Source organism: Chanodichthys erythropterus, chromosome 18 (assembly GCF_024489055.1).
Source record: "Chanodichthys erythropterus isolate Z2021 chromosome 18, ASM2448905v1, whole genome shotgun sequence".
Lineage (NCBI taxonomy): Eukaryota > Metazoa > Chordata > Actinopteri > Cypriniformes > Xenocyprididae > Chanodichthys > Chanodichthys erythropterus.
Window position 1 is genome coordinate 1,062,263 of NC_090238.1, and position 60,238 is coordinate 1,122,500.

The window sequence follows — 60,238 nt, forward strand, 5'->3', positions numbered from 1 at the left end:
TGTAAGACTTAAATGTGCATGTATCTTTCTATTCATTGAGACTCACTCTGTTGTTGTGACGAGTGACCTCCCGGCCGTAAATAAAACTTCATTTCTGCAAAGAGCAACTTGGAAGTCGTGTCAGGTATATGCTGCGCAGCTGAGGAATAGAATTATTAAAGACTCTACGCTCAAAAGACCACAGCAGAGACAGTGATAGTGTTGGAAGACTACAGAGTCGCCCTCGGGGCGAGGCTGTAATACTCGAGTTAATATTAATGATCCTGTGTCGGACCAGCGTACACCTGAGAAGGACGGTGAGAGTGTATAGATGCTAAGGACCTGTGTGCTCATGTGTGATTGAGGTAGTGATAGTAGCTTCTTGACGGGACGCCGTCACCTTACTTCGGGAGGGAAATTACCTTGAAGTATTGGAAATGTATTAGTAGTATTCGGGATGGGAATTACCTCGAAGGTACTGTAGTACTGTATTGGTACTGTAGTATTATATATATTATTTAGACAACTGGAGGTTGTTTGAATTGTCAGTGGTGAAGTCGTATTAGTATTGGGAATATCCACGACAGCAACTTTACACATTTATTAATAAAAAAAAAATAATTAATACATTTAATATCATCATGTTTGCAGTGAACAATATATTTCAGACCTAGTGAAGTAATAGTAATAATAGTACATAAAGCTGTACATAAAATATCGCAATCCACACAGCATAATGGGAGTTCAAAAGAGGACATATTGTTGGTGCGCATCTCTCTGACTCATCTATGACCAGGATAGCAAGTGTTTGTGGTGTATCGAGAGCCACAATAAACAGAGTAATGTCGGCATACCTTCACGCAGGTCGAACCACATCCAACAGGAGTAACTGTCGATGTAAGAGGAAGCTGTCTGAAAGGGACCTCCAGGCACTAAAAAACAAAACCACAGCTGCTTAAGCCAAACATTTGGTCTCTCATGCCAATGCCAAATGTCAGTTTCAATGGTACCAACAAGTCCAAATCTTGGGCTTTGGTCAGTGTGAAACATTGTTCCCTGAGGAGTCCACCTTCAAGCCCTTCGTTTTTTTATGTGTACGCTGACACAGCCTTGTAAAGTATACTTCACTTGACTCGTAGGTGTACAAAGGCATTCAAGGCATGTGCAGTTTTGAGCAATCTTTTGCCACGAGTTACCACCCATGCAAACATCTTTGTATTATTTCATGCTAGAGTTGCTATTAAAAACAATTTGAACCAATGGGATAACTTGGGGTCCTAAAGAAGACCCGATTTCAGTGGGTACCCAATTTGTCACTACACCGGCAGTGCGCGTACTCTTCTGATGACAAAATTTGCTTCACGTGCACTGTACGCTGACCCTCTCATAGGCGTAAAAAGTGAAGTATACTTTGGGCTTTACGGTGTGGAGAAGCCCCAAAGAAGCTCAACACCCGACTGTTGCGGCCCAGAGTGAAGCATGGGGTGGATCAGAGATGATTTGGGCTGCAGTATCATGGCATTCCCTACTGTGCTTGGTGAAGCGTCACTGCCAAGGTCTCCTGAACCATTCTGGAGGACATTGTGCACCTAATGCTTCAAACAATGTACCCTGAAGGAGGTGCCGTGTATCAGCATCATAATGCACCAATACTCACAGAAAGACTGGTGACAGAATGGTTTGATGAACATGAAAGTGAAGTTGAACATCTCTCATGGCTTGCACAGTCACCAGATCGGCATATTATCGAGCTACTTTGGGGTATTTTGGGAGCGAGTCAGGAAGCATTTTCCTCCACCAGAATCACATGACTGGGCCACTGTTCTGGAAGAGGAATGACTCGATCCCTCTGTCCACTGTGAAGCACTGGACAGAGGGATCGAGAGGGACTGCTAATAAATTATTGTGATCTAAAACCAGGTGTTTCAGTTTCATTGTCCAACCCCTGTAATTGACCATATTCACGGTTACTTCTTGGTTTTCCTGGCATTTCTGGGGAACTGTTAGCTGTCATTCTGTCAGCTGTACATCGACACAAAGCCATCAATGGTTGACTTTTTAATGATGTATTTATATTTTAATGCAGTTATCACATTTACCTAATTTGCCAATGAACCATTTTTATTGATTGCAATAAAGACAAAGCTAACGAGAACGTTTGAATTAGAAACGCAGTGTAATTAGACACACACACGCAACATTTCTCCAACACTTCAAATGTTGTTTTTAATGTGATGACCAAAAACATTATTTGTTAATCCTTCTGAGATTGAACCCATTTTTAAAACCGATCGGTTCAAGATGTAGAGAATCCAACATTTGATAGAAAACAGAAAAAAAAAGACATTATTAGATGGTGGCAGAGGAGCATTTATTGGCTCATATTAGTCATTTCCTGTAATAGTTTTTCACTCAGTTTCCATTTTGAATAAATATTAAACATTATAAAATAACTAGGTTTAAAAATACATTTTGTCAATGTGAAGTATGAAATACTCAGAAAATCTCATGAAAAACAATAACTTTTCTTGTGAATGAATGACACAGAAAGCGAGCGCCGCTCTCACTTTATAATCACTGAAGCTGTCAGTCAGTGCAGCACAAGATCAAAGACACACTTGTGAAAACACACATTTTATTCATTGAAACTAACTAAAGTGCACAATAAATCTGTAATTTACAGTGTGTTGAAGCTATTTTCACACGGAAGTGTAAAAACTGATGGTCGAATTGAATTTAGCAGAGGAGGAACAATGAGGTATGTCTTTATTTATTTATTTATTTTTTATGTTGTCTTACGTTTGAATAACTAAATTAATGCTAGTCCTGACTATTTATTCTGATTATAAACTAAGTATTACACTACTGATGCTCAACACACCAGCAAATGACATCTCACTGGAAATTTATTGCGGAAGTTCGAAGGAACGCTCTGTGCATATAGTACATTCCTCTGTGAATAAACAGCCATGCATTTCAGGTTGTGTCTTACTGTGTGAGATGACACACAGGATTTACCAGCTCTGAGTAAATCACAGAGACACCAGACTTGGCTGGATGGTCCCAAACATGCACAGCTATACCAAAGACTATAGCTACTTAATTAAATGCTTATGTTTATTTAACATTTTCTATTGAAAAATTATTTGAAAAATTATTTGTCAAGTTGTCAAATATATTGCTGTCCATTTAAAACGAAGAGAGCATTTTAAAATACCTCTTTTAAGATAATATTATAAATATATAATAAATATTATATATTACGGCACACTTATTTAGTGTTGTGGTGGTATGAATAATAAAACAAACCCGTAGGCCTTATGTGTTAAACTGCAAGCATATCAGTAAATCATACAGACTCATAAAACCGACACCAGCCTGAAACTTAATCAGTTTGATTTTAATTCTTTAAGTAGCTCATTTTAATAGCCCTATAGCCTATTTCTGTAAAATGGTTTAAATACAATAAGCGCTTAAAAGAAGCTGAGAGCAGCTGGTCTCGTCTCTCTCTCCGCGCTCTATAGGGCTTTTATTTTGTAAGGAAACTCCGAAAGCGGAAGTTGTCATTAGCCGCGACTTTCAGACTTTCACATGTTAGCATACGGCTAAAGCTAGTAACGTATACATGACGTCTCTGTTATAAACAAAGTTTGCAGTGTTTATCAGCATTGATTAAGTTCACATTCCAGTATATATTGTGTATGTTATGTTGTCAGCAGTGAGTGCTGAAGAAGTGAAGGAGCTCCTCAGTCATATACAGTAAGACACATGATAATCTGATTCATTTGATCGATAAATCATCAGGGATCGATGATGCAGAAGGACTCGAGGCTGATCAAGACCTCTGCGCCCTCCGTGTCTCAGATCAACGCGGAGTATGTCACTCAGGTGAGCTATGATCACTTTATTATGAGAAACACATTATTCTGTTCATCTGCTCACACTGTGTGTGTTTATATTCTCTCTCAAGCTCTCGAACAAGTACTGGGCTCCTCATGTCAAGAACAAACTACCCTTCGACCCTCAGGTGAGATCAGACACTTTAATTAGCTTCAGTCTAAAGTGTTTTCAGAGAGAAACAGATCCTCCAAACACCTCTGAATGGATATAACAGCTTTATCTGCTCTGTGAATATCTAAAGTCTGGCTGATGAACATCTTCTGTTTTCAGGTCATTGAAGACATCTATCAGAATGAGATTATCAAATCAAAGTAAGAATATTCATGTACAGTTCTTGGAATGTATATTCATCAATGATATGATATTGTTATCACTATTGTTAGTCTATTAAAGTGATCTTAATGCGTGTGTTTTCATGGAAGCTTGTTTTATAAAGAATACAAAATAAAAAAGGTATTTTTTTACAATTCTGTTTTCTTTTCTCACAATTCTGAGACATATTGCGAGATATACACTCGAAATTCTGAGAAAAATATTGAGAATTGAGAGATAAAGTCACCATTTCTTTATCATTTTTTTGATTATGTATTGTTGTGGAAACGAGTTTCCATCATATTCAGTTATTCTGCTCTATATAAACATCAATACGAGCTTTTTTTGTATGTATATTGACTTTGGTCGTCTCTCTGCAGATTTGCCATCAGAAAGATCATGTTGTTGGAGTTCAGGTTGGTGTTTGTGTCAGTAGTCAGTTAGACGAGTGTTGTGTGTCAGTAGTCTGTCTGTGTGTAGTTCTCTGATGTGTTTGTGTCCTGCAGCCAGTACCTGGAGAACTTCCTGTGGGTGAACTACACTCCTGAATCCTCCACCAACAGCTTCCTGATGTCCATCTGCTGCATCGTCAACGAGAAGTTTCGTGAAAACGTTCCTGCCTGGGAGGTGTGTGTTCAAACGCTGATGAGTGACAGTAAAATAAAGACACTTCTGCAGAATAAGATACTTTGCTCACACTTCATACTTTAACTACTGTGTAAAATATTCAGCACAGTGTAGTTGTTGTGTTGGTGTTGAATGGCTCTTTTGAGGTTAGGACAGGTTTGGGTTAAGGTGTGAGGAACGGTGTAATTACAGAAATTAAAGTACACTACCAGTCAAAAGTTTGGAAACATCACTAGTTTAAATGTTTCTGAAAGAGTCTCTTATGCTCATTAAGGCTGCATTTATTTGATCAAAAATTCAGGAAAAAACAGTGATATTGTGAAATATTATTACAATTTAAAATAATGGTTTTCTATTTTAATATACTTTAAAATGTAATTTATTCTTGTGATCAAAGCTGAATTTTCAGCATCATTACTCCAGTCTTCAGTGTCACATGATCCTTCAGAAATCATTCTGATATGATGATTTATTACAAATGTTGTGCTGCTGAATAATTTATGACGTGATTCTTTTTTTCAGGATTCTTTGATGAATAAAAAGTAAAAAAAAAAAAGAGCAGCATTTATTTAAATTAAATCTTTTGTAAGAATATAAACTACCGTTCAGAAGTTTGGGGTCAGTCATTTTTTTCTTTCTTTTTTTGGGAAGAAATTAATATTTTTTTTAAGCACGGATGTGTGAAATTGATAAAAAAGTGATAGTAAAGATTTATATTGTTAGAAAAGATTTATTTTTGAATAAATGCTGTTCTTTTTAACCTTTTATTCATCAATGAATCCTGAAAAAAGCATCACAGTTTCCAAAAAATCTGAAGCAGCACAACTGTTTCCAGCATTGATAATAAATCATCATATTAGAATGATTTCTGAAGGATCATGTGACACTGAAGACTGGAGTAATGATGCTGAAAATTCAGCTTTGATCACTGGAATAAATTGTATTTTAAAGTATATTAAAATAGAAAACCATTATTTTAAATTGTAATAATATTTCACAATATTACTGTTTTTGTTCTGTATTTGATCAAATAAATGTATTTTAAAAGATGAATTAGAGTAGACGCATAATTATGTAATTATAAAGTTAGTTATTATAACTTTATTATTATAAAAATCTTCCTTGTGTGTAATTTGAGTGTTTCTATACAATTGAGTTAATATTAACCTTCAATATTTTACGAATATAGTACCAGCTGTTTAGTTTACAGCATTATTGAGATTTTTTCTCTTGAGATTATTTGCCATGTGCTGTACCTGATATACATCCAAAACAATCCATATTGAATTGAATTGATTGTGAATCTAATCTAACTCACAAGCTTGTGAATCAAAATGGAACTGTGAAATTTGTCAATACCCTAAACACTAGTAAAAATAATTTTAACGGTAGAAGACTGTAAACATGCCTCTGTAAATCCTGACAATTTGTCAACAGTAAGTTCATTATGGTGAAAAACTGCAATAGATCTAATGGACATTTCATGCTTTAAAACACTGTACAGTTTGTGTAAGTGAAAGAGAACAAAGGATCTTATTTACTGTGAAAAACTGTAAATTCTCACATTTTCACTGAAATAACTGTTGTTTCTTAGTGTTTTGTTGTTGTCAGTGTTATGTACATTAGGGTTTTGTTACGTCCTGTGTTAAGTGAATGTTTACTGCATCAAGTCTCACGTTTGTTACCATGATGGTGAACACCGTGTGTTGTGTCTCTCTCGTCAGGTCTTTAAGAAAGCGCCCGCACACTTCCCTCACTTCTTCAGGTGTGTGATGGAGTCGTGTCTGTCGGGCGAGCAGCTCGGCCTGTCTCTGAAGGAACAGACGGTGCTGCTGCTCTTCCTCGATCACTGCTTCAACAGTCTGGTTCGTTCACATGCATCTCACTTCCTGAACCATTATCAGTCATTGACTCAGAAGTGTGCCACATTACCTGTTGTGTTTCTCATCACTTGGTGGCACTGTTGCTTTGCCAAACAGACTATATATGGTTTTTAACTGCGCTCTAAACTCAAAATAACAGCCCAGGGGTTCATCTTCGGCTCACGGCTGTTTTCATCTATTTTTGGCTTGTGCTGATTTAAGGCGGGGTGTCTCCCGTCCCGTCAGGTGGCACATTTGCATTGTTGATGTGATTTCATTGTCTAGTGTTTGTGTGCTGATCATGTGTGCTGTGATGAAGACTATAGTTTGCTTTATCTCTAGTAAAACAGAACTGTTATTGACTGTTTATTTGTGGCGTGTTCTTCACTACAGGAAGTGGACTTGATCCGTGAGCAGGTGCAGAAGCTGGTGTCTCTGCCCATGTGGATGTGTCTGCTGCCGGTGAATATTACTGCATCACACACACTTCCTGTCCCTTATGATCTCTGCTAGGGATGTGCCCGAAGCCTAAATCCGAATTCAGAAAGGCACGGAAAATGAATAATTCATTCTACAGAGCCCCTAAAGGGACATGGTTAGGCTTGTCATGTTTTGCCAAAAAAACACAGTTGTAAAGTACACAATGATAGTCAAAGGTCTCCCTTCATACAACATAAAGGTTTGTGGGTTTAATCAAACTGCATTATATTATATTATATTTAGGGCTGTCAAAATTAGCACGTTAATGCATAATGTTTTCAGTTTAATATGCTAAAAAATATTTAACACAATTAACGCAGCATCTGTTTTTCTGTCATAATTTGGCTAGCGTTACATTATATGAGCATGCTCTTATTCATGCAAATGCTTTTAAACCATTCAAGCGGCACAAGAAAAATCAAGAACGCGCTGTCTGTGAATGTCGTGTCATGTGACTCAGTGTGCACAGAAAGATGCTCGCCAGTATCGAGTTCTCTTTCGCTCTTTAACAAACAATAACACACAGGATTATGACAAAATGCTTGTTTTGTCAAGTATCCTCATAAGAGCGGTCTTAAATGAGTTAAATAACATCTTAAATGAAGTTGTGAGAAAATGAGATGCGCGTCAGATCCGTGTCATGTTCGGCAGCGGCAGCTCTTAAAGTGACAGCAGCCTAATAAACAGTTGCTGTGATGATATAAGTCATTAATGTTCATCAAAGAACAAAGATAACAGAGAAAATTGAAGCTTTAAATAAGGATTAATCTGTTTTTATTTTATAAATCATGCAGTGAAGACTGTAAAGTGTTTAACTCTATTCAATTTCTGTTTATTTCCTACTTGTTAGGTAAATATGACATTTATTATTATGGGTTTATGTGAAGATTGTTTTAAGTTCACTTAAATTAAATGTTATTTTTTAAAGCCTAATAAATGTTGAAATTGATATCTTTCAGTTATACTGTAATGTTTAATGTCTATAAATAATGTTTAAATAGATTCAAAAGTAGCGGTTTTAGAATCAGTGAAAGATGACATTAAACAAAAATATGCCGTTTTTAAGTTGTTTCTACTTTAATTTGGAGAGTAACTCTGAAATTATTACAATATAAACATTAAAAACTCCACTGTTTTTAATTGCAATTAATTACAGAAAAAATGTGTGATTAATTAGATATTTGTTTTATTGATTGACAGCACTAATTATTATATTATATTATATTATATTAGGGTTAGTGCCTATTTTATTATAATTTGTTTTTTATATTATATACAATTCTAAGTAAAATAAACCAATGTATTAGGCTTACACTGTAAGTGACATGAACAAAATTCATAATTGATGAATTATTAAAAATGCTGCACAACAGAGTTTACAGTAGTAGTAACATTAATAGTTGCAGTAATAGTGAAATGTAAAAAAAAATCATCATCATCAGATATTTCAGATTCTGTTTCTAGGTCACATCAGTGTGAACTCATTAGCAGTCCCATACTTTTGGAAAATGTGGAAAAAGTAGGGAAAACGTTTTAATTTCCAATGAATAATAAATCTCCATGCCGCGTTTACTTTCATGCATTGACAAGACTCCGCTCTGTTTTGGGCACCATGTTTGCTAGATGTTGGAAACTGACTCCAGGCTTTGTAATCATTTAGACGAGACTGCAGCAGGAGCTGAAGAAGGTCCCCAAACTGCAGAAGTTCTGGAACCTCATTAAAAAGAACTATGAGAAGATGGACCCTCAGGAAATGGAGCAGTAAGACCCCGTCACACCCCATAACCCTGAAACACGTCAGAACAATGTCCTGTGTGTCTCACGAACTGTGTTTCCACAGAGCTAAGAAGGAGCGCACCTTCCTCGCCGCCCTCATCAAGAAGTTCCTGCTGGTTCTCATGTCCATCCCTGCGTCAGGTAAACCTTCTCATTCAGACCGCCGTTCTTCCTTTAGAGTCGAATACCTTGATACTGACACTAATGTTGGCTTTGGTTTGGGGTTGGTCAGATTTTTAAGTCTCTTCTGCTCACCAAGGCTGCACTTATTTGATAAAAAATAAATTGAAAACACTAATATTGTGAAATATTGTTGCAATAACTGCTTTAACACTGTAAGGCCTGACATATGAAGTAATAATCTAAAAAAAGCCCAGATTTATATTGACCTGCCCTGCTGTCTAGACAACAGCACTGACACCGAAAAACCCATTTCACAGTACATATATAGTGCTAGACATTAAGATGGTGCTGATTTCTGATACCCATACGGCCTCAGTGCTCCTGTCGCCCCTTCAGGCAGTGACTTTATTTCTGCTTTGAGTATCTCTCTGTGTTTTCACCATCCTGTGACGTGACCCAGCTTCAGAACAGCTGATGCTCGCCCTCGGGCGCCTCTCGCTGCGCTGCTATCACAGGCCGACGCGCCCTCCTCCCATCATCCACCTGTTCAGGCCGAAGAAGGGGGGGGTCACGCAAGAGGCCAGCAGCGCGTCCTGTTTATGAGACGATCATAACACTGTCACTCTATCCTCACTGCTTTCCCTCCGTACCCAGCATGCCCTGCCCGTCTGTGTGAAATGAGGCGTGTCATCAGTGGTTTAATGTGTGTTTTATGGTTCATGTTGCTCCAGGCTCCGTCTCCATGGAGAAGGTTCACTACTGCGAGAGATTCATTGAGTTCATGATTGACCTGGAGGTACGTTTTCATACCAGCATTCGTTCTGCTACTCTTTTTCATTCCTCTCCTTATCTTTTTTACTGATATTAAAGTCGGCATGAAATTAAAATTCACTATTCATCAGTTTTCTAAATGCATGTTATTTATTTGTGCACACATTTCATTTTTAAACATTTGTTGACCTTGTAAGATTTTTTTTTTTTTTTACAAGTTTTTTTAGTGAAAAGTGAAAGTCATGATATGGAAGAAAAGATCTGTCACTACTTCTGTTGCATTGCGACTAGGGATCTCGTGGTATGACGATAGCAAAATTGTCTCGATATTATCGTGGTCACATGACTGTATGAAACGATGCATCTTCCGGGCAAAAAGTAGTTTTTTCAGCCCGGTTCCAAAAACGGTTCTGGTATGATGGCTGGGTGAAGTTCGAGAAGCATATCTTTTAATATCCATATTCGATTAGTCTTTAAAAGGTTGTGTTCTCTATTTCATCACCCACATGATCTAATTCCTAGATGACAACGATTCACCCATGTATATTAAAACTTTGACAAAAAATAAAGATCTAGATGCGTGTTCTAGATCATGTTTAGATATGAACTGCTTCACAGTCTTTTTGAACACAGTGTCATTATGTCTGTTGCATATATTCAAATGATCACAGAAGTATACAAAAGTGTATTATTCAGATATAAACGCTGATGTTACCGATCAAAACAGAATAAATCACCCTTTGAAAGTAACTGGGTGCTTCAAATAACAACTGTGTCGATTGCATTATTACGCCACTAGGTGGCAACAAATTACTGTTAAAAATGTGTCTATCACTGAATCATTCTTTCAGAAACAAGTGAAGACTTTATGAATTCAAACTTGACTGTTTTTTACACTTTAAAATTAATACGTAATCTAAGAGGTAGGTAGATCGTTAGGGTTAGATGTTATAATAAATGTTGCCTTTTTTATATATATAAATATTGCAATAAATACTGTACCGTGGACTTTATACCGAGGTATATTGTTACATCCCTAATCTTGACTTTAATGCGACTTTAGATGTTTGGTGTTTTTGACCTTGCCCGTCTTTGCAGGCTCTCCTCCCGACCCGGCGCTGGTTCAACACAGTTCTGGACGACGCTCATCTGGTGGTCAACTGCCAGCTGTCTCACCTCACCGACAGGGAGAAAGAGGGTCACCTGTTCTGTCAGGTACAGCGCTGAACACACCGCAACCACACAATCCAAAATAATCCAGATTAAACCACAGTCCAGATATGGCCTAGTGCAATTATCAAATCACAAAGGCTGTGATTTAATTAAAGAAATGTTCATTTACACCTGATGAATCCTGATAAAGTCATAGTTGTCTGCTGATATCCATATGAAAGCCTCAGATATGACTGTTTCTGTTCTACGTTAATGATTTTTGAACACTCACAATATTTTATTGCACTTAACTAATATAATCGTTGTTGTGTGAAGCTGCTGGACGTGTTGAAGTTCTACGCTGGCTTTGAGATCAGTGACCAGACAGGAAACGCTCTCACACAGAAGGAGATGACCACACTGCACTACGACAGGATCACCTCTCTACAGGTAACCTTCACACCCCTCAGGGTTCACACGCTCATGGAGAGCTTGGCAATATGAGGGAGTTTTAATGTGGCCTGGAAAAGTCATGTGAATTTATACAATCTTGGAAAAATCCAAGGAAAAACAGGCAATTTTTTTAGGGCTGACCCCTTATAGTCAACTAAATGTTAAAGGGTTAGCTCACCCAAAAATGAAAATTCTGTCATTTATTACTCACCCTCATGCCGTTTCACACCCGTAAGACCTTTGTTCATCTTCAAAACACAAATTAAGATATTTTTGATGAAATCCGATGGCTCAGTGAGGCCTCCATAGCCAGCAATGACATTTCCTCTCTCAAGATCCATTAATGTACTAAAAACATATTTAAATCAGTTCATGTGAGTACAGTGGTTCAATATTAATATTATAAAGCCACGAGAATATTTTTGGTGCGCCAAAAAAAATGATTAAAAAAAAATCATAAATTAATCAGTGTGTCGAATCAGCGGTTCGGAGCGCCAAAGTCATGTGATTTCAGCAGTTTGGCAGTTTGACACGTGATCTGAATCATAATTCGACACAAAAGATTCGTAACGCTCCGAATCTTCCTGAAGCAGTGTTTTGAAATCGGCCATCACTAAATAAGTCGTTATTTTGTTTTTGTGGCTTTATAATATTAATATTGAACCACTGTACTCACATGACCTGATTTAAATATGTTTTTAGTACATTAATGGATCTTGAGAGAGGAAATGTCATTGCTCAGGCCTCACTGAGCCATCGGATTTCATCAAAAATATCTTAATTTGTGTTCTGAACATGAATGAAGGTCTTACGGGTGTGGAACGATATGAGGGTGAGTAATTAATGACATTATTTTTATTTTTGGGTGAACTAACCCTTTAAATGTTTTGTTTGTGGGTTTGGTGCCATTTTCATAATGAAACGTTAAATGCTAGGGCATGGAGAAGTCGTGGAAATTAAGTGTTTAAAAGAGTGGGACCCTGATTTATAACTATTATAACTGTGCACATTATGCCTATAATATCCTATAATAAACACGTAGTATGTGGTATGCTCCTCTCCATTGTTTTTAAATTAGATTTTTAAATGCATCACGACCTTGAACAGCTGATTGAAGTCCACCAGTCTGCTGTTACTGCAGTTATCAGCTTTGATGGTGTATCCGTCATCACCAGAGCTCTGTGATACTCATGTGGGTCGTGATGATTCATTGGTCGGTTCTGATGAAGTGTGAAAGGTCTGTGACGGATGTGTTTGTTTTTCAGAGAGCAGCGTTTGCTCATTTCCCTGAGCTCAATGATTTTGCCCTGTCTAATGTGGCGGCCGTGGACACGCGAGAGTCCCTCACCAAACATTTCGGCCATCTCAGGTAAGAGACAGAGGAGCCTGCAGTACATCGAGCTGTTAAATATGATGTTATCTTTATAGAGCGAGTGAGATACGGCCCATTACATTAATGGCTTGATGGTCAAGTCTCTTAACTGCAGACAGGGCTCCTGCCATCATGGAAAACATAGAAATATACCGGAATTTTAGAACTGTATTTGTCTATTATTCTTTTGATTAAATAAAAATGTATTCATTTTTAAAAGATAATAATTTATTTAAACTTTAATTAAAGAAATATAGAATACAGAATAAATTATATATTTAATCCATTATTTAAAAAAAAACAAAAAAAAAACATAACTACTGCCAATTGTTGTCCTTCAGACACTGTGCAATTTGAAGGCATTGAAAATAAATATCTATATTGAATGTGTCTGTGTAGGCTATGCTGTAGAGCTGCACAATTCATCTTTAAATTCGATTCAAACACACACGATCTTATTCATTCACAGCGATTCCTCTCTGTCTGTCAAAGCTTTCTCAAGTGCGATCACAGCCATCATTCAGATCTGCGTTCGGATCCAGAGAGAGCAGCTGTCATGTGTAGATATGAAACAGCTTCACAAACACACAGTCTCTTTATTTCTGTTTTACAATAATTCAAACGATCACAGAAGGACTGGGCTAAAAGTTTATACAGTCAAACCAAAATTTATTCAGACACCTTGAACATTTCATTCATTAATTCAGTTTATTCACTATAGTTTAAAAAATGGTAATAAAATATGACAAAATCTCAGAGTTAAACTGTGTCAGAACAAAATAATCTTAATTATGTCAGATAACACTTGGTCAGATCAATTTTTGGTTCCAAGTTTTACTGGTAGTCCGCTGTATGGAGAATTTTTGGGTATAGTATGTCAGTTTACTTTATTTTGCTATCCTCACTTACATAAATGAACTATAGTGTCCTGCACACACTAGAAAAATATATCAAAAATATCTGAATAATGTCTGGTTTGACTGCAGTTTGGATATAAACACTACAGCAGCAATCAAAATAGAGAATCACCTTTTGAAAGTAACTTGATGCTTCAAATAAAGAATGAATCATTCATTGAAACTGAGAATTCTGTTTTAAACATAAAAATTGTGGTTCTCAATTTCTCCAGAATCGTGCAGCTCCACTAGCCTGAAGTGCAGAAAAACATTGACATTACATTACATAAACATTACATTCACTAAATTAAAGCATAAATCAACGGATTGCTTACTGCAATTGCTTAAAGTCATTAAATTAAAAATGATAAACAAAAACAAAATGTACAGACTAAATGTGAACTGGTGCTTGAGATTATATGACATTATGCTCATTCAGTGAAGTTTAAAGGAGAGCCGTTTGCATCGAGGAAGAGCCGAATGGGAATAATCGTGCGACGTTAACATTTACAGATAAGGATGCAATCATAAAATGTAAGTTATGCGATGAGGAAAGCGTGTCCTGAATACATGAAAGCTTCATAAAAAAAGCAACATTTTGAACAAAAAGCTGAGAAAATTGCGTTTTTGATCAAAACACAGATGAAGATGCGTAACAGCGCCCCCTACCGCATAACAGTGAAAACATGGACGGGAAAGAGTTAATACTTCCTGAATGTTCTCAGATTACCCTATTTTCATGTTTGCGTCTGTCCAAATTAGTGTTAAACTCGACAAATTATTTTCGTCATAATTTTCATCAACAACATTTTTTCACGGACGAAAATGAGACGATGACTAACTAAAAATGTGTTTTGAATGACTAAAACTGTGACTAAAATCTACTCTAAAAACAAGTTATGCGGTTATGCGAACACATGAAAGCTTCATTTTAAAAAAAAAAGTAACATTTTGAACAAAAAGCTAAGAAATGATCGGAATGATCAAAACACAGATGAAGATGCGTAACAGCGCCCCCTGCCGCATAACAGTGAAAACATGGATTGCCTGAAAAACTCGTCAATGGTGGGGGAAGTTAATGCATCCTGTATGTTCTCAGAATACCCTCTTTTCATGTTTGCATCTGTCCAAATATTTCATAAATCAGGCTACTGAAAACATTATAATGACATTAGTGGCGGATGGATGATGTCATGATGTCTTATATAATCAGAAGTGCAAATGGAGTGTGACAATTTGCTCATTTTATAGATTTAAAAATCCTGCCGACTCAAATGCTTTTGTTTTGCAAATGACTTTTAAATTGTGAATTGCCGGTCGTTGATTTAAAAAGCTAAACTTTTGTTCAAGTAGTGTATAGTTTTTATAATGTACAAATGAATGCCTGTTTTCAAGGCTCGTTTCTGAATCTGTACTGTCCTCTTCTGTTCATAAGTGGCTCACTTTTCATCTCTCTGTAGTCCCAATACCCTCCACAGGGTGTCGGCATACCTGTGTCTCCTGCCTGAGCTTCCTGATGGAGAAGAGACGTCCTACGAGAAGGAGTTCCTTCTGGAGCTGCTGGTAGGCACATCTTAAAATGTGACACAATACTGTTTTTGCTCGTTAGGTTCGAGTGACCGTGCTGCCCGTGTCGGTTCAGCTCACTGTAGTGAGAACAGAGGCGTAGTGTCGGGGGACAAACGCGTTAAAAGGGTTTTGATTGCGATTTGCTACATTAATTTGTTGGTTCTATTAGAGTTTGGCTGCTTTGATTTTCACTCTTATAATGTACTTTATTAAAACTCTATTGGAAATGTTTAAGATGTTTCAGACCCATTGGTGGTCCTGCTCCGGCATGTTTTAATTACTCGCTCCAAATCTCATCAAGACTCCAGCGTTTCCTCTTTAATGCGTTGATGGAGCCAGTGTCAGGCCGGTCATTTGTGTGTTCAGCGTTTCCTTGAGCAGCTGAAATCTGGTTATGTGCATGTGCTGCGGCCAACAATAGAGTCAGAGCAGGCCACAAACCAGATAAAACACTTAATTAAGCTTGAACAGGATAAGCTGCCCCAACACTCCTGATTAATTCATTTGATTTTCTCAAAGCGGCGTCCCACGTGAGCCGCCCGACTCATTTTCTCATTGAAATTGTTTAATGTTTTCTCAGCAGAGTTGCCTCACAGCGTTTGCTCATTTGAATTTTGCACATAATGGAATGGATTTATAGTGTTTGGGAAGTTCAGGGAAAGTTAGACTTTTAAAAGTGTAGTGCGTGTAGCAATTTCCTTTAAGAAAGGCTTTGAGACTGTGGGATTTGCTCGGTTTATGATAAGTGACACAAACGCACAACATCATTTTGATTGCCATACAAAATCTGAGTGCTGGAAAACACGTCTACATTTGTACTTGTTTCAAAACACGCAAAAGCTAGTTGTGATGCTGTATGCCTCTTTAAAATGTTCATGGGATGCGATTGGCCCCTTGCGCTGTGAGATATGTAGCCTACATTTGGCCATCTGCTGCGTTTGAAGGGAAAACCATCATGGCACAGCGGGCAGATGATTTGGTGGTTCATGGAGGAGCTGGCCGACAGGAAACAAACCTCATGAAGCCTTTCTCACTTATGTTCAGGTATCCCACCACGAGAGACGAATCTCCCAGATAGAACAGCTCAACCAGATGCCTCTGTACCCCACCGAGAAGATCATCTGGGATGAGAACATCGTCCCCACAGAGTACTATTCAGGAGAAGGTGGGCGTCTTTGCAGTTCACTGTGCATCACTGTAATAATTATACCATATACGTTTGCATCAGTGGAATTAAAGGAAAAGTTCAACAAAAAATGATTTTACTAATTTACTCTTTCCTAACCTGTATCACTTTTTTCATTCTGTGTAACACAAAAAGAGACATTTTGGAGAATGATCAGCTCTTTTCCATACATCAGAAAGATGCCCATATGACTGTACAAATGATCTTTTTGTGTTTGGCAGTAACATGCACATGTCATGTTAAAGTCATTGTTCACTGATAATCTTCCTCTCCACCAAAGCTCTGAGAGCTCATTTGAATATGTGCCAAGTATGACATCATTAACACAAACTTCATTGGTGCAAATTATAAAAAGCTATGTGACGATTTTTTTTAAATTCCTCTTTTCTGTGTGATCGGGTTTGGATTAGGGCTGCACGATATATCGGTTTAGCATCGAAATCGCAATGTGCGCATCCGCGATAGTCACATCACAAGATGTGTGATGTCTAGACTCTAGTGTAGGGATCGTTAATCCAGACGGACCAGACACCACGCAGGTGATTCTCTGATTAGTTGCAAAGCTTATATTATAAACCATTATAAATTATAAACCATTGGCATAAAAGAGAACTCAATTCTGAATGTGCAGCTGTTCTATGTACACGCGCACACACACACAGAGCCACATTCACACTGAAAGCCGTTCTCTTATGCATCTATTTGTGCCTGAACAGACACATACATGCAAAAACAATTGTCAAAATGCATGCAAAAGATCGACTATCCTTGTAAACAATTGATTATGGCTTAGATGAACGAAACGGTTGATGAAAAAAAAATAAATAAATGAATGTGTAACAGTATTTTGGGTCCACACCGCGCTTTCTGTGTCATGAATGTTAATCAAGCAACAAAACACAAAGAGAGAAACTTTTGTAGTTTTAACGAAGATTATTTATATTTAATTTTTGGTTTGACTGAAATGATTGACTAACACTGTTTAAATGTTTATATTTTAGCAAAGAATCTGAGTAGAAACTATATAATTTAAAAGTTGAAATAAAAACTGCCTTGTGTGCAATTAAAATATTTATAGACAAATTATTTATATACATATAAGTTTTTGAGTATTGGTTTTTAAATTAATTTATATATGCATAATTTGTATTAGCATTTTTGGCTAAATGAAAACTTTAATTTTGGTTCATCACTATATTTCAAGCTTTAAGTGCAAAAAACCCCTAAATAATCAGTAAAATATCTAACGATGTTTGTTGTTGTGTGTGAATCTGAAGGTTGTTTAGCTCTACCGAAGCTGAACCTGCAGTTTCTGACGCTGCACGACTACCTGTTGAGGAACTTCAACCTCTTCCGACTGGAGTCCACCTATGAAATCCGGCAGGATATCGAGGACGTAGTACTACGAATGAAGCCATGGTTTGTTCTCAGAGTCAAACATTTTTAACAATCTTATGTCCTGAAGTGACAACATAAAGAAACAGTTCGAAAAACATACTGAAGTGTATATTTGTAATTTATTTAGGTGTGTGTAGCCGGCATTGTGCTCTTCTGGGTTCAGGAGGCTTTCCTCTGTAAAATGCTCCGTACACAAGCTAACGTTTGGGTTGTACTGATCGTGAAAAGCGTTAATTATAAATCTTAACCACTAAAGTGGAATTTATGCTAATATGCCACAATGTGACGTAGACATTCCCAGAAGTAATATCTGGACTTTGAATGATGTGTTTTTAGGCAGGTCTGGAGCTGTTAGGATAAATCTCTTTGTGGGACACTATTTTATTTTACTATTATAGCTATAGCTTTGCAGATCTTATACATGCACAAACAGATCAATTACACTCTGAAGGAAAACGAAAACATTATAAAGCATCATATGACTCCTTTAATGCTGTAGCTTGATTCATCACTTCATAGCTTAGCAGGGCTCTGAGACTAAGATGATAGCAAATACATAATCTAAAAAATGATATCATCCGTGTCAGTGTTATATCTGATTCGTGAACCAATGACTCTTTTGAACAGTAAATGAGTCACTCAAAAAGATTCAGCCTCAAATGAGCCATTTGAATCCAAGTGAATCATTCGGATCAGTTACTGACCAATATTTCGTTTTAAGAGCGAGTGTCTCCATCATTTAGAGTTCAGTCCACTGGCGAATCAATCTTGAAAGTCTTGTGAAAGTTATTCTCACCCAAAATCAAGTCTTTCACTCGCTTTCAAACCTGTGTGATCTTCTGTGAAATGTTGACATTCTGACCATCACTGTCAAACTCCAGAAATGATAAAAAGCACCATAAAAGAAGTCCATATGATTTGTGTGCCATTTCTGCTGCAAGTCACATGATAACTTTGACAAAAAGTTATTCAATGATACAAATTTTCATCGCTGCCAATCTTAAATCTCGTGTATTTATTCAAATGTGGTGAGATTTTCTCTGAATAACCTGCATTTTCTCACTTCAGAAGACTTGAGATGGTTGTTTTTAATGATTTTGGGAGCTTGACGACCACAGGTCGGTGTTGACTTCACTGTATGGGAAAGAACAGCGTGAACATCCTCATTCCTGATATTGTGTGCTAACGCTGAGGGTTGTGTCACACAGGCAGTCGGAGTATGGAGGAGTGGTGTTCGGAGGATGGGCTAGAATGGCACAGACCATAGTGTCTTTTTCTATCGTGGAGGTGGCCAAACCAAACATCGGAGAGAACTGGCCGGCCCGTGTCCGTGCCGACATCACCCTTAACCTCAACATCCGAGATCACATCAAAAACGAGTGGGAGGGTAAACGGCTCTTTCTCTGTCTCTGCACAACCACTCAGAACACCCCTGCATTAACTAAAACTAAAAATACATATAATGTATAAATATATGAAATGAAAACAGAAAATAAAATCTATTAATAAAACCACTTACACATCAGATCATTATGCTCACTTCATCCTTCAGTCTCTTCACATCATGGTTGGCTCTTGCAGGGCTGCGGAAACACGACGTTTGCTTTCTGATCACGGTGCGGCCCAACTTGCCGTACGGGACACGCTTTGACCGCCGGCAGCCGTTTGTGGATCAGGCCGGTCTGGTGTATGTGAGAGGCTGTGAGGTGCAGGGCATGCTGGATGATAAGGGCCGCGTCATAGAGGAAGGTAAGACTGTTCTCTGAGTTTAGTCAGATTGTCAGTGGCTCCTGAGCAAAAGTCATAACAGATTCGCAACGCATCACAGAATTTATTCGGTAAAAGTCTTTCCATCGTAGTTTATGCGCATGTTTTCGTATCGCATTAAAAAATGTATACGTTTACATGTGCATTTTTATAATTTGCACGCGTCTTTGCATTTGTATTTAGCGGTTTTTTATGCAGTATCCCAAAATGTGCATAAAAATAGTTGGATGGAAACAGAGATATTGAGCAATATGGATTCGTTAAGTAATGAAACACTGCTATGTGTTTCTCAGAGATGCTAAACACGTCTGCTGTGGCTTTGTTTGGAAATATTTTCTTCTGTGAAAAAGAGCAAAACGGGCAATATTGTTTCTGAATAGTGAGCCACTTAATTGTTTTTTTTAAACTGTTGCATAAAATCAGTATCGCATTTGCAATTGTGCAACTTGATTAAATAAAGGCTTTGTTTATAATGAGTAGGTGTTTTAAGCTCTGAAACTTGCAGGATGTTTTAAGGGTATGAAGATCAAAAGATCAATGCAAATTTGATTTCTCTCATCACGACCGTATTAATGTGTCCTTGCTAGATAAAAGAAACAAATCTGACCCCAAAATTTAAATGCTTCGATGTTTATAATTGTTTTTATTAGCTGTAATGTGTTAATATGTCTAGAGGAGGGGTGTGTGGATGATATTCTTTCAAGACATTGTCGGAGAGCGTTGGATCCCCACGGCCCATGAACACAGCTCTGACCTGATAAGACGAGTGATAAATCCATCATCTGGCCCGAATCTCTCTCACTTTGACCGCAGGCCGTCCTCATTGCTGGACCTTGGGAATGTGGTCTAGAATCGCGGGTCATTTCTGTTCCAGTGATTTCAGTTGACAAATGAAGCCCAATTTAGACGGATTAGTGCTTTGTCCTGAATATTTATTTCCTTCATTACAATTACATTTATTCATTTAGCAGAGGCTTTTATCCAAAGCAACATTCGATTACCCTGTGACTCTGATTTATGGTTTCATAGTCAGACAGATTACTGTATTCTTCCAAGATTGAATGTGCGGTTCACTTGCTTTCAGGACATCTGTTTTAAATACAAAGATGTGATGTACTGAAATTATTGTGTTCTGATGCTTGCACCAAGGTCCTGATCCGAAGCCCAAACTCAGAGGTGACACCAGGACGTTCCGGGTCTGGCTCGACCCAAACCAGTACCAGCAGGACATGACCAACAGCATCCAGAACGGAGCAGAAGACCCCTATGAGACCTTCAATATTATCATGAGACGCAAACCCAAAGAGAACAACTTCAAGGTCACAAAACCAGACTGCTGGCCTAAAACAAGAAATATGAAAAATAAAATAAATAAACATGAACTGAAATGAATTGTTTAATTTTGTATGTTATTTAATGTTTATTTATGTTATTTAAATTAACGAAAAAATTTTCTATATATATATATATATTACTAAATTTACTAAAACTGAAATAAATAAATATTTATAAGTGAGCACCACCTGCAGTCAGGCAGAAATGAGATATTGCTGATTGAGTAACATCTAAAATAGTGATTCAGTCATCCACAATTATCGAAAAATAATTCCTTATATCCTTTTTTTGCTTGCAGGCTGTGCTTGAGACCATTCGTAACCTCATGAACACGGAGTGTGTGGTTCCCGACTGGCTTCACGACATCATTCTGGGTTATGGAGACCCCGGAAGTGCCCATTACTCAAAGATGCCAAATCAGATTTCCTCCCTGGACTTCAACGACACCTTCCTGTCCATCGAGCACCTGAAGTCCTGTTTCCCCAATCACATGGTGAAGGTGACGGAGGAAGATCCTGCTCGACAGGTCCCGCCTTTCAGGTCAGAAATCTGCATTATTGGATAAACGCTGTGTGTGTTTTAGAGTTTGTTCTTTGCTTCTATTTGTATTTTTATTGTATGTATTTTTCATAGGCTACTTTTTAGAAGTAATTTTGATTACTTTTATTCAGCAAGGATACATCAAATGGATCAAAAAGTGACAGTAAAGACATTTATAATGTTTTAAAAGATTTCTATTTCATATAAATGGAACTTTCTATTCATGAAAGAATCCAGAAGAATATGTATCACAGTTTCCACAAAAACAATTACCCATTTTCAACATTGATGATAATCATAAACGTTTCTTGATCATCAAATCATCATATCAGAATGATTTCTGAAGGATCATGTGACATTGAAGACTGGAGTAATGATGCTGAAAATTTAGGAATAAATTACACTTTACTATATATATTTACATAGAAAACAGCTGATTTACATTGTAATAATATTTCACAATATTACTTTTGAATGGGAGTGTATGTGGACATGTTGTATAAGGTTTTGTCTCTTCTGTACCAGAATCCGATTCCCTGTGCAGAATGTGAAGGGTAAGAAGCGTAAAGCAAATGAGGAGGACACACAGGATGAGGAAGATCAGACGCTGGTGGTGGAGCCTCATGTGATTCCCAACAGGGGGCCATATCCCTACAACCAGCCCAAGCGGTATGTGGAGGTCACGCTCACAGTCACAGCCACTTTATCATGACCGGATCTGTCCGGCTCTTTCTTCAACACCTGGACAGTGTAATAACTGCCTGTATAACCATAATGCCTGTTATGGAAAGACTGACATTTGTGTCCACTTCAACAGAAACACCATCCAGTTTACACCAACCCAGATTGAAGCCATCCGTGCAGGGATGCAGCCAGGCCTTACTATGGTAAGAAATCTCCTGCTCTTTCATTTACCTCCTTATGAATTACACTACCAGTCAAGTGCTGGCAGTAATTAAGATTTTTAATAGTGTTGTCCCAATACTGGAATTTCTAACTTTGATACGATACCTTGAAAAAAAACGTTTTTGATACCATGGGGGAAAAATTGAATGGAAAAATGGAAAGCGCAGCTGCTGTCGGTGTATCGATACTGTGGAAAATGTGTATTGGAATCGTTTCAGATATTTCAGAATCAATACATATCAAAAATATGTATAAAAGATACGTCTCTTCTGCTCACCAAGGTTGCATTTATTTGATCAAATTACTAAATTATTTAATATTAAATGGTTAAATATTATGTGAATATATAGTAAAGTGTAATTTATTCCTGTGATCAAAGCTGAATTTTCAGCATCATTACTCCAGTCTTCAGTGTCACATGATCCTTCAGAAATCATTCTGATATGATGATTTGCTGCTCAAGAAACATTTATGATTATTATCAATGATGAAAAAAAGTTATTTAGTATTTTTGTGGAAACCATGATTACACTACCATTCAACAACAACAAAAAGAAATAACACTTTCATTTAGCAAGATTTCATTAAATCGATCAAAAGTGGCAGTCAAAACATTTATAATGTAAAATAATGCAAAAGATTTGTTTCAAATTAATGCAGTTCTTTTGAACTTTCTGCAAAAAAAGTTATAATAAATTGTAATATTATTTCACAATTTCACTGTTTTTACTGTATTTTTGATCAAGTAATGCAATCTTGATGAGCAGGAGAGACTCATTCAAAAACATTAATACATCATAATTATTCCAAACTTCTGACCGGTATTGTGCAGTATGATCCTCCCAGAAAGATATTAGTCTCTCGCTGCGGTTACCTGTATATCTATCAGATGTTTTGAATCTGTAATTGAAATGTCTGTCAGTCTCTTCCTGTGTGTGTATGTAAATGTTGTTAGGCTTTTAGTCTAAAACGTGCTGAAGTTAGAGAGGGTCAGCGAGGGAAGAAGAACGGTCAGCTCTGGCAGGGAAGGATCAGTAATCAGCAACAGTCTCTTATCAAATCATCTAAACGCTCTTTCCCTCGGCTGTAGGTTGTTGGTCCTCCCGGCACAGGAAAAACAGACGTGGCTGTTCAGATCATCTCCAACCTGTACCACAACTTCCCCGAGCAGAGGACGCTTATCGTCACACACTCCAATCAGGTACGTGACCAACACTGTCACCGAGGGAGTTCATCCTCATGTTCAAAGCTTAGCATTCAACCAAGATTAGGATTTCCTAACTCTCAACATCTATGAGTTGACATGAACATTTCTTTTCTGTTGTTTATGTATTTATTTTCTGGATATGTGTGTGTTTGTGTTGTTCAGGCTCTGAACCAGCTGTTTGAGAAGATTATGGCGTTAGACATCGATGAACGGCACCTTCTGCGTATGGGTCATGGAGAAGAAGAGCTAGAGACTGAGAAAGATTTCAGCAGGTGCAGATCTTACACACACACACACACACACACACACACACACACACACACACACACACACACACACACACACACACACACACACACACACACACTCTTAATGTTTGCCAAATCAGTTCAGATTTAGTGTCGGGTTATCACAAGGCATCAGTTGTCCCAGTTTTTTTGAACCATAAACTATGAAAGCATGTTGTTACTTTCAGAAGTCGAGGTCCTTTCCAATCCAAAAAGAGCTTTTAATTGCATTCTGTTGACATCAAATATCACTCACATTTGACCCATGAACTGACGAGTTTCTGAGGTAATAAGGAAAAAGCAGCAAAATAACATTGATAAAAGCAAAAAGTGCATGAAAATGTACGCTTTGAAGATACTGAAGAATCCTTATGTTAGAAACTGCGGCGCAAATATATTTTCAACAAGAATTTTCTGCATGCTGTGGTGAACCTGTGAGATTACACCGCGTTCCAAATTATTATGCAAGTGACGTATCAGTAAGATTTCTGTACAAAAAACATTCATATTTTAGTTTTTCTAAGAAAATGTTTGTTTGTTTATTTCTCCATGTCTTTTTAGATAACCGGGATCAATCTCAGACAAAATAATTTGCCAGGTCTATGGAAACCCTACTTAGAGGTTGTTCCACATTATTAAGCAAGTCACAGTTCTCATGCAATATGGAGAGGAAGAAAGATCTTTCTGAAGATGAAAAGCATGAAATGGTGCAATGTTGTGCAAAAGGCATGAAAACAACTAATATTGTGTGAAACTGAATGGAGATTATTGAATTATCATAAGATTTGTGAGTGATTTAGAGCACAGCAGAACTCGGTCAGATAAAGGCTTATTAATGAAAGTTCCTGTCAAAAAAATTGATTGTATTAAAAGGGCAGCTATAAAAAAGCCAGTGTTGAGCAGCAAACAGGTATTTGAAGCTGCTGGTGTCTCTGGAGTCTCAAGAAGCTCTCCATGCAGGCTGGCAGTTGTGCGTAAAGATGCATTTCAGCCACTCCAAACCAAACCTCACAAAGAGAAACATTTACAGTGGGTTTAGAAATACATGAAGACTCATTTTTAAATAGTTTTATTCACTGACTAATGCCGTACTACAATGGATGGTCTAAATTGATGGATTCCTGGATGGTTGGTGAATGGCCACCACGTTCCAATAAGACTGCGATGTCAGCAAGGAGCTGGCGGGTGATGATTTGGGCTGGAATACTGGGAAGTGAGATGGAGGGTATTAAAATGACTTTTGCAAGATATGTGGAGTTCATAACTGACCATTTTCAGCTATGGTATAAAAAGGAGGATAGTGCATAGTACAATGCACTATCCCATGCTGCAAAACACCACAGCAATAAAACTGTTAGAAAATGTATTTCTACACCCACTGTTAATGTTTCTCTTTGTGAGGTTTGGTTAATGGTGTCCAAATGCATCTTTACGCACAACTGCCAGCCTGCATGGAGAGCTTCTTGAGACTCCAGAGACACCAGCAGCTTCAAATACCTGTTTGCTGCTCAACACTGGCTTTTTTATAGCTGCCCTTTTAATACAATCAATTTTTTTGACAGGAACTTTCCTCAATAAGCCTTTATCTGACCGAGTTCTGCTGTGTTCTAAATCACTCACAAATCTTATGATAATTCAATAATCTCCATTCAGTTTCACACAATATTAGTTGTTTTCATGCCTTTTGCACAACATTGCACCATTTCATGCTTTTCATCTTCAGAAAGATCTTTCTTCCTCCCCTATTGCATGAGAACTGTGACTTGCTTAATAATGTGGAACGACCTCTAAGTAGGGTTTCCATAGATCTGGCAAATTATTTTGTCTGAGATTGATACCAGTTATCTAAAAAGACATGGAGAAATAAACAAACAAACATTTTCTTAGAAAAACTAGAATCTCTTTATTGTACTGAAATCTTACTGATTTGTCACTTGCATAATAATTTGGAACGCGGTGTAATCAATAAGCTTTGCAGAATGAGGAAATGCCTGTTTGTCACATCAGTGTCACAACATCCATGTCAGCACTTTAAAGCTAAGAGGATTGTACTTAACAAACATACTGCATGACTCCTGTAGTCTGAATCACAAATTAGTGTCTCCAGTGAATCCGTCAAAAGCTCTAACATGAGATATCAAGAACATTTTTGAACATAAGCAAAGGAGATATCAGAGGTGCTGCTTTCTAGTGAAAATGTTTGAACGTTAGACATGTGATATACCTTATACAGCATTAATGTTTTATCCTGAGTGCAGTCCAGACTCTTGTCTTTTCATTTCTACATGTACTAAAACTTGCAACTAAAAATAGACACGAGCATGTGTGTGAATAAAATAAAAGTCCCTGCAGGTCCTTGTAAAGTATATCAGTTTTATGAAATTTAAGGTAAAAAATACTCCTAAATATTTTAAATGGTGTAATAAAAGTCTTAATTTTCATTTTAAGAGGTCTTCAATTTGGGTATGTACAATAATACAGTGTAATGTGATTATTAAACTTTAAAAACATGCAGCTCTCCCATTTATTTAATTCAATCATAATATTTCTTTAAAGTAAAAATTATGAACACCGCACATTTATTTATCATTTTACTATTGATGAATGATGACAATGTACACTTTATGGTGTTTATATTGTAATATATTGTGGCTGGTTGTAAGAGGGCATGTTTTATCTCCCTCATCTTTTTGAATGAGCAGCTGGCATTAGTAAAGACATTTCAAAATAAGAGTCCTAGTGTATTTTCAGTACCATTTTATGCATTATATGATATGTTTTTGTTGTTTTTCCCCCTTTAGTATTATTTATTATTATTATTATTATTATTATTTTGGTTACACAATAAACTGTATCATTTAATTCAGTGTAATTCCTGTCTGGTCCGTCCAGTCACAGGAAGACTGAACTTTATTTAACACGCATTATTCAGTATATATACATTCTACTAATATTGGCACAATATTCTGTTTATAACAGTTATTTATAACTGTGTACAGTTTAAAGTAGTTCTATAAATAATTACGTAATTAAGTACGGTTTGAAGCAAAAATATTTTAAAAACCTAGTGTACATTTGGTATTCTAATTTTGCTTGCAATGTCTCCTTAAATCCTTTTATTTAAGAAAAAAACATTATTGATCAATTTTCATTGTACCCTTAAAGCTTCTAAATTTTTCAACTAAATTATTCAGCGTACTGTGGGAATGGTAAGCGTCCAGCCCTGTTCTTGTGTTGTGTCGAGTATTCAGTGTCCTCTCCTCTGTGTCAGGTATGGGCGAGTCAACTATGTGCTGTCCCGCCGTCTGGAGCTCCTGCGAGAGGTGGCGCGTCTGCAGGAGAGTCTGGATGTGCCCGGTGATGTGTCCTACACATGTGAGACCGCCGGACACTTCTACCTCTACCAGGTACCCATCACTCCCCTCTACATCATCTGCTTCCTTTTGACTCGACTAACTAGCATTGGAAGTAATAGTAGTAGTGTTAATCAGATTGTGCAGTCATAGTTTTGATGATCTGTTGTGAAAGAGAGGTGATTTTACTTCTTAACTTGTGTTAATAACCACAAATTGGGTATTTAGCTGTCTCACATTTGTTAAGAAAAAGGTGGATAAGATGGTATAAAATAGTATAAGATCTTCTAGACCTGGCAAAGACTTGTAAATATAATCAAATCTTTGAATTCACATGAATATACATTTTCTTACATATACATTTTTGTAGTTAGGGTTAGCTCTAACGCATCTTATCAGGTAGAAAAAAACCCCAAAAAACCTTATCCTTACATTTTGAAAACAAAACTAGGGCTAGAAGGCCTTTGAATATCGTTGTATGTGATGGGGGTCCTAGTCAAGAAGCACTGATGTGTAAATCTAGGCAGGCCTGCTTTCATTTGTGTTCATCTTATCTCTCTCTGTGGTTCGATCCATCACGCTGTGGTCGGTAGATTCATATCAGAGCCCCGGGGGATCTGTACGGGCCATTAGCTCCGATCCCAGAGATTAGTGTGGCGCGTGATGCACTAATTAAGTGTGGATTGTGACAAGGCTGTCTGTCCAGTGATGCGCTGTTAATGAAATCCTCAGGCGCTGATCTTATCTGTCTGTCTCTCGTGTCGTAGGTCATGTCTCGTTGGGAGGAATACATGAGTAAAGTGAAGCCAAAGCCCAGCCGGGAGGTGCAGGTGGAGGACGTGGCGTCGCACTTCCCCTTCCATAAGTACTTCTCCAACGCGCCTCAGCCAGTGTTCAAGGGCCAGTCTTACCAGGAGGACATGGACATCGCTGAGGGCTGCTACCGCCACATCCGCAAGATCTTCACCCAGCTGGAGGTAGGGCTGGACTAGAGCTGAAATTATATTATTAATTATGTTTATATACTTGCCCCACGATTTGATTAGATTTGATTACGATTCAGAGGGTAGCTTCAGTTCTTTTATTAGTAATAATTGTTATATTAATAATCACAATCATTGTTTTTGTTATTTTGTCTTTATTATTAAAAAGAACAAAGATGCAAATAACAAACAGTAGAACAAATACAATATAAGAAACAAATTAAATTAGCAGTGCTTTACTTTTTTCATTTGACATCTATTTAACAGAAGCATTCAAATAAGAAATAATACAGAAATTTTGAATAGCTTATCAGTTTCAAATAAATTATTATTAAAGCTACAAAAGTTATTCAGTCAATGTCAGCGATTAATTCCCTCCACTGTCATATTGAGTTCTCTTTTGCGCTTGAATGGACAAAAACACACTTGGCAAAATAATGCCAGTAGGATAATTGGCAAAATATCCTAGTAAGCAGTAGGGATGTAAATCGGACAGTTCATCACGATACGATATGATATCGATTCTGTCAGCCGATACCTCAAAAAATTCCACGATACGATTACATTTCGATTCGATTCAGGGCTATATCGATCGATTTATCAATATTTAGATACTATGTGCCAGGTTTATACGACGAGTTATATTTTTATTAACTCACAACCACAACCAAAATTGATAACATGAACTATTTTATTAATCTCTTTTATTATTATTATTATTATTATTATTACACACCCAAAATTAGTTTTTTTAAATAAATACAAATAAATGACTCACAAAATCACATAAAATAAATCAGGCACGCAGACTGTATGGTGAGAAAACCAAAATGCGTGCTTTGGCGGAAATGCGGACGTTACATGAGGTTGTGGAGGGTGTCAAAATAAAGGTACCTCCATATTGATATTATAAATGTGGCATCGATGCATCGTATCGTTAGACGTTTGATCGATGCATCGATCCATATCGATGTATCATTACACCCCTAGTAAGGAGTAAGCACACTCTTAAATGACTTAAAAGTGTTTAATGAATATAAAGATTTGTTAGGAAATCAGATGTGTGTCAGATCTGTGTCATGTGCTTCAGCTCTTAAAGGTCCCGTTCTTCGTGATCCCATGTTTCAAACTTTAGTTAGTGTGTATTGTTGTTGTTAGAGTATAAATAAAATCTGTAAAATGTTAAAGCTCAAAGTTCAATGCCAAGCGAGATATTTTATTTAACAGAAGTCGCCTACATCAAACGGCCAGTTTGGACTACATCCCTCTACTTCCTTCTTTAATGACGTCACTAAAACCGTTTTTTGACTAACCTCCGCCCACAAGAATACACAAAAAAGGGGGTGTGGTCAAGTTGCGCTCCCACGGAGAAGAGCAAGAGTTGCGTTTGTAGAGTGTGATTGTCGCCATGTCGTCGAAGCGGTGTTATTTTCATCCTGCAGTCCAATCACCTTTGTTTGGCCTTCCCAGGGGTTAACCAATGGTTACAATTTATGTTTAACTCGGTTCCCGAAAATTATAATTGTGGTATCCTTACTGCAATAGTTAATGTTGGACTGCAGTGCACATAATGGCCACAAGAGGGGACTATGTTTATGTATATGTCTGTTTTCCGTATGAGGTACTCGTCTGAGTGAGTGCTAACGTCGCTGCTTGTGGAGATTAAAGAGTTCAGTCTCTCGGGAACTATTGTCTTTTGTGTTCATTCGGCACAACACCACAATAATCTGCTGTCGAATCACAACACAGGAACCGCTGGCACAATCAGAACTCGTTACGTATTTCTGAAGGAGGGACTTCATAGAACAAGGAAGTCATCAGCCCGTTTTTATGACAGTGGAAACAGCGGTATACAGATAAGTCAATTATGTGAAAAATACTGTGTTTTTACACGCGAAACATGAACACATGTTATATTGCACACTATAAACACAATCAAAGCTTCAAAAAAACTCGAAAAACGGGACCTTTAAAATGACAGCAGCCTAATAAACCTGCTGCTGTCTGTCATTAATGTTCATCAAACAACAAAAGACAAGGTGAAAACTAGAGATGCACCAATTGCAATTTTCTTGGCCGATTCCGATTTCCGATTTTTTTGTTAGTGAGATCGGCTGATTCCGATTTTTGATTCCGAACTATAATTGACAACATATACAAACAAAAATCTACTTTTCTTCAATGCAAAGTTATATTTTCATTTAAAAAAAAAAAAACCCAAAAAAACAAGTAAAAGTCCGTAATAAAATATAAACAGCTCAAATAAATGCAATAGAATAAAGAGAGCTATGGAACTAAGTTTTTCAAGTTAACTGGGTTTTTATTCAGGTAAGAAATACTACAGAAATTAAAGTAATCAAATGTAAAATGACACACATTCAGTGTTATTTTGCATTGGTTACCTTAATTTCTGTAGTCTTTATTGTAAATAATTCTTACCATTAAAGTGATAAAACGTATTCAGTCAAGATCAGAGAGATTTTCTTTGTCTTTTGTTCTTTGATTAACATGACAGACTGCAGCAGGAATATTGGACTGCTGTCCCTTTAAGAGTTTATGAACGGTGTTCAACGGACCCAATACTGGTAAACACAACATGGATTCACTTTCTTAGCTTTTTAATGATTCTAAACTGACTGTGTTTATCTGAATACTTGCCAAGATTGCCTGTGCTGCTGGTTTTGACATACTTTTGTATGTATTTGACAGTTTGAGCGCATTATGCTACTTGTTTTGGTACTTGTGAGTCTGTTTGGCTTCTGTCTCTGTTTGAGACTGAGCGTGGCTTGTTCGCTTCACTAATATAGATCAGTGGTGCATGTGCTTTCGGTGTGAGTGCGAAACCTGCGGGAAATTTATACGCAATAAGCACTATTTAACCGGAGCAGAAGAGAGCGAGAACGTGCATTTGACGTTATTGCCTGTGCCGCTGGTACCAAAAAAGATCGGCTCGGAATCGGTAAGAAGTGAGACTGATCGGCCGATCACCGATCCGGGCCGATCATGAGGAAAAGCGGCCGATTCCGATCCCTGGCCGATCAATCGGTGCATCTCTAGAGAAAATCACTCACTGCTCTTGACTGAATAACTTTTGTAGCTTTAATAAGGATTTATCTATATTTAATTCATAGTTTGTGCAGTGTTTGATTATGCATTTTCTGTATATTTACCTGTTAGTTCTACCTGAAAATCTTAAAACACTGTTTAAAAGGTTACATGGGTCTAAAACAATGAAAATAAGAACTTTTTTGTGCCTTTTAGCAGGGCAGGTAAATCTCTGAAAACTCTGGGGGAAAAAACCCTCAGTGTTGAGCCCTGATATATTAAAAAGGTACAGCTAAACGTGACATTTATTACACAGGGTTTATGTGTAGATTGATATTTATTTTTAAAGCCTGTTAAATGTTCAAACTGATAGATTTCAATGCTGAATGGCTATAATTAATGGAGAAAAATAAATCCATTTAATAGAGACATCAGTATCAGTGACACTGGCCTTCATTCATAGTGCTGAGGAAAAAGATGCCATTAAACAAATATTTAAATATACTGTCTACATTAACTTGGAGATTCAAGGTATTGCAATATAAAATATTAAAAACTTTAATGTTAGGTGTGATTTAATTACAATTAAGTAAAAATTAGTGATTGTTTTTTTTTGTTTTTGTTTTTTCAAATGATTAACATTATTAAATGCAAGAATGTGTCAGACTGCTGGCATTAAGTCTGATCCATTTTGCAGCTTATTCTGGCAAAGATCTGAGCACAGCGACAGTGTGTTTTGTTTTTAAGTGCCTTTTAGATAAGGGGCGGTTTGTCTGAAGTAGATAATATATAATAGTACAATGAAAAAGACAGTGGGGGGTAAATCATTTATTATATAAATCAAAATTAATGTAGTTTCAAGCAGCAATTACAGGGAAATGCACAACAGCAGATCTGTTATAAGTAAATTCAATACACTGCATCCCTGATGATAATTTAACAAAAAAAAAAAAAAAAAATGGAATTGAATTGAAAAACGTGTAATGTTATTCCTCATTACTTTTGCCAAATTGACATGGTATTGTCAGGGAACGTTTCCATGCAGAGTTCCACATAATTATGCTGAAGCGAGATCCTTTAGTGACTTGTCATCAAATTTTGACAGTTGGGTATATCAACACTTTATCTAAAAATCACTTTTGACCAGCATAGCCTGAAGATAATCTGACCCACATTTGGAGAAGATCCGATAAACGCTGCTGGAGAAGTTTGCTTTTGGTTTGGTGAAATTCAAAATGGCGTACGCAATGGGTTCATTGTGCTGATCGTTGAAACACAGGAAACCAGGCTAATAACAATAGGCTTCAGATGAGCCATGGTGCCATCACTTTCATCACAATACACCAGTGCATTTGTGTAACACAATTCAAAATAGAGGACCTATTATGCCCCTTTACAAACTCTTGATGTTGTTTTTGTGCTCTGCTACTCTATTCTCCTCATATTCTCATTGTTGCAGCTCCTCTCTTCCCAGTCTGTCAGTAACGCTCTGTTTAGTTCCTGTCTCTATGGAGCCCCTCCTTCTGAAAAGCACAATGTGCTCTGATTGGTCGGCTGGAGCAGTGTGTTGTGATTGGTCATTAGGGAAATGTCCCGCCCCTTACCATAACCGCCAGTTTCAACACACTACTAACTAACTCAACCAGGCCCCGCCCCTTTATTCTGCGCATGAATTATTTAAATGAGGAATATTGTGAAGAAACTCAAGATGGAGTTCAGAAACACTGACACTGATATAGAGAAGAACTCTTCATGCTCAAACAGCAACATCACACACTAAAGACAGATGAAGATGAGAAAGAAGCGTATTAGGTGCTCTTTAAATACATAGTTTGCTTTGAACAGAGTGTGGTGTGAGCTCAAGGTTTGTTCGTCCATCAATAATGATCTCCCTCCCCTCCTTTAAGGCCCATTATTCTGGGACGCCCCCTTCTTTGATGTTGATTTCTCATCCTTTCATCCTTTGTGTTCATCTGCTGACAACAAAGACACGTTCCTGTAATAAAGTTGTGCGTCACAGCCACAATGCTGCTGTGCGTGTGTGTGTGTGTGTGTGTGTGTGTGTGTGTGTGTGTGTGGGCATCACTGTCCCTCGGCCGTCACCGCCGAAGACTCAGGGTTAAAACATGGCCTCATCAATATTGAATGCTTTGATGGGTTTAATATTAATGCAGAAGTGCATCAAATATTCATTTCCCAATGGACACAGTCCTGAAAATATCCAGCTGGGTTAACCTCTCTTCACTGCACTGATCTGAGCCACTATCGAACACAAACCGATACTCAGTATCTGAGTGTGAGAAGAAACCAAAGATGCCGTTTATAACAAATGACAGGAAGTAGAAAGAAACACAATCTCCTCGGCTGATGTTTAAACACCTTGTGAAATTAATAGTCATTTAAAATATCGTGGTGAATCTTACATGTTAATAGAGTTGGCTGTATTATATTGGATATACACATTTCTAAGACCTGGAAATTATCAAATTATAAAATTGAGCATTTAAATATCATCTTTCTGAGACATATTTTTGCCATATATTGATATGTATATGCATTTTATGTAAGTACCTGCTGTACTGTTATAAAGATCTCACTGATTTAAAGCATCTGCACCAAATTGCAAGTTTTCACTGAGTTTGAACCTCAAAATAAAATTGAGCTTCATATTCTCACTATATCAGACTATATGTGCCATAAAAGCCTGGTGTATTAAATATGATACACGATACTCAACAAAAAACACATTTCGTCTAAAGGTTCAGTCTGTGCATGTGCTCTAGGATTGGTATATACTTGGTATATTAAGTGATTTTTGTGTGATTCGAGTAAAACGCGCCACACGTCTAACAGTGTTTGTGTGTGGTTTTAGCACTGAGGTGTTCATCAAGGCATCTTCTCTCCTGCAGGAGTTCAGGGCGTTTGAGCTGTTGCGCAGCGGGCTGGACCGATCCAAATACCTGCTGGTGAAAGAGGCCAAGATCATCGCCATGACCTGCACACACGCCGCCCTCAAACGCCATGACCTGGTGGAGCTGGGCTTCAAGGTATCAGTGGGATGCCATTCACTCGCAGATTAGTTAGACCAGTTTTAAAACGTTTCAAGACATTTTTGATTGGGTGACATCAAGCATAAACAATGCTGCATTTGACAAAGACATGATCAATAAAGGAAGCATGAACAGTCATCATCAGCAGACAAATGTTTCCAATTTATCTCTAGCTTTTATCACTTCACTATTATTGTAAAATTTGTTGGAAAAAAACATGTCCAAACATTTGACTTAGTGCATATGTCACTAACAATGTGAATTGGTGTTGTGAAGCAGTTCTTTAATATGATCTGAATTAGCTGATATACTAAAGTGAATCAGAAAGTCTGACCGACTTGATCTTTCTCTAGTATGATAATATCCTGATGGAGGAGGCAGCTCAAATCCTGGAGATTGAGACCTTCATCCCTCTACTGCTACAGGTACAACTCTCTTCATAGTTTACTCTCTCTCTCTCTCTCTCTCTCTCTCGCTCGCTTATTATATTGTTATATAATTTTCAGATTAAAGGAACCTTCATTTCAAGCAAACGGCCATTGTAGTAAATTAAATTCTGAATGTTTAATGCAAATTTATTTTATATTATATTATATATTATATTATATTATATTATATTATATTATATTATATTATATTATATTATATTATATTATATTATATTATATTATATTATATTATATTATATTATATTATATTATATAGGGATGCCAAACTCTTAAAGTGACGGCAGCCTAATAAACCAGTTGCTGTGATGATGTCTGTCATTAATGTTCATCAAAGAACAAAGATAACGGAGAAAATTGTTGCTTTAAATAAGGATTAGTCTATTTTTAATTTATAATTTATGCATTGAAGACTGTAAAGTGTTTGATAACTCTTTTCAATTTCTGTTTATTTCCTTCCTGTTAGACATATTATAATGGGTTTATGTGAAGATTGTTTTAAGTTCACTTAAATTAAATGTTATTATTTTAAAGTCTAATAAATGTTGAAATTGATAGCTTTCGGTTATACTGTAATGTTGAATGTCTATAAATAATGTTTAAATGGATCCATCAGTGATACTGGCCTTCATTCATAAAAAGATGACATTAAAAAAGTAAAATATACTGTCTTAAGTTGCTTCTGCATTAATTTGGAGAGTAACTGTAAAATTATTACAATTTGAAAATATTCCAATGTATTAGATCTGAGGAAGCTTCATTTCAACCAAACAGACATTGTTGCCATTTAAGTTCTAAATGTTTAAAGTGCCCCCCCTTTTATTAAATTTTAAAGGTTTCTAATTGTGTGAGGTTTACATGCATGTAAAGTCAAAAAACACTTAAATATTCTCATAATATACATTGAACATCAGCTCATTTCTCAAACAGACTGAAAATGGTTTGCTGAACTTTGAAGATTCAGTCTTTCCACTCTGCTCTGTTTGGTCAGACGGCTCAATCTGTTGTGAATGGTCGACCGCTTACAGCGCATGTCGGAAACGAAACGCCTATTACTATATCTGAGTTTCAGGTCTGGAGGCTTCAGTAATTCCAGTCTCACTTCCTGCTGATCCTACGTAACAATGCTACAGATTGGCTTTGTTTCATGCAATATTCAAAAAAACATAATACAGACACTTTAATGCAAAAAATAAATATAGAAAACATGTAGTTAAAAATAATCAAGACATGTTTTCCACAATAATTTTCATTAAAAATTAAACATTTCTGTCTTTGTGTTGCACAGAACCCGGAGGACGGCTACAGTCGACTCAAACGCTGGATTATGATTGGTGATCATCATCAGCTGCCTCCTGTCATTAAGAACATGGCCTTTCAGAAATATTCCAACATGGAGCAGTCGCTTTTCACCCGCTTTGTGCGTCTGGGTGTCCCCACCGTAGACCTGGACGCCCAGGGCAGAGCTCGAGCCAGGTCAGTCCGCATGTCAGACTTGAAAGCTGCTTTTAGAACGTACCCATGTGACGCCACTGTTGGTTTGTTTAGTGTGAAACTAAACAAACTATTTAGTTAACATGAACTAATAATGAACTGCGATTATAAAGCTTTTATTAATCTTTGTCAATTTCAGCATTTACTAATACATTATTAAAAGCTTGTTAACATTAGTTAATGCACTGTGAACTAACATGAACAAACAACGAACAACTGTATTCTCATTAACTAACGATAACAAAGATTAGAAAATACAGTAACACATGCATTGCTCATGGTTAGTTCATGTTAGTTAATACATTAACTAATGAACCTTAATGTAAAGTGTTACCATTATAATAGTATATAAATAAAATATATAAAATCTATATATATATATATATATATATATATATATGTGTGTGTGTATATAGAATATATATATATATATGAAACTAGTACTTATTGTTACTAGTAGGATTTTGATAATATTCTCTCTACTCATCCGCCATTTTTTTTTTTTTTTTTTTGTTAGACTGCAGATGATCCCAGATGATGCACTGCGACAAGCTCAAATTATAAATGATATATTTTTTTCCATTAAAACTTGGAATCCAAAGCACATAATCTTAGAAGGCAGCATGATGTTGTCTACTTTAGCATCAGAGGCACAGCTACGATGCTTTAACATGCTGCTTAGTTGAATGCTCACTGCTGTGTCCTCAGATACACTTGTTCATCTGAAGTGTCCTACTTTGACTCTCTCTCTCTCTCTGTGTGTGTCTCTGGCAGTCTGTGTAACCTGTATAACTGGCGCTATAAGCAGCTGGGGAACCTCCCTCATGTTCAGCTCCAGCCAGAGTTCCAGGCGCCGAACCCCGGCTTCACCTACGACTTCCAGCTCATTAATGTGGAGGACTTCAACGGTGTGGGTGAATCAGAACCCAACCCGTACTTTTATCAGGTGAGCGTGAACACGTGCTCATTTATATGACGTACACATCGATCGCTAGAGTCTGAACCATCATAAACTCGCGTCATTTCCCGCACGTCTCCAAAATCATCGTTCATTCCGTGGAGGAAGTGGACATTTTTTAAATAAAATAACAGGATAATTTCATAGTTTAAATTGAAAGTAGTATGCGCACACCCAAACATCATTTAAGCAGGTGTTCGATCAAAAGAACTGCTATCTCTGCTCCCAAAGAAGTTTAATAAAATATATTGAATGTAATTAAATTCATTAAACTTCTATGGGAGCAGAAATAGCAGTGTGATATTTCAGCTAATTTCATAGCTAGCATTTTATCTCTCTTATATACAAATAAATAATAATTTCACACTTTTTTTTCATCATTTGGAAATGACACAATAAAAAAAAGTTCTGTTCAGTTAAATAATATTTAACTTTATTTAATACATTTCATTAGATATTTAATTGGAACACTTTACTCGAAGCCTTTAAATGTAAAGCATTATAAAATTTTTAATGCATTAATTATGCCTTGTAATGCACCTTTATGATCTCATGAATAATTCAGTATTTAAACAGTTGTAATACTTGTCTTTTTATTGTTACACCTTTAGAAAGTATAATGCATTAAAACACATGATAAACAACCAATTTCAGATGTAACAAGGATCTGGATATTATGCAACTTTGGTTACAATTGTTTATGAAAAGATATGACTCGTTATAACGTACATTATGAATACCTTTAATAATGCATTATACATCAAGGCTTTAATATTTCTTTTATGTTTAGTTAGCTCTTCTCTGCTATTATTGTTAAAACAACCATTTAAATGTTACCATTTCAACAATGAATTAAAGTAGAAAAGTAATTGGTGATGTGCACTTATGTTTAAATATTTTAAATTTAACAGTTTAAATATTTGTTTTTTTTTATTTGAGTGTTGATTATGAGTGTTTTGTTTTTTGGCTAACTTGCATTTTTTACAGAAACTTTAATTAGTTTCGGTAAATTCATTTCTGTCCATCACTTGTAATTTCTTAATGTAACTTAATGTAAAATTGATATTCACACCATAACTATTGAAATGGTTTGTTTTCACTCATTTGGATCATTAGATTATTTGATAATGTAACACTTTTATGATGGATTTTCTAAATTTACAATTGACAGTTTGTGTTTGGAACAAGAGGAAAAAACAACATATATAGATTAAAGGCAGAAATAGCAAATGTTTAATTGAAGCCATGGAATAAAGTTTCAGTATGACCTTTATGTACCAAAAAAGCTGAAATCTAAAAAAAAAAAAAATCAACCCCTGGGAGATAAAAGTGCATGTAGTTAATGAAACACCCACTTATGTTAATGTGCAAGGTGAGGAAGGACACTAGGCATGACTTTCATGACATGGATTTTTTTAGCGTATCCTGGCAGATTTGTGTTGAAGCTCATTGTTCCTAAGTGACGACCGTACGGCATGTGGTGTGTGAGTCACATGAGTCCGGCTATGTGCCCCTGCTACTGTTTACTAGGGTCCTGAAGGGAATTGTCCTCATTACAGTATCCATGCCAACACACACACACATACGCACAGCTCTAATGGGCCGTATGAATTAGCCTCTCACAGAGCAATAGGAAAGACATTGTTTGCGCAGTCAGTGCTTGCAGCCGCTGAAGAAGCATCTCTTATTAGTAAGTTTGTACCCTTATTAGTGTCCTACTGGAGCTGTTGCCGTCTCAGCAGTGGCCTGTTTGAGTTCAGAGCTGTTCCACTCGTCTGATATGCATGTGATGGGGGAAAAAAAGTAATTAGGATAAATTAGAATTTTTTTGATGGTCAAATTAGGTCAAGAGAATAGTTCAATTTAATGTCATTTTACTTTATTTTTAGTATTATTGATAAAAGATCATAATTGGAAATGTTTATTGGTAATTTCTCTATTAAAATTAAAATAATAAAAAATAAGACATGACATTATATAATGATCAACAGATTTTTTATTAGTTAACCTGTGAAGAAAAAATTAGAAACTGTATTTACTGCAAGCACTGTTTTGGGTTTTCCAGTTTTAGTATTCCTGTAGTCACATGATATTCTTTTTCTTCTCGTAATTTTTTATAAAGTGAGCATTTTTGTCATGCAGTTGAATGCATTTCTATAAAATTCTCTGGTCAATCTTAGGCACTTCAGCTTCAGATAGTATAAATCCAAATAAGTTGGGCTAACTCAAAAGTTTTGAGTTTGTAGTACTCATGTATGTTAATTGCACCTAACTTGAAGTGCTCAGATAGCTAAGTTAGCTTCATTTTGATGGCAATCAACATAAAAGATTTAATTCTTAAGTTCTTGCAAATCAAATGAGTTATTTACTTCACTGTAATCCCTAATACAACTCAAAGTTGAATGAGAATTTTTAAGTTATGAAACTCAAAGTTTAAGTAAGATTTTTTTTATTTTGTACTCATACATTTTTATTGTTTTTAACTTGAAATATTTGAGTACACTGATTTATACATTTAACTTAAGAATTCCATGTTCAGCGGAATAACTAATGGAATATTGTTAAATTCTCTGATAATCAGGTGACCAGATTGCGATTTGCAAAACAGAATACAAACCTGTCAAAGCTTAAATTTACGGCCTCGCGTACCTCTCTCATCCGGCACGAACCAAAATTTTTGCATGACTGAGATGTCACATTTAATTGCTAACCTATTAGCCTATTTCTTCTGCAAACAAAGCTTTGTGCTTTACTCGTATCATATTCATGTAAATACTGGCACAGCCCTATCAGTGGGTACTGCGATACTCCCGGAACTACAGAAATGCTGGTATCGTCACATTTTCAACATTTCAGTACCGACTTGTTACCGAAGTACCGGTGCTTTTGACAACACTTATTTACAGTGTAATTATATAATATAGGATGTAAATAAAGAGCTAAAACTCATCCTCACTCAGTGAGGGATTGGCTGCTAGCTTACATGAGGACAGCAACTTGACTTATTTTCCCTTCGTTGTGATAAAGGAAAACTAATATGATTTGCAAATTAGATTTTTTTCCCCCCCAGTATTGTTAAGGCATGTGATGGGATGAAAATTTAATGCACATGATCTGTTGAGCTTTATATAATGTTTATAATGTAATGTTTAGTCATTTAAATCTTTTCAAACAAAAAAAAACATTGCATATTATATTGTAAACATATTGTACATATTGTATTGTAAACATACAAACTTTGTATATGAACATTTATTAGAACCATAGTAAATGTGCTCATGCGGAACGTGCATGTTCTCTGGTGTTAATTCGAATACAGCCGTGTTTACTAATCACATGTCCATATCAGCCACTGGGCTCAATGTGAGGCCATAGTTCAGCAGCTCTGAATACAATCGGATACACTCATGGTTTATTACATGTCTTTATACTGCAGTAAAATAAGCACAGGCTGTGTTTCCACACGCTCCAGGCATCTTTAATTGGTTTGTGGTGCAACATTGACCTGCTGTCCTGTAAAAGTGCATGGGATTCCTGAAGCAGCTCACCCAATAATCAATAATGTTAACCATGATCAGTCAGTCAGATTTACTCTCTGAGGTCTGAGGATTTTTGCGGCACTGGAGAAGTTTTGACATGCCCTGACATTTATGCTTTTTTCACTTGCTTATGTACATATTTGTATTTTTGAGAGAATAATGTTTATGTTTGGTTATTGAGAAAACAAAAAATTTAAGACACTGAAATAAGGCCACAAAACACATACTGAATATGTGTCCACAAGACTTCTGGGTACTGAATGTAGAAGCCTAGAATTTTTGCTTCAAAATGATGTGAAAATCATCCTACCTACTCATTCACATAAACAATATATTGATTTTAAATACTTTTTGTTCAGAAAGACGGCATGAATAATCCTGAATAATGCTGTGATTCACACCTGAAGAAACAAGGTTTTCAGCAAATGTTTGATCGTGTTGGTAATTTAGTTTACATTTGCGTTTCAAATGTGATCAGTAGGCTTTAGATGGTCAGCAGTGGCATTATTAACTGTATAGTGAGAGATGTTGAATCCATGTAACCTGTGTGTGTGTTTGTGTGTTTGTAGAATCTGGCAGAGGCCGAGTATTCAGTGGCGCTGTTCATGTACATGCGTTTGCTGGGATACCCCGCTGAACGCATCAGTATACTGACCACCTACAATGGCCAGAAACATCTAATACGAGACGTCATCAACCAGAGATGTGCCAACAACTCATTCTTCGGACAGCCCAATAAAGTAAGACCAACTGACATGATGATTTCTGGACATGACATTAGTGTTTTACCTTCAGAAGTGTGTATATAACCCTTAAAACCATCGCACTGTTAGATGCTTCTGTGTGGCGGAGTGAACTGCTGCATTTGATTAATGTGTGTGAACAGCTTGTCCTGTATCACGCTGTCCTGTGTTCTAAATGACTTTTTTTCTGCCCTGTATTCACTATTTTCCCTGTTTTGCAGTAGTGTACAGGTTTGCTTTAGCTCGCTCTTCAGGGTGAGTGGCAGACAGACTCACTAAAGCATATAAAGCGTGTGTTTGGTCGAAGTGTTGCTAACAGTCTGTCAGAATTGTACAATAGTGCAAATTGATCCCACAGTGGCTTCTGTCAGACATTTCATTAAAGTCATGAGTGAGTACAAAGCAACTGCCGTTTGCGCAGACATTTCGTTTATGAGCTTTCAAGACTGCAAAACAGGAATCTCATTGCCTTTGGGAGACGTAATGAAGATGATTCTCCATGGTTCACTGGAAAACTCAATTTAAAGGAAAGTTATCATTTACTCGCCCATATGACTTTCATATGTGGAACATAAAGGGAGAAATTTAACAGTGTCTAACCTGCTCTTTTTCATACAGTGGAAGTGAATGGGGCCATAAGATTAGTCCATGATTTGTGCATTACATTCAAAGTCTAATGAAGTGATTTGACTCTTAATATGCAGTAATATTATCAGTTTGACACTATTGGATAACTAAATTGAGCTGGATAATTACAAAGAGCTGTTTTATAGCTGAATCAAATTCGTTTGAATCAAATTTATTGATTTGATTCAAAATCAACACTGAACTGACAACACTATTGCCTTGTTTTATAATTTTATGAATTTTTCACTATTAATGAACTAAACCAAATCAACACTGAACTGACTTGAGCTGAATAACAACACTAGCATCATCTCTAGAGGTGCTTTATAGTTGAACAGATTAAGCTTCATGACTAATGAACTTTGCAACTTTCACTCTGTTATTGAACTAAATTGAATCAACGCTGAATTAAATATGAATAATGACACTATTTTATTTTTACGCAAGCACATTTTTAAAGTGTCTGTTCGTTATCAAAGGATTTTTACTTTAGGAATTTTTTAATTCACAACTTTCCAAAGCATATTATACTTTTTTACTTCACTACATTTCATGAAAGCCTGTCGTTCATCATTATTTTGAACTGAAGAAATCGGCACTTGCTCCCAGATGCGATAATGATGTCCAATTCGTGAACAAGCTGATTTTCTTCTGTTGAATCAGTTCACGAATCGCACTGAATGATTCATTCGTGAATTGTACTGATCCAATTGATTTTTTTTTTTAATTTTACGAAAAACCTACTTTTTCAAACTCCTCCTAGAGCATTTGTCCAATTTGCACGGAATTTGGTATGTAGCATCTACTCAAAATCCAGGCAAAAAGTTACTAAAAGATTTTTGATCGGCCAATCCATTCTCATATAGCGTCAACGAATTTGATGGCGAACTCGCAAAAAAATGGCTATAATGCTGTATCTCTGCAATGATTTGATGTATTGACACCAAACTTGGTATTTGTCATAACAGGCATGACTTGCGGGTACATGCACAGTATCGTCACAGCGCCACCTACTGGTGCCTAGATAGGAAAACTGGCTATTTTTGCTTATACAAATGTACGATTTTCTTTGGTCGGCCATTTTGGGCGTCTGCCTTTTTGAATTTTGTCATAAAATGCGGTTTTACTACTTTTTCAAACTCCTCCTATAAAATTTGATTTGTACGAAATATGCTATGAAGCATCTACAGACACTCATGACAAAAAGTTATTAAAAGAATTTTGATAGACCCAACCGTTGTTTTATACTGCATCAACAAATTTGACTGCGAGTATTCCAAAATGGATATGCGGCTGTATCTTTGCAAAAGTTTTGTGTATTCACAAGAAACTTGGTACAGGCATGACTTGAGGGTGCATGCAGAGTTTCATCGTAGTGCCACCTACTGCTCAGAAGTTATAATGATGTAATTATGTAGTTATAATGATATAATGATGTAATTTAATAAGCTTTATCCTAACCTCATGATCACAGATGTGCACAAATATTTCCTTTTCTGCTCTTATTCGGCTTGACCGTGTAATTGCTGCTTGCAATTATATTTATTATATAAAATTGCAAAATTAATAAATAGTTAATCGATTAGCACATTTTTCTTTTAATACATAAAAAAAAAAAAAAAAAAGTACTTTTACTGGAGTAATATTTTATTAGGTCATCTGTACATTGGATTATTGGAGTATGTTTTACAAGAACAGGGGCGCAGGAGACATTTTCAAAGTGAGGGGGACCAAACTGCATTCCGGGGGTGGGGGTGGGGGGGGGGGTTGTTATGATAACGGGCGGTGCACATATGCATGCGCCGAACAAGTCTTTCCCATGGTCTTTCCCATGGTCTTTCCGCGCTCATGGGCAAAGGAGTTTCTCTGAAAGGTTGAACGGAACGTGGGAAATTAAGTATACCCGGGCCTTAACCGCTTTAAATTGTAATGGACTGGAGCTCACATTCACATCGGGAACACCGGAGCACCGCGATGTGACCGCAAAAAGCACTTACTTTCACGATCAAAGTGCACGCCACTGATAAGCATTGTAAATTAAGTAGTACAGTATACACATTAAACACACAGATCTCCTCTCGTGCGTCCTCCACTGGATGAGGCAATATCGCTTTTGTTTTTATTTCAGATATCTCTTTTATAGATGCCATCAATGCTTTTGCCTTTCAAGATGTAATTACAGAAATCAAAACAGTCCATAAACTATAAATCCTCACGAAAACTTAAGTTAAGCCAGCTCGTGCGTCAACCTGAAAGATAAGCCTCTTATCTTAAAGTGTCAAATTTCTCGCTTTCTGAATGGACGGTTTTCTTGATTGACAAACGCTAACGTTCCGGCATGATTTATATACCATCGACCTGTCCTAAAACGTTAGCACGCTTTGATCGATGGTTTGGAGATTGCGCGTTTCTCCGTTCGAGAGCGCATTTCCTGTTCACATCCACGACAAAACAGCTGATTATTTACAAACGGATTGCTTACAGAAATGTGAAAATGGTCTAATTTGAAAGAAAATATCCTAAGCTAAAAGATGATATAGTGTGTCTAATTGAAGCAGCCCTTATCAAAAGTGTGGGGGTCGACTTCTATCTTTTCAAAACTGGGGAGATCCTGACCCCCCTGTCCCCCGTGCCAACGGCGCCCCTGTACAAGAATATACTATTTTATTATTTCTACTTCAAAATTTTAGTGTGTTAGTTGCCATTTCTCTAATTAATTGTGAAATTTACCAGCATTTTGTGAGTGAAAATTATTTCTACACAAAATTTGTTTGTGTACTTTTACTCAAGTACTTGATTTGTGTTCTTAGTGGACCGCTAATAGTGACATGGGAGTGAGAAAATGAAGCCAGAATTTTCTTGTCTATCGTTTAAGATATGTTTTGATAAGGATCGGTGGCCGTCTCTCCTAAAGAATGCAGCTGAATAAGTCTGATAGTATGGCGTGTAAAGGACTGTATCTGTCTCATTTGCATGCAGGGGTTAACTGAATGCTCTGGCTACGGATGAGATCAGCCCAATCCCTCATTAGCATTTAACATTTCTTCAGTACAGAAATGGGCCACTCTCACTTGAGCATGCACATCATGTATGCAGCGGGCAGAGAGCACGTGTCCACGGTCCCCGAGTCTCGCTGATGAATTTCACATTGGACACCATCTGCTGAGAGGCAGCGCTCTAGCAACTCTGAGCGTGGAAGAGCAGAATTATAATGAGACACCAGCCTATTTTAACACTCAGCCACAGGAAATGAAATACAACACTGTCGCTGCTATCACATGTTGTCAGCCGTTATGTCATGACTAGACCCAGAGTTTGTTCACATCTTCTCGATTTTTGTTAGAATTGTTACAAATTAAATAAATCCTCACAGGTTTCATAATTCTATTAAAATTATTTAATAACTTGAGTTAATTAATGAATTTATATGTAATAACTAGGGGTGTGACGAGACGGGTATCTCACGAGACGAAACTCGAGATTGAGTTCACGAGACGAGACAATATTTTTACACACTATTTTTAAGAAATCCTCAGTGGCGAAATACATATTCTGCAGGTGTATTTGAAATGTTTTAACTAATCATCTTATAATGAATGTCATTCAGTTCTACTTTCTGAGTATGAATTATCATATGCAGTAAGACACAACAATACAGCTAAGAGATGGTTAAAACTACACTGCCCAGCCTAAAAATAGCTTTCATATTGAGAGATATTTGCATTCATCAGAGAGCCGTTTTGAAAATGCGGGGTATTGAAATCGCGTTTGAATGTGCGCGCGTTTACTTTCACTTTCAGCGATCGCGCGTACTCTTTAAATATGGAGCGGTGGCGACCGTTATCCAACTTAATTAAATGTTTTTTTCTATTTAACACAAAGCAAAACGACAGTGGAGGCGTAATGTAAACGTAGCGGTGGCATATTCTTTCCTAATCATCCTAAAACTCTGTCATGGCAACATCACAAGACTACTTTTCGCCTCGACGAGAAATCTCGTCACACTTTAGTCTCGCGAGATCTCGTGACACCCCTAGTAATAACGGATTATATTACCACTATAAGTGTATCAGACCTTACCCGGATACATACAGTACTCTCACGGCAAGCTGTATGTATTATATAGTAGGGGTTGAAACTGACATTTGGACCTCCAACGGGTTGAAGGTTCAAATGTCCGTTTCAGTGCAGCTTCAAAGAGCTCTACATGATCCCAGACGAGGAATAAGAGTCTTATCTAGAGAAACCATCAGCCATTTACTAAAAAAAAAAAAAAAAATGAAAATGCATTATATTTTTTGTTTACCACAAAAGCTCGTCTTTCACCTCTCTGTGATGCTCCACGCATGACGTAATCATGTTGTAAAGGTCACGTGACATAGGCGGAAGTACTGATCCAGTGTTTACAAAGAGTACGTGCAAAGATTAAGTCAAACCCCCTTTACAAAAAAGATAAAACAACAGGTTTTCACCCTACCGCGGTACTTCGGTACTTTCGCATGACCTTTTCAACATGATTTGCAGTGTTGTTTTAGACTGCTTATAGTCATGTAAACAACACATAGCAGTGTTACATCAGTGTTCGCTCCTCAAGTCTCTGGAAACACACGGTCGGTTCTCAACAGGCTTCAGTTCACCTGACCGAGAACAGGCTCTGGCTCCAGAATGAAAACCACAAAAAAGGGGCATCCGAGGTGCGTGAGAGTTTCGATCTGATTTGCACTTCAACAGGATGAGGTGACTGTCCAAAACTTCAGGAATGGTCACACAGTAGTGTGCAAACCTTCATTAGGTTCCAGGCTTGATGTCTGCCAATAAACCAAGCCAGGGCATCCTCTTCAATTCAGAGGAAGAAGAGACACTGACCTGTTTTTAAAACTGTCTGATGTGTTGTAGGTGACCACAGTGGACAGGTTTCAGGGTCAACAGAACGATTACATCATCCTTTCACTGGTCCGCACCAAAGCTGTAGGACATTTGAGGTGAGCACTTCCTCTAACTATTTAATTCATGTTTAAAAATGTAGTTTAAAATAACAATAAATTACTTTAAATTGACTAATATGACTCATTTAAAACTGTTTAATTTAAGTTCATGTAACAAAAATCACTTTTTAAATGGATCAAGACATGTTTAAAACCATTTGTTATGTTTAAGTATTAGCTGCACATAACAATCTGAAGGTATAGCAGTGACTCCAAACCCTTCCTAATTATTATTGCTTTAAGCAGTCCGATCTACAGCAGGGTTATTATTGTTAACTAAAACCATAAAAATAACCATTTTCTTTACTTAAAATAAAAGTAACTGAATTTAGAATTTAAAAAAAAATTATTCTCTTTCTCATTTTTGTTAGTTTAAATTGAAGTACTAAACTAAAAAAACTAAAAAACAAACCCGATTCCAAGTTGGGACACTGTACAAATTGTGAATAAAAACAGAATGCAATGATGTGGAAGTTTCAAATTTCAATATTTTATTCAGAATACAACATAGATGACATATCACATGTTTAAACTGAGAAAATGTATCATTTTAAGGGAAAAATTAGTTTATTTTAAATTTCATGGCATCAACACATCTCAAAAAAGTTGGGAGAAGGCCATGTTTACCACTGTGTGGCATCCCCTCTTCTTTTTATAACAGTCTGCAAACGTCTGGGGACTGAGGAGACAAGTTGCTCAAGTTTAGGAATAGGAATGTTGTCCCATTCTTGTCTAATACAGGCTTCTAGTTGCTCAACTGTCTTAGGTCTTCTTTGTCACATCTTCCTCTTTATGATGCGCCAAATGTTTTCTATGGGTGAAAGATCTGGACTGCAGGCTGGCCATTTCAGTACCCGGATCCTTCTTCTACGCAGCCATGATGTTGTAATTGATGCAGTATGTGGTCTGGCATTGTCATGTTGGAAAATGCAAGGTCTTCCCTGAAAGAGACGACGTCTGGATGGGAGCTTATGTTGTTCTAGAACTTGGATATACCTTTCAGCATTGATGGTGCCTTTCCAGATGTGTAAGCTGCCCATGCCACACGCACTCATGCAACCCCATACCATCAGAGATGCAGCTTCTGAACTGAGCGCTGATAACAACTTGGGTTGTCCTTGTCCTCTTTAGTCCGGATGACATGGCGTCCCAGTTTTCCAAAAAGAACTTCAAATTTTGATTCGTCTGACCACAGAACAGCTTTCCACTTTAAATGAGCTTTTTAAATGAGCTTTGGCCCAGAGAAAATGGCTGTGCTTCTGGATCATGTTTAGATATGGCTTCTTTTTTGACCTATAGAGATTTAGCCGGCAACGGCGAATGGCACGGTGGATTGTGTTCATGACAATGTTTTCTGGAAGTATTCCTGAGCCCATGTTGTGATTTCCATTACAGTAGCATTCCTGTATGTGATGCAGTGCCGTCTAAGGGCCCGAAGATCACGGGCATCCGGTATGGTTTTCCGGCCTTGATCCTTACGCACAGAGATTGTTCCAGATTCTCTGAATCTTTGGATGATATTATGCACTGTAGATGATGATAACTTCAAACTCTTTGTAATTTTTCTCTGAGAAACTCCTTTCTGATATTGCTCCACTATTTTTGGCCACAGCATTGGGGGAATTGGTGATCCTCTGCCCATCTTGACTTCTGAGAGACACTGCCACTCTGAGAGGCTCTTTTTATACCCAATCATGTTGCCAATTGACCTAATAAGTTGCAAATTGGTCCTCCAGCTGTTCCTTATATGTACATTTAACTTTTCCGGCCTCTTATTGCTACCTGTCCCAACTTTTTTGGAATGTGTAGCTCTCATGAAATGCATGATATTTCAAAATGTCTCACTTTCAACATTTGATATGTTATCTATATTCTATTGTGAATAAAATATAAGTTTATGAGATTTGTAAATTATTGCATTCCTTTTTATTCACAATTTGTACAGTGTCCCAACTTGGAATCAGGTTTGTATATTGACATGTAAAAAAACTAATAAAAATGACTCAAACCCTCAAAAAAAAAATTAGTAAAACTTTAACTAAAATTAAAGTGAAAACAAAATGTAAAAATAAACTAATTAAAAATATTAACAAAAAACACTAATAGTATATAAGTGATACTAAAACACGACTGATCCACAGTTTTTGAGGCGAGGAAGTAACTGATGTTTTCTGTCTCCTGTTTCCTCTTCCCGCAGAGATGTGCGGCGTCTGGTTGTGGCCATGTCTCGAGCGAGGCTCGGCCTCTACATATTTGCTCGAGTGTCTCTGTTCCAGAACTGCTATGAGCTGACGCCAGCCTTTAGCCAGCTGACCGCTCGACCCCTGCAGCTGCACATCCGGCCCTATGAATACTACAGCTCTGTGAGTATGCCACAGACGCCTCTTCACGCCTCACCATCGCTGTTGATAAGGCTGGGCTCTTGGATGGCTGGAGTAATTGGAGTTTTGGAAACCGTTTCAAAAATCAGTCAGTTGCAGTAGAGTACATTAGTGCTTTAACTCTTTGTTAAAGTGTTGTAAGCCATGAACCAAACCAGTCAGCTACAGGTGAAGCACAACATTACACACATTTATTTGGTGCAAAAAATTCTTTTTTTAAAAATTGGAAATTGGGCAAAGCGAGAAAGGTAAAAAACTGTGTACTTAAGAGCTTTAATGAGGGAATCCCATGAAGCATTGCCAATGACATGATTGAATTAAAAACAACAGAGAAATATAAAACTATTCATATGAAGTTATACATAGTTATATCTATGGACACATGCATGTTTATACAAATCTTTAAGTCAGTTTTCTCTATATATGTTGGTGCATTGTTTTTAATTTCAGCCTTGTGACCAAGCAAAAGAGAATTTTTGTTTCCTGGAAAAATGTGCTGAAGCCTGCTCCTCCTTTCTTTATTCCCATCTAGACGGAGGAGCGTTCCGCCCAGCCTGATCAGGTGGTCAAGGATATGCCAGAGATGGCTAACCTGGTTTACAACATGTACATGCACATGATTCAGAGCACACAGCAGTACAGACAAGTAAGTGTGCTCGTGCTTTCCCAGATATTTGTCGTGTGTGATGCCTGAGCTTTAAAACAGGTCAGATGTTTCCATGAATAGGGCACAAATTGAAGTCCCATGACTTAAGCAAGAAAGACACAAGTCTTTAGTAAGATATTTGTTACTATATCGTCTTATATATGATGATAAATGATCAACCCTGTTATCAAAGTTATTGTGAACTAAGTGATAGGTCTTATTTTAATCTTTAATCACACAAATCAATGTTTTTAACTGTATCCACAACAATTTTGGTAACTGCATTGCAAATATTGCAATAGAAAATAAAGCAGCTCATATAATATTTAGTTTGACCTGATCAAATGACATTGGTAATACTTTATTTTGCAATGTCCATCTTGCGCGTTACATGTAGGAATAACTATAAATTATGCATAATTGCACTTTAACAAGGACACCTTAAAATAAAGTGTAACCACAACATTTTCTGAAGGTTAAGCAAATGTGACTGCCAGTTTGTTGAGAAATCAATAAAAATGTCTTTTTGTTCTGTGAAAATTGCACTGCAGCTGAACATGAGCGTGACATTCTGAATAAACGGCTGCTCGTTGTGTCATCTGCTCTGTTGTATGGTTTGAGCTCATTGGCTGAATTCACATGGGATGTGTGTGTTTTAATGCTGTGGGCAGGCATGAGGAAAGAGAGCTCCTTTCCCAGACTCCCGCTGGAGTGCTTGTACCCATCCTGAGTCTGACGATACTCAACACACAGTTGGGTTTCGGGCCCGTTTGGGTCAGCTTTTGTTTTTGTACAGTGCAATTTCAGGTTTAGGTTGGCAATTCATACAAAAATGTTATTACTGTATTTCATGTCAGAGGAAGAATTAGTGTTATTTATACCTGCAATTTTCCAGTTGTCCCGTTTAAATAGTGTAATTCACGTGTTTTTGTGCAAATCTGAGAATGTGTATCTGAAGGAAATTGTCTGCAGAAAAGTTTGTGGCATTTTCTTTTCATTTTGACTCCATATGATGTCTAATAAAGAAGTGTATAAGCGCAGCACTGATTTGTTGTATGGGTTAACCAGGGTAGCCGCTGTATTTCTGCTTTTCCATACGCACCACCTACTGTCAGAGATCTGTTTTCATTCAGCCCATCTGCCTTTTTGTCCAGACCAGTTGTATTTAACATACATAATTATTTATCAGGCTGACATGTGAGGTTTATTATGTTATAAAACTTGTATTATTTGAACTGAAAAAACTGTTGAATCATAGTTTTACAGACTTTAGGATGTTACCATAGACATTTTTTTTTGTTGTTTCAAAAGAACATTGCTTCCTAAACAAAAAATTGAATCGTGAACAATAAGATCAGTAGCATGTAATAATAATAATAATAAAAATGTGTCAATTTTGATCTCTTGTTGACTAATGCTCCTGCTGACCAAAAAAACCCCAAAAAAACAAATCACTAATAATTATTTTCATTAAGAGGACAAAACAATACAGATGCAGTTAAGTGTGATGTAGTGGACAACAGAATCTGGTTTGATGTAATTTTGAAGAAAATCAGGCCAAAATGAAGTTCTTTTTTGGAGTTTAGAAGCGCTTCTGTGTGTGTAAATCTTCTTTGGTTCATATCTTCTGTCCAGTCGGGCGAGGTCACATGAACACACTGGAGAGACAGTAGAAACTGAAGCTGTAACTCTAATTAAAAGAGACACTGGCACTGTTTTTCATGTTTAATATTGTAAAACTGCTGCTTTAAATCAATCTATTGTATAAAGTCCTGCGAATAAACGTGAGGTGAACTGACTGGAGAGCTGAATCTCAGAGCTGCTGCAAACATCCACATCACTACGATCAGATGCTTTCTCAACTGCTGCTTTCTCATTTTTGTTGTTTTTGTTATTGAGGAAAGTGTTCTGCGCATATTTTCACTTTTATCTAAATGTGTCTTCCAGCAGGATGTCCTCTAACAGTAAACTTTTTACCCCTTCGGTGCTATGTTTGATTCATCGTACTGTTTGTGTTTCTGCAGCAGAACCTCCTGGATCCTCCTCGTCAGGTGCTGGAATCAGCGGCGCCCATGGAGGCTGAGGAAGAGCGTCCTGAGACTCCCAGTCACAGTGAGGAGCAGCAGACTGCCACTGAGGAAGAGGAGCAGCAGAAGAAGATGGAGGAGCAGGAGCAAGAGCAAGATCACGCTAAAATGCCCGAACACCCAGGTAGAGACAGCGACAGCGGGGACAGTGACGAGGACCAAGAGGCCTAGAGAGTCTCTTTCGGTGGTTGTGTTTTTAGGAATGATTGTTAATTTACCTTTTTGTAAGAGGAGTTTTTTAATAAAATGGAATTAAAAGTGCATTCTTTAAGTCATACTTTTATTCATTTATCTTAAACAATATCCTTTTTCTTTACTAAAATCAGAGGTGTTGTATCTCAGTGGCCAGTTTTCCATTACACACCGTCATTATCCTGTGTCAGTGATATTCTATTACAGTTTTTGTTAATAAGATTAACTTAACACTTTATAACTGAAGACTGTGGAGTAAGATTTTATTTTGATATTTTCTGTTTTCATGTAGTTTAGTTTTAGTACTTCAACTTAAACTAAACAAAAGTGAGAATATTTTTTTTTTGTTTTCATTTAAAGTTTTAGTAATTTTTTTGTTTTTGCCATTTTATTAGTTTTTTTAATGTCTGTAGTTTTTAAGTTTTTGATATTTTGGTACTTAAAATTTAAACAAAAATACTATTTATTAATATTATTTTGGTTCTTTTCAAAGTTTTTTTTTAATATATTTTATTTTAGTATCTCTATATAGTTTGTTTTAGTTAATTTAGTACTTAAACTAAATGAAAATGAGACACATTTTTTGTTTTCATTTAAACTTTTAGTAATTGTTTGTTGTTGTTTTGTCATTTTTATTCTTTTAGTTTTAGTTTAGTACTTTACCAACTTCATATTTTATTTCAGTTAATGTTTATTTCGGGATAATGTTTATTTTATTTTTGTATGGTTTTGGGTTTTAGTCAACAGTAATAGCCGTGTCCTGTAAAGGGTGAACTTGAGCACATATCTGAGCGTGGATCACATGAATGTGTTGGTTGTGTAACTCGTGAAAGGCGTCCATTCTCACGAGCGTCTGGTGCTGTGACTTACTGCTGGGAACTCCACTGCCTTCATCAGGGTCTCTGGCGTCTGGCAACAGGAACTGGGTGGTTTGGATGTTGAGGAAACATTAACAGACCTTTCAAGGACGATTTTTTTAACGCAACTCAAGAGACACTCCCAGTAAGTTCTTTCATTTTAAAGAGTTCAAGACTAGCAAGTTTTTGGTCAGTACTACAACAGGATGAGCTAGGTCCAACTTTTAATGCAGATTTGAAATGTGTTTTCCATGTCGAATGTTGCAGAATATGTATTAAAAATGGCCTAATGAATATCTGGACATTTAAAACAAAAGCACAGGAGATTGTGCCACTCCAAAGCAGAACGTGACAGAAAAACATGTGATTTCCTCTAACCACAGGTTTGTCAGTTAGTGCCGTAGACCGTACACTGATCACATGCCTTCAGATTTGTCAAAAAGCATATTCTTAGTTTTCTTTTAATACTATTAATGTTGTTTTTTTAATTTGTTCACATCATTTTAGTGTGTAAATGTCCAAATCAAATCTACTTTAAAATGATGAAATTTTTTTTGTTTCTGTCCCAAACGTTTTCTCTTAAAAAGGTTCTTTATTTATTTATTTATTTATTTATTTATGTATGTATGTATTTGTGGTTCAGTGAAGAACTTTCAACATCCATGGAACATTTTCCATTGCTTAAAACATTCTTTATCATGGGAAAATTGGTTGTTTAAGTGTAGATTGTTGAAATGTTCTTCACACTAAGAGAAAAAAAGTTCTTTGGAGGAAGCCAAAATGGCTTGTTGTAAATGGCTGTGCCACTTTTCACCATGTCTTTAAGGTGAAGAGAAATCACGTGAAGGTAAAGCTAATGCTCCTCATTACATTCTCCTAATTACTGCTTATTAATAGTTAGTAATGTAGTTGTTAAGTTTAGGTATTGGGTAGGATTAAGAGATGTAGAATAGGGTCATACAGAATAAGGCATTATTATGTGCTTTATAAGTACTAATAAAAAGCCAATATCGTAGTAATATGCATGATAATAAGCAACTTTCATAGTGAGAATTGGACCCTAAAGTGTTACCACAAGTATTTTTAATTGTTAATTTCAACATTTACTAATACGTTTTAAAATCAGAACTTGTATCATTAGGTAATGCACTGTGAACTAACAATGAATTAATAATTAATAAGGTGACTAATAATAATATTGAATAAAGTAACTTTCTTGTTTAAAATTAACAAAATTTAAGTCAATCAATCCTTCTAAAGCATGTGTTTTGGTCTCTTTGGTGTGTTTTGGATTCACTATGGTAAGGCCATCAAATGTGTTTTTTTATTCCAGACCTGACGGGATGGTTTTCACGGGAAATTGTGTACATGCGTCACTCGCCCGTGCGCATCTCGTCATATCCGTAAATGGAGAAAAGTTCCTCCGGCTGCTTTGACACGCGTCTGGTGTGGGAGTGACACAGATTAGTTGTTACAAGGAGAGAGAAAGATTGTCATGGAGCTGCTAAATCTCCAACCTCCGGAGAATCACCCGTTTTAAACAAACGCAGAACAGAAGAAAGTCTGCTGGCGACAAGAGAACGTGTCAGAGCTCGTAATAAAACCAGAATCAACATTAGCTTGGCTTTTCAGAGATGGTGAAAACTGATTTAAAATATATAGTAAAAGAGATGTGGAGATGATGGTTTTTGTTACTCAACAGGCGATTAAGGTGTTTTATTGAACAGATAAATTGCCATATGTAGCTCTCTAACGGAGTTCAGTATAAAGCATTATCTATTGTGACGGCTCGTTTCATTATGGCAGTTGTAGATGTCCTTTCCATCTAACCTGGTTATATCTCTAGTAGTGAGTGTTTTATGAGCAGTATTCATTCAGCTGAAGCACAACAAAAACAATGTTCTTCCGCAAAGTGCATGCAGTTTTTTTTCACCGCTAGAGCGCCAAAAGTTACATAGTGTAAATTTTAACATTGACAGGTTAATAATTGGGTTATTGCATATTCCACAAGCTCACCATCAAGGCTTCAGGAAATGTTGCTCCTGCTTGCGGCTCCTCAGATTTTGTGAGGCTGACGTAGTTCCTGATCTTTTTCTTTGAAAGCCTGTTTCTCTTGCCAGCGCTCCCTCGGAAGCTCTGAATCTAAAGCTCACCGTGATGTTGATCTCACTGAGAAATTTGAAGTTGTGGCCAGATGTCTTCAAAGGCAGGAAGGGCTTTCAGATGGATGAGCACTGAAGCACCTGAAACTGACGGATCTGATCTCACCAGGGTTATTATACTAAACTAAAACTATAAAAATCATTTTTGTTATTTGAAATAAAATAAACTCTAATCAAAAAAAAATGACAAAAACACATCAAAATTCTTAAAACTGAATGAAATTAAAGTAAAAACCAAAAATGTAAGTAAAACTAATTCAAATGATTAATAAATACTAGAATAATATAGCACTCCCCCTAATTCCTGCTCTCTTTAGCACTGAAGCCATTTCAGAGATGTGTTAATGTGCAGGATTGTGTTTGTATTCTAATTAAAGTCTGATTGTTTCTCTGGAGAACAGTGCTGCTCGGTGAAGTTTCTGCAGTGTGTTTGAAAAAGCTCTTTTTCTCTCTGTAGCTGAGGATGTCGTGTGGCTCGTGTTTCTGGGCCGTCATATGGCTGCTGGTGCTGCTGATTCTGGGCTGGCCCTTGAGCATTATGCTGGGGGGTCTCTATGGCCTCATCGCCCCACTCACCGTCTGTGTTGGCCTGGACCGGCTGGCCGACCTGCTGATGGAGGGGGCCAACCTGGGCCGAAAGTGTGCTCAGAACATGAGGCACGGCAAACCGCTGTGCTGAGACCACGAGCCGGACGAGTCCAGAAGATTCCTCACTTTCACATCTTTTCATTTAAGCTGTATTAGTCAACGTGAACTGTTTTTGAAGTCATTTACTGTACGGTCGGTTCTCTGTTTGACTATAACCTGACGCATCCTTAAAGCCTTAGTGACACTCTCCTGCTTCCTCTCTGTATCTTTTGCTCCCAGGCTGTTTGAATATGAAAAATTAAATGATTCTGATAAAATTCTGATGTCTGAGTTCACAGTGTTGACACACACAAGTGAGTGTACTGCAATTACCTTTTGTATTTTTTTTTTTTTTTTCTATGGCGGAAACATGCTTTTCATACTGATTGTCAATACAAGGGACAAGACAAATCTGGTTAATTTCAGGCCATGAAACTGTAGAATCAGTGACATCACTAGGCTTTTTTTTTTTTTTTAGGGGGCATTAACCACAGTTTAGGGAATGGATAAGTCACCTTAATTTATATAGCGCTTTTTACAATGTAGATTGTGTCAAAGCAGCTTTACAGTGATAAGTGGAAGATAGTTTTGGCTGAACAGCAGCTCTAGAAGAAAATTGTGTCATTGTCCAGCTTAAGAAAATTCAGTACTGATTCATTCCATTGTAAAAATCAATAGTTATTCATTTAGTTCATTTATCTATACAGCAGCTCTGGAGAAAACAGTGATGTCATCGTCCACCTTAGTTCAGTTTGCATAAAATGGTGTCAATGCAGGCAGAACAAAAACAATATTAAGCGTCCCCAACTAAGCAAGCCAGAGGCGACAGCGGCAAGAACCCAAACTCCATCAGGTCAGGTGACAAAAATGGACAAAAAAAACCTTGGGAGAAACCAGGCTCAGTCCCCTCTGAACAACAACGAACAGTGCATGATTATGATTAAGGCATTGTTACGGGTCATGGTCAGATTGGGATCGCAACAGTGAAAATATTTAATCCAGTTCCATCTGGATGAAGATCGGATTCATCATACTGGTATGGAAAGGTTTTGTCTACATAGTCATTATTGCTGTGCTGTTTGGAAATGTCAGAAGTTGAAGCTTTATTTCTCATTAATTTAGCCACTGTATCAAATAATTACCTAGGGTTGTGTTTGTTTTCTTCTAAGAGAGTTGAAAAATAAGCAGATCTAGCCTTTCTGTAAAAGAAAATGCTTTCTTTCTACGAAATGCAAAAAAATTCTAGTTTTGTTTTTTCCAGCTGTGCTCCATTTTTCTGGCTGCTCCCTTTAGGGCCCGAGTGTGCTCATTGTACCACGGCATTGGACTATTTTCCTTAATCTTATTTAAGCGCAAAGGAGCAACTGAGTCTAATGTGCTGGAGAAAAGAGAGTCAATAGTTTCTGTTGTAACATTGAGTTCTGCTAAGCTGTCTGGTATGCTAGGGAGATGACACTGATCAGGAAGATTATTTATAAAGCGATCTTTAGTGGTAGAAGTGATGGTTCTACCATATTTGTGGCAGAGAGGTGGTTTTGCAGCCTTGGTTAAATGTAATATACATGAGACTAGATAATGATCTGAGATGTCCTCATTCTGCTGCATTAATATCGATTACATGTGACAATATTAGATCTAAAGTATGATTACGACAATGAGTGGGTCCTGACACGTGTTGTCTAACACCAATAGAGTTTAGAATGTCTGTAAATGCCAATCCCAATGAGTCTTTTTTATTATCTACATGGATATTAAAATCACCAACAACAAGGACTTTATCCACAGCTAGTACTAATTCTGATAGAAAATCAGCAATTTCTTTGATAAAGCCTGCTGGTGTCCTGGTGGCCTATACACAGTAGCCAGCACAAATGTCAAGCAGGATTTATCTTGTACACTACATAATGTTACATAGAGCACCATCATTCAAATGAATTATATTTGAAAGACTTTTGAGTTATACTGAAGATATTACTATAAATTATAGCAACCCCCTTTGCCTTTCAGACGAGGCTTGAGTTGATGATTGTAACCTTGAGGCATTTTTAAGTAAAGTAATCGTCTGGTTTTAGCCAGGTTTCTGTCAAACACAGCACATCTAGATTATTATCTGTGATAATATCATTTACAATATGTGCTTTAGGAAAAAAGGGTTCTAATATTCAGCAACCCAAGCTTTATCATTTGTTCATCTGAATTGTATCTGTTTTTTATTTGTTGAACATCATTTACATTTTTACTTTTAAATGTGTTTGGGAGTTTTTTGTATTTACTAAATTGGGTGAGAGACACAGTCTCTATGTGATGACATCTAGGTGAAAGTCTCTATTACCCCCTTTCCACCAGCACGAACCGGGTGCTAGTTCAGAGCTAGTGCTAGTGCCTAGCACTGCAGCGCCAAACACAACAAGCTTGATTGAGATGCATCGGCTTCTCGCATAGCGATCGGCGCATGACATCAAAGCTCCACGAGAGTGATAAAAGTACAAGGAGTCGTATGCTCTACAAAAGCTCCCGCTGATCCGCGGCACCCGCCGAATCGGTCCGCACTGCTCCGATGCATCTCGAACAAGCCTTCTATCAACAATCGCGGATGTTTCATTACTTTTGATGCTCATGGCTTTGCGAACCTACATCGGCATCCAAACACGGCTCGCCGTAATTTCTATATAGACGAAGTTTACAGTCGAGCTGCTATGAGCTCGATTAGCTGCTATTTCAAAAATGCCGGTCACAAGTTTCTTGTTGGCCATGATAACCCCGCCCTCAGCCCCTGATGCAAGGGGTTCTTACTTGCAAGGGCCCAGCAATGTTTTGGTGCTACTTACGAACCACTTTTCCTGGTTCGGAGCTGGTGCTTTGTGTGTCGAAAGACAAAGAACTGATTTGAAACTAGGCTCTGGCTCCGAACCAGCACTCAAACTGCCTTGGTGGAAAAGGGGTATGTGTGTTGGGATTTATCTGACTTCTGTGACATGAGACAGCTAGCAGATGGTTGGTTTAGCCAGTCTGTCTGCTTCCTGACCTGGGCCGTAGTTTGTCATGTTTCAGCTCTAAGACTATGTGCCATATTACTAGAGAAAAGAGCAGCACCAACCCAGGACGGATGAATACCATCTCTTCAACAGGTCAGGTCTGCCCCAAAAACGTTTCCAATTGTCTATGAACCCTATATTATTCTGCGGACACCACTTAGACAGTTAGCAGATTATCATCAATGGCTGGCTATCTCATCACTCCGATGAACTGGAAGGGAGCCAGAGCAAATTACAGTGTCTGACATCGTACTTGTGAGTTCATCATTAGTGCCATTGTGAATAATAATGGTTTAAATGTAGGACTGCTTATTTTTAAACAAGGCATAACTCTGGAACAATACAATTATTATATAAACTTTGATTTAATCTAGATTTAAAAAATCCTTATTGGTGCAACCCACCCTAACATTCACATTATTCGCAGAATAATTAATAAACTGGTTTGAAGAAATTGATGTTCAGCTCCATCTTCTGCAGGGTTATTATCATTAAATAAACCTGAGATTATAAAAAAAATGTGTTACTTGAAATAAAATAAATGTTAACTGAAATAAATTAATAAAAAATAAAAAATCTGTTTCTGGTGTTTGTTTCTAACTAGGAAAATATAAATCTAAAGTCTATAAATAAATATATTTATTTATATAAATAAAATATAAATAGAGAGATAGACTTTTTACTTTTAATCTATTTACATTTGTTTTTCTTTTACAGTTAAATGTATGTGAAGCATTGAGTGATGCTCTGAGAGAGGGATCACTCTAGTGATCACCTCTGATGAATATTAAAGTGGAAATGTTGCTATTTTAAAAACTAATGGCAGGTTACGGGATGTGTTTTGTCTGAAGAATCAGAGCTGTCTTTAATCTCTAGCTGCAGGATATGAGAGGAAATCTGAGTTCACACGAGATTCTGCTGAGTTTGAATGGAAGCAGTAACTGGAGACTGTGGTGTCGTGTTAGTGGGACTTCCGTCAAGAACTGCAGAGCCATGCAGTGAAACATGAGAGCCTTCACAGCTTCAGCAGGTCATTCAGTGCTGCCCTCTGTAGGAGGAGGATAACAGTGAAGCCTGTCTGTCTGTCTGTCTGTCTGACTGTCTGTCTGTCTGTCCATCTATCTGTCTGT

At 37.0% G+C, this 60,238-nt stretch overlaps 1 protein-coding gene across 1 annotated transcript; it reads left to right on the forward strand.

Annotated features, from left to right (window-relative positions):
- The first annotated feature begins 3,551 nt into the window (after nt 1-3,551).
- aqr (aquarius intron-binding spliceosomal factor) lies at nt 3,552-52,498 on the forward strand. Its single transcript, XM_067367926.1, has 35 exons — nt 3,552-3,867; nt 3,950-4,006; nt 4,150-4,190; nt 4,572-4,607; nt 4,698-4,818; nt 6,543-6,683; nt 7,074-7,142; nt 8,821-8,921; nt 9,001-9,077; nt 9,791-9,855; nt 10,929-11,045; nt 11,319-11,432; nt 12,701-12,804; nt 15,164-15,266; nt 16,317-16,437; nt 17,736-17,877; nt 19,065-19,243; nt 19,438-19,605; nt 20,773-20,942; nt 21,257-21,498; nt 22,024-22,167; nt 22,316-22,385; nt 23,495-23,605; nt 23,774-23,883; nt 27,170-27,305; nt 28,019-28,228; nt 34,189-34,326; nt 34,683-34,754; nt 36,064-36,251; nt 37,044-37,215; nt 41,336-41,506; nt 47,033-47,118; nt 49,319-49,484; nt 50,035-50,148; nt 52,173-52,498. The coding sequence occupies exons 1-35, from the start codon at nt 3,790-3,792 to the stop codon at nt 52,404-52,406; spliced, it is 4,368 nt and encodes a 1,455-aa protein (XP_067224027.1). The 5' UTR covers nt 3,552-3,789; the 3' UTR covers nt 52,407-52,498.
- Nucleotides 52,499-60,238: the final 7,740 nt, after the last annotated feature.

Coding starts and splice junctions, on each gene's coding strand:
- aqr (XM_067367926.1), top strand. CDS start 3,790: ATGATGCAGAAGGACTCGAGGCTGATCAAGACCTCTGCGCCCTCCGTG. Junction 16,438..17,735: donor AGAGTACTATTCAGGAGAAG/GTGGGCGTCTTT, acceptor GTGAATCTGAAG/GTTGTTTAGCTCTACCGAAG. Junction 21,499..22,023: donor CGACAGGTCCCGCCTTTCAG/GTCAGAAATCTG, acceptor CTTCTGTACCAG/AATCCGATTCCCTGTGCAGA.